The 72,089-nt window shown below is 38.7% G+C and overlaps 1 protein-coding gene across 4 annotated transcripts; it reads left to right on the forward strand.

The window, feature by feature from the left end:
* The first annotated feature begins 12,316 nt into the window (after positions 1–12,316).
* Positions 12,317–59,459, forward strand: SLC35B3 (solute carrier family 35 member B3). Of its 4 annotated transcripts, XR_004241491.1 has the most exons (11): positions 12,461–12,525; positions 16,583–16,861; positions 18,112–18,233; positions 20,091–20,245; positions 21,718–21,825; positions 23,873–23,970; positions 26,433–26,525; positions 26,931–27,042; positions 29,950–30,019; positions 54,788–54,876; positions 59,292–59,459. XR_004241491.1 is itself a non-coding variant. In XM_032115860.1 (10 exons), the coding sequence occupies exons 2-10, from the start codon at positions 16,661–16,663 to the stop codon at positions 31,244–31,246; spliced, it is 1,110 nt and encodes a 369-aa protein (XP_031971751.1). In that variant the 5' UTR covers positions 12,317–12,401; positions 16,583–16,660; the 3' UTR covers positions 31,247–40,777. The 4 variants fall into 4 exon arrangements, 3 of the variants coding, with proteins under 3 accessions (XP_031971751.1, XP_031971736.1, XP_031971727.1); XM_032115860.1 differs by lacking the exons at positions 12,461–12,525; positions 54,788–54,876; positions 59,292–59,459 and adding exons at positions 12,317–12,401; positions 31,096–40,777; XM_032115845.1 differs by lacking the exons at positions 54,788–54,876; positions 59,292–59,459 and adding an exon at positions 36,294–44,538 and having other exon boundaries at positions 12,460–12,525.
* Positions 59,460–72,089: the final 12,630 nt, after the last annotated feature.

The following is a 72,089-nucleotide window of genomic DNA, read 5'->3' on the forward strand; positions in this document are numbered from 1 at the left end:
TGTTGAGCCTAATAGCGTTCGAGCACATGGCCACAAAAGCAGCAAGACCTAAGATCAATGTTCCAGACTCTTCCAGTTTGGTGGGAAACAGACACTTTACTCTTCAACAAACATTACAGAAATTAAGTCTATATGAAAAGTTTGTTTAGTAGTTCAGTTGTATTTTTGTTCCTTAAAATTCATTACCTAATCCACACGCTTCATCTTCCAGTAACGAAATGGGCACAAACTATTAGGAAGAAAATTTACTTATACAATAGTACTATTCACATTCATGATCGGAGATGCCTTACTGATCCTGACTAAGTAAGTGATAATTTGAACAGAACCACTACACTCTTGAATGTCATCCAATTAAAATCAGGTTTTTCCATGACTATGCTACATGCACAAATATTTCTAAAAAAATAAATAAAATAAATCACAGAACAGAAACATGCATATATAAATAAATTCTTTCCAAAAGTGACAAATGCACTGAGCCAGCAAAATTTCGAGAACAAAGACAAATATGCCGGTCTTCAACAACAAATTTAAAAAATAATATTATAACAATAAGCCTACATTTTAAATGGCAAAGTAAAGTCAAAGTCTCCTTAAAGCTGAAGCATTCTGGGACAATGATCACTGGGCTGTGAAAGGAATTAATGAGCTCTAACAGTACAAGTACTACTGCCCACTGTGTTATAAATGCTTCACTCACTTCTTCAGTTTTCTCACCTATAAACAGGAGCTAGAATAAAAGCAGCATGGTGTTGAAAGACTACTTGTGAGAGCTTACATCAGCTTCAGAAATTATCAGACAGTGTACTAGATTGAAGTATTACAGACAAATGGTTAAACTAAAAAGCCACATTTCTATGCAGATGACTTTTCACTTCAGGAAACGAGCAAACAGAATGGTTTTCATTGTTTCCTAATAGAAAATGTTATAACTGGATGGTGTGAGTCATGAAACATCAGTGTTCACTCACTTTGAACTGAACTGAGTAGATGTTCAGTTTTGTAGTCAAGCAATTTTAACACCTACATGGACACTCCAGCACTGAATACAAAGAGTCTGAAGAATCCCATGGAAAATTACACAAAGGAACTTTGTTTCAATACAAAAAAGTATAGATCTGTCAGTTTTGGAAGAGTCACTGAAAGATGTCCAGATACCTCAGCCAAAAGCAATGATTCTTGTCAGTGAGCCCTGGAACAGTCGTGCTGCTGAGTGAACTATGAAAGAGTTCCCAATAGGGAGGTTCCAAACTATCAGGTTGCAAACTAGCACATTTCTAGCTACTTCCCATAAGGAATGGCCTTTAAGATAGATGAAGTGTAATATCTTACAAGCAAAGGACCATGAAATTAATTTTTCTATACAAGCAGGTGCTCTTCTAATACAACTGTAGTACAGAATGTTTTCAGTATGGCTGATTGAGATTATAGCTCACACAAACAAATAGAATAATTCTAACCAATTTTACCAGTAGAAGTATTTGCCATAGCCATTACCATTAAAAGAACACTTCTTTATGTTAATGAACCTAAAAAATTTATTTTTCTCTTTCTTTAAAGGAATTGATTAATCTTCAAGATTAAATGCAGTGGGTACACAGGAACTAAAGGCCACTAGTTTCTATCTAAACAAAAATTGTTTGACACTACCTTTACTCCTTTGCAGTGAACTCTGCTGATTCTTGCTTGCAGAAGGATTTTCTGCCACCAGCTTTCATGCCCCAAGTAATTTTCATCTTTCTCACACACCATTAATAATGCTACTGCTCCAGGTATCACTAAACAATATAATTAATGGAGCCCAAGAACACTGCAACCTAGCCATGTTGCAATGTGATCTAGGTATATAAAGAACATGCCGAAGGCCTGGCAGAACTGGCCAGATTACCCCAAATAATAATGATGTGTAGGTTCAGGAAAAGAAAAAAATACAGAAATACACTACCTTCAACATATCCAAGCAATCAGAATACAACTGTAATAAACTGAGAATAATATCCATGTTATAATGTTATTCACTTATTTGTAAATCTCAGTTTAAACTGCTTAGTAAAGGAAAAATCTTGCAAGATGGACCATAGGGAAAAAAAAAGACTTTAGATTATTGGCCTAAGTTCAGCAGCAGAGTTAGCAATTTATGGACTTGATTATACCTTCAAAATGAACAATAACCCAGTAACTACTGCAGTAGAAAGGTACTAAATTTTTATGATATGGGGTAATCAGGTTGGCTACCAAAGACATAGTAGACATGCTGCAAAGAAGAAACAACTGACATTAAAATAGTCGAGTAACAAATTCCCTTCTTGAAAAGGATATTTTTCTTTATATGATGTCTTTGGCAGACTGTAGGCTGTTTCTTTAAATGAATGCTTATGACACACTTAATTTTCAGGCACACTTTGTTACAGAAACAGGCACCATGGTGTACATCATGTTTAGAAATAAATAGAGCTGTCATACTTGGATTCATATTGACATTTACACCAGACTCTTAATCTGTGTAGATTTGACAGATGGGAAAAAGTCAGCCACCCCACATATAAATGACACTTACATATTCATAATCAACATATTCTTGGTTGTTTACTCAGTAAAGCAAAACTAGATTATTTTTACATCTCTACTATGACAGTAAATAGTCTGACATTTCAGCATATTTGGAGGTGGTATGCCATTTTATTGCAATTACTATTTCCAGAAAAAAAAAAGAGGGGAAAAAGAGTGGTGTTTTTCAATAAAAAAGAAATATATATATAATGTATTCTTTTTTGTAGAAGATTGTAAAAAAAAAATTATATTCTTTGCTTCATGGTGTAATGGGTACTCACAGATTGTGGAATTAGCAATTTCATGCAAAATCAGCAAACTTTTCCCTTCTATTTAGTGCATGAATTGTTAATAAAAATGAAATAAAAATGAAGTACCTATGATAACTCAATAAGCACTCAAAGAAATGTAGTGCCTTTACAATTACTTAATGTCTACAAGAGTAACTCAGTTACTATAAAAATTATGCAAATAAAATTATAAAATAGAACATTCAAAATTTAATAAAAATTAAATCCAAAATATTTTGGACTCTACTATGGGCTTTTTTCCAATTTCTTGCCATTATCTAGAACTTAAACCACTTTTTGCATTGTCCTCTCCTGAATGTTTGTGTAATGCATTGAGCATAAATTTGGGCATGATCCCTGTGTAGTTAGATGTTGGATACACCCATGAGGATTTTTTATGAAGGCAATGAAGTCACAGGACAACTCTTAGGGCATTGCATATAACTTTCTAGATATAAATTTATCTTTGTCAAAATATTATTCTGTTTAAACATTTTAGAGAGACTTTGGATACATCATATTTTACCCTATTTTGAAAAGCCAATGCTTTAAAAAGTGAAAATTTACCAACATACTTAATCCTAATAAAAAGAAATCAACATAGCACCAATAATGCAGATAAACCTCAAGCTTCAAAAAGACAGTGGAGTTCCAGGAATTCTTGCATTCTCTCCATGCACAGCAGGAGATGCCAAATAAAAAGCAACCATGCAGAGGGTGCACTACACCAAAAGGAATGTGCATCATATGAATTAGTATATATTTCTATTTTTTTCCTAAGTTATTCCATATTATAAACACCCCTAGTTAGAGAGGCTTATTTGTTGTAAGTTTATGCAAATTTGAGCACAGCTCAAGCTCTGTCTTGCTGTAAGAATCTAGATGTTATTGTAGTAATAAAAAAGATTGAAGCTTAATTAGGAGACATTACTACTAATGGGCAAAGAAGATACTTATTATGAAACAATTTTTTAAAAATTGCTCTAAAAGTAAAATACAATGGAAATAAAATATTTAGAAGTCCTCTAGGACATCTGTAACAGAAAACATTCCCAATGATGACAAATGCTACAAACCAACCCAGAATTTAACTTTTTAGCAAGGAAGATGCTAGAGGCTGAACCTGGCACTTACAGAAGTGTCTGGCTTTGACAGCTTTAAACACTTGAATGTTGCCAAATTTGAACCACATTTCTCAACAAAGAGACCAGAGGAAGTTGTACCTGACACATGTCAGTTCAAAAGAGAATAAATCCAATGACAGGTAGAGAATATCTTTGTCATCGACTCTCTGGCTCCTCTGATAATTTCTCTGCAGTCTTTTCACACACGGATGATGTAATTTCATGTTGATTTGGAGCAGGGAGAAATAGGGTCAATGGCAAACAGTTTCACTGGTCATTCTTTGCTGTAGTGTGTCATATGGATTCATTCTCAGAAAACTGCAGGGTAGGCATTAGGATACCTCAACAGAACTTACTCTTAAAATGGTTCAGCACACAGAGGACAAGCTCCCAGCCCTTGTAAAACACCAGGAAGAGTTAACACAAGAGGGAGATCTGCATTCCCTTCTTACCTTAGACACTGGAGTCTATATAAATGTGAGCATATCATCGTGCCTTGTAGCATACCAGTTCCAATACCAATAAAGCAGTAACAAAACTACTTCAGAGGAGTGCTGCTTTAGTTTTAAAAGATACTCCTAAGACACTATAAAATATCATAAAAACACCCATGAGTACAAAACAAGTCATGTGAAAATTCATTTCAATACCTTCCCATGCATAACACGTTAGTTACTTCAGTTTACATTATGCTACAGAGGTTTTTCATAATCTTGCCTTCAGAAAATTTGAGAATACATATAAAATCCATTATTTATTACACCATGTCTTTAGTAATAAATAAAGTATATTGCTTTTAACTTCAACTGTGGCTAATTCCCAGCTGATTTTATTTTCTAGCACATCAGCAAAGTACACACACTTCTTTGACATCAATTATTAACTTATATTATAAGCTAGTTCAGGAGAAACCAATGTAGTGTAAAAATTACTTCAATCCTTTTTTAAGAGGAATTAAGATGTAATGAAGAATGAACTTCAGAAACTCGGGAGTTTTGTTTCAAATTAATTTCGATTCAATATAAAATATTTTGATGATTATCTAAAAGTGTCATTCTCCAGCCAAGCCTGTCCAAGCTTATTCTCTCCCTAAAGTTACCAATCAGAAGTATAAAATAGACCTCCATACTCTTCTTCTTCTGAGAAATATCAATCTTTCCTTTCCACTATCTACTTGACACCAAAAAACCTGTTTGCTTTGTTTTCCAGGAACATACTCTTCTTGCCAAATACCAACTTCCAAGTTTATGTACCTCGAAATACCATATAATGCATACATATAGTGGTAGAGAAAGTGGCTATGCCCCTGTGCATCATATTTAAGGAGTCATGGCAATATGATGATGTTCCCACTTACTGGAAAAGCGGGAATATAGCCCCCATTTTCAAAAGGAAAAAAAAGGAAGACCTGGGGACGTACAAGCTGGTTAGTCTCACCTCTGTGCCCAGCAAGATCATGGAACAGATCCTCCTGGAAATTATACTAAGCCACATGGAAAGTGAGGAGGTTATTCGTGACAGCCAGCATGGCTTCAATACAGCAAATCATGCCTGACAAATCTGTTGGCCTTCTATGATGGGGTTACAGTGCTGGCGATTGAGGGAAAAGCAATTGAAGCCATCTACCTGTACAAAGCATTTGATGCTGTCCCATGCTATGCCATTGCCTCTAAACTGGAGAGAGATGGATTCGATGGGTGGGCTGCTCAATGGATAAGGAATTGGATGGATGGTTGCACTCAAACAATTGCAATCAATGGCTCAACGTCCAGGTGGAGACCAGTGATGAGGGGCATTCCTTAAGGGTCAGCATTGGGACTGTCACTGTTCAACATTTTCGTTGGTGACACGGACAGTGGGATTGAGCACATGCTCAGCAAGCTTTCCAGAAAGCCAGTCATAAACTGGGCTACATCAAAAGAAGTGTGACCAGAAGGTCAAGGGAGGTGATTCTGCCGCTCTACTCCAGTCGTGTACAACCCCACCTGGAGTGCTATGCCCAGCTCTGGGGTCCACAACATAAGCAGGACACAGACCTGTTGGAGCAAGTCCAGAGCAGGGTCATGAAGACTATCAGAGGGCTGGAGAACCTCTCCTATGAAGACAGGCTGAGAGCACTGGGGTTGTTCAGCCTGGAGAACAGAAGGCTCCAAAGAGGCCTTAGGGCAGCCTTCCAGTACCTAAAGGGGGCCTGCAGGAGAGCTGGAGAGGGACTTTTTACAAGGGCATGTAGTGACAAGACAAGAGGGAATGGCTTTAAGCTGAAGAAGGGTAGGTTTAGATTCGATATCAGAAAGAAATTCTTTACTGTGATTGTTTACTTTTATGATGAGTCACTGGAACACATTGCCCAGAGAAGTTGTGGAAGTATTCAAGGCCAAACTGGATGGGGCTTTGAGCAACCTGGTCAAGTGAAAGTGTGTCCCTGACATGGCAGGGTAATTGGAACTAGATGATCTTTAAGGTCTCTTCCAACCCAAACCATTCTGTGGTAACTTCACTTATCAATTCCATGACCTTCACAGTACTGTTCAGTCCTAGATTCATCCAGACTGATAACCCATTAAAGCTCCCTAACTGAACATTACAGAGGCCAAAAACTTAAATGACTTCAAAGCAATAGACAAAGTGTAGGAGGAAATGTCTACTAGAGGCTATTAAACAATCTATACACAACCTCCACACAAGTTACTAGCACAAGCCAGGGGCTATGCTGAGAGAGGGACTGCTTAACATATCCTCAGGTCCCTAGACTCCATCACAGAGAATGACTAAACAGACCTTTGATCTGACCTAATACTTGTCCTTAGGTTACTTCTCACGCCCAGATATCCCTCAACATTTATCAAAACACACATTGCATATCTCTGGGACATATAAACAGCTTCCTCTTTACTCAGCAAACGTTCCAAATCTTACACTTCAACAAAAAACATCCATCACACCTTCACTTCTCAGAAACAGGGCCTGAATTCAAACTTTGCACAGCCACAACATACTCTATTATTTACACTCTAGAAAGCCCTAAATTATTTCAAAAATCATGCAATAGGACAGTGAGAAATTTTTTATAGAAAAGGTTCTATCAATCAACCTGCCTCACTAGTAGTTATTCTGCCATTGTCCCCAGCGTAACACAAGACCTGCAGGCACAAGTGAGACCGCTTTTACTCCCATGCTCTGGAGGGTCGTCAGTGTAATGCTGTCAATATGAAGTCATAAGCCTGTTCACAACTGTAAATGAATAAAAAGAAGTTATTCCAAAGAAGGCTGCTTGTGACCTAAACTGACTGGTAAAGCTACTTTAAACACCTCCAATCACAAAGTACAAAATAATTTGAAGGCATCCTGGTTTAAGCACAATTTTTCTGATATCAACCAGTTATGATTGCAAAATTGGCTACATTGTTATTCTAACCAAGTTGTAGAATATACATCTGGACGTCCACTCTCTGAAAAAATTACTTACTGTTTGCATTTCTAAGTACTAGCATTTGTATGCACCAGTGATGAGACAGAAATAATTAAGTTGTATCTAGACTGTTATCAACATGTGATAGATTATCTGTCTGGCCCTACGTTCCATGTTTTAAGTACAATTTAAAAATTTAAAAATCAGTATTACAGTACTTTGTAATGTCAGAAGGCAGAACCTTAATTTGACTTTATAATTCTAGATACAATAGCTTTCCCTTGAATATGAAGTGATGTATCACATGTTTCAAACTCCGTATTCTATAATCATAGAGCTTTTTGTTACTGTTAAAGCCACAATTTAGCTTCTGAGGCAGTAAAGTGGAGTCATACAAGGAATACCTTAGAAATGGTTTCTTAAAATTAGGCTAAGAAAAATCATTGCAGCTGGAATTTAAGTAGAGAAAATTATAGGAAAGTATTCAGAAAACATTTATTACAGAATCCCAAACAACATACACATTTTAATAACATGTATATTAAAACATATGGATTTTTAATTGCATTGATATTGTGATACTTAACTAACCATCCTCAGTTTTGATGGGCGCTTATTTCCAATTTTAAAAATATTCCTAGCAAAAAGTCCATCGAGTCTTTCTTCTGTGTGCATCTTATTTACTTTGTTCTCATTCTACTGCATCTCGGAGTAACAGCAATCAAAACCTGTACAAAGCTGGCAGAAAAATGTTACTGTATTAAATTATCAGGAATATCATTATATCTGTCAACAGGAGAAGAGAACTATTGGTTTCCCCCTTTTTCCCCATGCTACAGAGGTAAACAGCTGCTCTTCTTTTTGTCAATCAAGCTTCTATGTTTACCTAACTCCCACTAATGCAGCAGAAGATCAGTTATGACAGCCAAAATGCACTTTCATCTAACCAAAATACTTTCTTTGGTGTAATACTTAACTGTCTCAAATGCAAACCCTAAAACAAAATTCACAGGCAAATTGGCCACTTTGCATGTAATTCCCCACCATTTTTGATAAAGGTGATAAACCAGCAAATTACATTGGCTTTAGCTGTATCAAGACTCACAAACTGCATCCTCATTTGCTTATGCCCTGATTTAATCAACGTAGAAGATTCTAAAAATATTTATACAAATAACACACGTCTCTGAGAGGTGGGTTCAAGCATTTGAAATTGGTATTAATTTGCCTTTCATGCTGAAATATAACAACCCCCCCTCATTGTTCTGCTTCATTAGCTTCGTTTTATTTATCGCCCGGATGAAAATGTTCGTGGATACTTGTGCCACTCATGGTATACCTACACACATTTCTTGGGGAAACATACCCATATGGGGTAATTTTGCCACACACAGGAAATATATTTTACTCCTTTAAATTCTTAATAGCAACAGACCTTATGCCACAAAGATATTACTGTCCATAGCCCATCAGCAAAATGCAAGATGTGCATCTATTATAAATATTCCATATTTGTGTTCCCTTCCACAAATAAGTGCCTAACACCTTTGTTCTGGTTAATTCCCAACCTGCTGTATGGGACATGGGTACAGGAGTACCATTTCACTGCTGAAAAATTAGAAATGCTCATGTTGAAAGGGCGTGAAAATGATCTAGGTTAGACAACAAAGGCAACAAAGCCTATGATGGAGCTGGCATTTCTAAATTAGACTGTTGTGAACAAAAGCTCTGGTTAATAAAGCTACAGCCAACAGCATTACTGTGTACCTTACTGGAGAAAAAAACGGGATTAAGTTTGTGCAGAGACTAAACTTTCCTATTGGTACCTTGATTTGGCCAAGAAGGCAGACAGGGAGTATGAGAACTTTTGAGATCTTTAATACTTCCACTGCCTCTGCTTGTGATGTACAACATCTATTTCCTGGATAAACAGAGAAGCTAGGTCCCCAGAGCCTGAATCCAGTACCTTTCATAAGCCCTAACTTCATTTTTACAAACGATAAAAGAAAATGTAATTTGCTTTCCAGCTTTACCAGTAATCCATACGTGTTCATATTGCAGACAGCAGAAGTATCTGTAAGATCAATAATAAACATCCTCTCTCTGCTTTATTTAAAGAGAACATTCTCCAGCACACATGCCACTTTCCAGTTGGAATGATGGAATACAGATAATAGAAATAGAAAATACATCACAAGCAGCAAAATACATGCTCTTTAACAACAGGCAAGAGACCTCCTAGAATCAAGCAGCCTAATTTCTACATTTCTGAACTAAAAAAGACTACAGTAGGATATCAACAAGTCTCAGATATTAGGGAATATCCGATCACATCTGCCGGTGTGCTTCTCCTCAACAGTCTTCCTAAGCAAGGGCCTTACATATCCAGGTTCCTTCCTCTTGCAAGCTACAGGTTATTTAGTCAATCCAATTTAGTGGTGCAGTTTTATTTTTCTGCCTGCAATCTGCTATCTGCCTGCTTCCACTGAGTCAGTAAGGGCCCCTCAGAGAAGCACAGAACGGGTAAGTTTAGAAGGGACCACTGGAGGTCATCTAGTCCAATCAGTGTTCAAGCAGGGTCCCCTAGAGCACATTACTCAGGATTGTGTCCAGATGTCTTTTGAATATCTCCAGTGAGGAAGAATCCACAACCTCTCTGGGCAATCTGTTCCAGTGCTCAGTCAAGCATACTTAAAAGAACTTCTCCCTGATATTCAGGTGCAACTTCCTGTGTAATCACTCCACTTAATATCTGTAACAGTAAAGTTTATTACAGGTGACATACCTAGAGAATGTATTTACAAGAAGCTAGAAAATCCTAGCTGATCATGTGCAACTTTGAATATATTTACTTGAGTTACTGAGGTAGTTACTTCTCTCACAGAGACAGTGAAGAGCACCATCCATACTGTCGCAAAAAAAAGCACAATTGTTTGCTAAATGTGAAATCCCTTAATCCAGGTAAAGGAAACTCAAACCAAGAAGCACTGGAACTTCATAAGAAGATGGCAGCAAGTATTTTTCTCAATAATCACTAATCCCGTTTTTTAGAAACAGCTAGTTGCTAAAAGGTTTCAAATTTTATTTGTTTGTTTTTAGGTAACCCTGTAGTGCACATTTTCTTTTTGGTGTTTGTCACTTAATAAATACCCTTTAAAAATACAATTTTAAATGCTGGAGCACTTGTTGCTATCTATAATACACACTGATTTACTACACTAACACTGGATAAAGAAAACTTTTAAAGCACTGTAAACATAAAAGCTTGAATGTCTTAAATACATGTCTATTGTCCTGTAGTGATTATGTAAAATGTTAAATACCTCCGCACATAATTACAGAAAACACAGCACGGTCGTTTTATAGACTGATATGAGTAATAAATGGATTTTATGTATTTTCAAGCTACATCTAATTTGCACATTTTCCTCAAAATGCCTTCAGCTACCTTTCTTCTAAGTTCTTTACCTGATTCCTTTGGCCATTATGCTCTATGCATTCTGCTGTTATTGCTCTCATTTACCTTTTCGCTTGTCATTATTAAATACTTTTATTATTTCCTTCCTGCAGCCTCATGCGGAATGATCACAAGAACACCTCCCTCTAAACACATTTTTGCCTTTTTTTTCTAATGAAAGTAGCAGCTTTGGGTGGGTGATTCATTGCTCACATCAGAACAGCAGAGCATCAATCAAGCGTCGGGAAAAACTTTTTCAGGATTCCAAACAGTCTTGGTGTCACCGTGTTGTGAAACACGATCGCCTTCTCCAGGAGGCTTTTCCAGAGTATTAAGGCAGTCCCATTCGCTGCGGACCTAAAGCAGCGCCTGACCAAAGCACACCTGGGCGGGGAGGTGACACCCCCACACGTGTCCCTGTCGCTCCTCTTGGCAGCTGCGGGGAGCGCAGGCAGGCGAGGAGCTCCTGGGCCCCTCCCGGTGCTCCTGCCACCCTGGGCTCCTTCCCCACGTCCCGGATGCTCTCCGGCGGGGCAGGGCACAGCGGAGTCACTGGCCAGCAGGACCAATGGTACCCTGGGGTGCATTGGGAAGAGTGTGTCCAGCAGGTGGAAGGAGGTGATCCCCCCCTCTGCCTGGCCCTGGTGAGGCCACATCTGGAGTGCTGTGTCCAGTTCTGGGCTCCTGAGTACAAGAGAGACATGGAGCTCCTGGAAAGGGTTCAGCACAGGGTCACAAAGATGATTTGGGGTCTGGAGCATCCTTCTTATAAGGAGAAACTGCGGGAGCTGGGCCTGTTTAGTCTGGAGAAGACTGAGGCGATCTCATTAATGTATATAAATATCTCAAGGGTGACTGCCATGAGGATGGTGCCCGACTCTTTTCAGTGGTGCCCAGTGAAAGGGCCACAAAAAGTTCCACCTCATCACGAGAAAGAACTTTACATTGAGGGTGGCAGAGCACTGGAACAGGCTGCCCAGGGAGGTCATGAAGTCTCCCTCTCGGGAGACATTTAAAACCTTCCTGGACGTGTTCCCGTGTCACCTGCTCTAGGTCAGCCTGCCTCGTCAAGGGGGTTGGACTGGCTGATCTCCAGAGGTCCCTTCCAACCCTAACGATTCTGTGATTCTGTGATCTCCCCGGTCTCCCTCATAGACACGCGGGGAAGCCTCTGGCGGCCGGGAACCGGGAGCGGGCAGCGGTGACCCGACACCCCGACCCCGGCCCCGGCCCCGGCCCCGGCCCCGGCCCCGGCCCCGGCCCGGCCCCGGCCCCGGCCCCGGCCCTCACGCGCGGCGGGCGGCCCTTGGCACCGAGGCCCCGCCCACAACGCTCGCGGCTGGAGGGCGCCGTCTCCGCCCGCCTCAGGCCGGCTAGCGGAACGCCGAGCGAGCGAGCGGCGCCGTCTCGATGCGCTCGCTGCTCGCGCCGACCCCTGGCGCATCGCGGTCGCCACTTCCGCCGGCGCGGGGCCGCGGGAGGGAGCGATCCCGGCGGGCGCGCGGGACGCGCTGGCGGCGGGCGGCTGGCTGGAGCCGCCGTGCCCCTCCTCGCCCGCCGGACAGGTACGGGGGCGGGGCAGCTCCTCCCTCCTTTCCTCCCGCCCTCAGGGACGAGGGGCGAGCGGGAAGGAGGCGGGGTCGCTTCCCGGGAAGCGTCGCCCGGCATCAAGGGGCCATGGGCACGACGGTGAGGGGCGTCGGGGGCAGGATCTGGAGCGGAGGGAGGCTGACACTGAGTGTCGGGAGGGTTTCGGCCGGCCCGAGGAGGCGGCGTCCCGCGAGGCCCGTGGGCAGCGAGGCGTTCCCTTTCCCGGGGGAAGGGCGGGGAATGGCGGCCTGTGGGAGCTGGGGGGAAAGCCTCCGTGCCAGCCCTGCCCGGGACAGCTGCCAGGTGCTCGGGAAGGGACACACCTGGCGCAGGCGAGTGGGCAGGAAGGAAGTCTCAGGGATCATGCTGAACCCTATGCCCCTTCCCTCTTTTGCCTCCGGGGCAGGACCCAGGTACCGTCAAGCGAAGTACCTGCTCAGGTTTCCCACAGATGGACTTTTCCTGACGCATCCCTGTTGTGGTGCCAGCTGCTGTCCTGCCACCAAGCATTTCTGGCATATCTCCAGAGGATCATGGCCAAGGCCAACGTGGAGCTTGCCTTGTGTGTCTCAGACGAACAGTTTTTCTGAGTGTACTAAGATGCTGGTTTCTGCCAAAATTATGGGTTTAACAGATGTTCTTCAGTGTTAAAAACCCTTGGCCAACCAAGGCTCAAGCTCCTTCATGATGTTTTATCCATGCTTAGTAGAAGTCGTTAACTTTTTGGAGACCAAAGAAATTTTGCTTTTGTCCTCACTTGTTCATTTGTTTCTCCTTCATGTGATCACTGTTTTGTGTGGTAGGTTAAAGTACTGATCTGCAAGGGAATTTTCTTTAAAGGGGAAGAAACAGGAAATCTTTGATCTAAAGAATGTGTTGTTTACTCTTTTACACATAGGAGGAAAAAGAAAAGAGGGAAATGGGTATTTTACACAAATCAGGACAGCTCTTAACTCTTCATCAAACAGATTTTTGCGGTATGTTCGTTCAAGAGGTGAATTAGTTTCTTGAGAGATTTTGATGAGAGGAGGGGGAATAGCAGTTTTCATACTTAAAAAATAGCAGTTTGAGAAGTCACAGGGAATTTCAGAAGAGTTCTGTCACTGTTGCTAGTGAAATTACTTGGAGGAGACTGTTTCAAATGTATACATACATGTACAGTTTCTTCAGTGTTCCTTGAAGGATGTAGAGAAAAGCAATTACCATGTATCATAGGTTTATGGGTGGTCGTGGGTGTGTCTGGAGTAATCAGTGTTGTTCCTTACTACTTTCATGAGAGATTTGGTAATCTGCAAAAAATTAAATGGACAGATTGTAAAATCTGATGGTGTTCCTGAGGAAATACTTTGCATAGAAATAGTTGAAAATTGAAGATTACGTTAATTGTGTGGTTTAATGCCGGTAGGCAGCTCAGCACTACACAGCCGCTTGCTCACTTTCCTCACTACCCCCAGAGGGATTGGGGAAGAGGAAAAGAAGAGTAAAAAAGAAAATTTGTGGGTCAAGATAAAAGTTACTTAAGAAGTGGAGAAGAAATGGAAAAAGAGAAGCACACCAAAACAGGTGATGTAAAGATGATCACTTCTCCCACAGGTAGATCAGTGTCCACTGTTCCTGAGCAAAAGCTGGCTAACCTCACTGAACTCCCCCTACCCCCCCTTACTTTTTGTTGCTGTCCATGGCACTTCGTAGAGTATCTCTGGTTAGTTCAGGTCATCTGTCAGGTTGTGCCCTCTCCCAGCCTGCAGCCCACACCCCAGTCTGTTCACTGCAGGGTTGGGTAGAGGGAGAAGGAGAAAAGGCTTTGATGCTATGCAAGCTCTCTCAGCAATCACTAAAACTCTCAGGTTTTGGACTTTTGAAGCACCCATGACAGTACATGGCCATGTCTTCTTCTGAGCATATGTCATACTGTTTCCACTTAGCTGAAAAATGAGACTCAAGATTGCTCCTGCAGCACTTGTTCCACCGAGAAACTGTGACGTTAACAAATGCTGGGTGCATGTAAGAGGAAGCATTCACTGGACAGGAGAGATCTGAACAGGCATCGACAAAAATACAAGTTCAGCTGAGATGCCACCAAGGGAGAGGTTCCGAACTACATTGATTTTCCTTCACGCTGATTTAATCTTTGGGCTTGAACTTGGAAGTCCTGACTTCGCATGCAATTCTTTTGGGGAGAGTAATAGTTCATATCCTGGGTTTAGTGATCAAGTCACCAAGCATCTTTTGCAGGCAGCTTAGTGGTGGGATGCTATAAACACGGGATTAAAGAGGACTGCTCTTTATCATGCCCAATCTCAACAGCTGTGCACAATGGCTTTTATAAGCTTCACCTTGAAAAAAACTGTTCAGTTGTTCCTTCTTTCATTTTTAGGCTGCTCTAGAATACAGATAGTCTAGAGATGGAAAGGGTAAATTTGTTCATGATCACTTCATACCCACTTGCTCTCATTCTTCTATCTTTAAAATTAGAACTATTTTTTTCTCCTTAGTGGTACTCCATACTTTTATTGAAAGCGGGTCTACTTTCTTTTCATTGAGGTTTTGTTAGGCTAAACAGGTTATGCTTTAATCTTATTTCAGCTCCTGAAATGGGCAACCTGTTTCTTCATCCTCATAGCCCTTTTTTTGCCATTGTTATTTCAATCTTTCTTTGAGGGGGATCAGAACTGTATGATATTGTATGTGAAGGCTCACTCATGCCTCATAGTCTGACATTAGTGCTTTTCTGGTTTTACTAAAAATAGTCTAAAACTTTTTTTTTTTTTTTTTATGGTCACTTCATGTTGGGATTAGCTAAAAATCCACAGGGGTAAACTTTCTACCTCTCACTTTTGATCTTCAGCTGAAGAGCTATGAATTTAAGCACAAGTAATTATTATGGTACCTAAACTCCTTTTCAGCTCCCCAAGATGTTCTTTCAGAACTCTAGTAGGAGTCTTGTACCAGCCTGATAGTAGATCATATGAAAAAAGGAAACATAAGCACATTGCAAACTTCATACTAAACCTTCATTTTTCAGCTAAACTTGTAATTTCTGGTATTGTATAGTAAATTGCCAGTGTTCTTGCAGACTACATTTACTGCATGATCTAGTGTTAATACACTAAGACATTTTCCATTTAAAAACAATGGGGAAAGCATTTTTTATACATGTGTGATGAGGTGCATTATTCTTGAGCTGGGAAAAACAAACCACTAAACAGCTGAGACAGAGTTTAATTACTGACTGCTCACTGAACTTGATATTGACCTACGCTTAAAAGTCTTGGGACAATTGTCTGACCAGTGTGTTTTATCTTAAAAAAACCCCCTCAAACATCATATTTACTGTCTGCTGAGCTGGAGAACAGAATTAATTGCATCTCGGTCTACTAAGCTGCTAAATTCCTTCTCTAGGCTTGAGACATCCAGTTTTGTTTTCTGTTGCATGTAGAAATAGCTGCATGTGATAAATATTAAAGAGATTGCCGTATCATAGACCTCATCAGATAAACAGTCTGATTTTTGAGACTGGCTTCTCAGCCTGCTTCTTTCCATCTCCATGTTCTTTTCTGCAAAAGTATGCAAGGAATAGTGAATAATTGTGAAGATGAGGGGATAACTTCTTCCACTTCATGCCTGTAACTGGTCATTGGCTCAAATCTGTAGTTTTAGCAAGGCTTCCCATGTTGTGGACTAGTCTGGTGTATTTTGCTGTGAAGATGAAGCAAAGTAGGCAGAACCACAGTGCTTCAAAACCAGTTCTTTCACTGTGAGTTTGTCATGGAGATCACTTCTCTCCCAGTCACTCCTGTGAGTACGTGGATTGGACTAGTTAGAGCTGTTGACAAAATCAAGCTGCTTTTCTATTGCTGATGTTTTGGGGTTGATTCGTTGGTTTGTTTGCTTTGTAGATTGTAGCAATTCTACTTCCCACATGAAGCAAAAGTGCTTTCATAAAGTGTTGATGGCCTCTGATGTTAACTTTGGTGTTCGCAAAGTTAACTGGTATTAACTTTGGAAATCAGAAAAAATAAGTAAAATATGTGAATAAAAACGATTCAACAAAACTCTGAAACCTTTATATTTTCCCCATAAGTGTCACATTCATTTATTGTTGTTGTTGGAAGGCTGTATACTATCTCCTATCTGACTTTAGCATTTCTTTCAGCTTTCAGACAAAAACCACCCAGAAAGAGAAAAGCAGACAGAAGACAACAATAGCACCGAATGCAGCGAACCAGGAGCCATGGATCTGAAATTCACTTCATCAAGAAAATACATTTCCATCAGTGTACCTTCCAAATCTCAAGCTATGTCTCCCCATATCAAATCAGTAGATGATGTTGTAGTTCTTGGCATGAATCTCAGCAAATTTAGCAAACCTACTCAATTTTTCATCTGTGTTTCTGGAGTTTTTATGTTTTATCTAATCTATGGATATTTACAGGTAAATGCTATGAACTTGTGTCTTGGGCCAATTCCTCCTACCCCTTTTCTTTTTCAATAGCATAACAATATAGTGTGTATTTTAATATGTATAGATGTTTAAACTAGATATTTATGGCAAAGTCAGCCTTTTAGTATTCAAGAGCAGCAAGTAATGTATAATCTAAGTTTCCATTATAGTTCATGTGCCTGCAAAGTTTAGATCACTTTGACTTTCACAACTTGATCTTTTACTTCTGTGTGCAAGATATAGCAAGGTCTTCATTGATGATGAAACCTTTAGATCTCCCTAAGTTGTTCCATGAGTGCTGTACATTTATTTTTCTCTTTACTCTCAGGACAGAGCTGAAACATGTACTGTGGTAGTTTGTTAAACAGAGGCATAATGTTTATGCCATTTCAGTTAAATATTTACCATTCTGCTAATCTTTTCTCTTTTATCTTCAGCAACTACATTTCTGTTCCCTTTTCTCAGTTATAAGTTCACTGAGTATTCTCAATAAAGCAGTGATTTAAAAACTTGATAATTAAAAATCATGTTTCCAATACAGTTTTCAAAAGCAGCCGAGAAGTTTGTTAACATAAAGTTACTCCAAAGACTTAGACAACATTATCAGTGATTAAAAGCAGAATTTCAAAAAGGAAAATGCTAGGTACCCTTTTGTTTCTATAACTGACCTACATAAGTCTTTATGCAGTGTATGAATTTTTCCTTAACAAATTGCTCTGGTTTAAAATGTTCCTACAGCGAGCAAATTCATGAACTCACAAGTGCTATTTAATGTAGGCACTCAAAATATTAGATGTGCATTCCCAAGAGCTGAAAATTATCAGTAAGGATGTTTGTCAGAGAAAATTTGTATTAAATATATCCTGAGATATTTATAAAATCTGAATTAAAACGGTCTACTGAAGTAAGTGAACTGAAAACCAGCGAAAAAGCAGACAGGAAGCCATCTCTAATTTGAGATAATTACTAATGGATCAAATGTATTCCCCTGATGAATTGATCCATTAATTTCAGTGTATTTACAACAACAGTAAATTTTCTTCTTTCATTTTGGAGAACCTAAATTGTCTTTTCTTTTTCAATACTTTGCAAGTTACTTATGGCAGATAAATTATAGTTAATAACCAGCATCTGCAAAGGCTAGATTTGCATGTACATGAAGGCAAAAGGTCTGTTGATTTTTTTGTCCATTTAATATTTTGGTGTATGTACATGACTTTGGTGGGTTTTTGTTTTTATAGGAGTTGATATTTTCAGTGGAAGGTTTTAAACCTTTTGGTTGGTACCTCACTTTAGTGCAATTCGGATTTTATTCCATTTTTGGACTAATAGAATTGCAGTTGATTCAGGACAAAAGAAGAAGGTATGTGTTTTTCCAAGCATTTTACCCACTGTCCATGAAATTAGAAGTATTTGATACTTATGGTAAATTTAACTTCTGCTTTTTGAATGTGAGTACTGTGAGGCATTGCTAGCAGTTCTATAGATAAAAGAAAGTGAATTTCTGAGTGATGTAGAGAATGTTTTAGAAGTACCCACTTAGATTTCAGACCTGTAAGTAATTTTATTGACTCTGCTGCCACTTTGTCCCACTTACAGAACATGTTGTATCCTTAAGCTGGATGATAGAGACTGACTCATGTATGTGTTGCTTGGGATTATCCCATCTAGAATAGAGCCAATGCACTTCACAGCACCTGAAGCCATTTTCCTCAGATATTGCCATCTCCTCACCAAGGGGTTCCTCTAACATGCTGTGCATCTTGGGGAGTGTCAGAGGTCTGCTCTCTGCTTGCTGTGTGGCTGAGTGGATTTGCTCCAAAGGATGTGCTAAAGTTTTGTGGTTTTTATTTGAGACAGCACTCATAACACTCTGCCACAAAACTGTTCTGTTTTCTCTGCAGTTGACCAAGGAGATTTTTGATCTCCTATTTGTGGAAATGAGATATTTTCTGACTCCATGTAGCCATTCTGCAGCTTCCTACCCATCTATAGCCTCTGCAAAGTGTATATTGAGGCACTCTGGAAACTTGAATAGAGGCTGTCATGGTGTCATGAATTTTAAAATTGCCTTATATTCTAGTTGAACATAACTAGTTTTCCTTACCTGATGTCAGCCTTGGATGATTTTGCATATACTGGTCTTAGATTATAAAATTCTCTTTTAGCCAAACAACACAACTTCGATAAATTATTCCTTTTATTTTAAACACTGACAGCTTATATTTCGAGTTACCTGACTTTTTGAGATGCATCAGGTAATATTGCACAGTTGCCTTTGGGGTGTTCTGTTACTAGTATTTACAGGTTTTTATTACTAGTTGGTGATGCTTACAGAGCATGACCCTTCAAGTAAGTTTTGTTGGAAATGTAGGTCTGAAAAATATTTTACATTTTATCTTTTATAACTTAGTCACCTTGTAGACATGCAGTAATCTATGTTTCTTAGCCTTTAAATTTTTCTTGCATGCCTCAGAGCATGTGTACACCACATAATGAGTTACAGATAAGACAGAATTACAGCAAGACAGCTCCTTATGTTCTTAGCGTGGTTCTGAGTAGGCATGAAAAATAGCTGAACATATGCGCAGCCATAACTGTAAAAAAATCACGAAGTGGGCACAAAAGTTACTGTTGGATCATCTGTTGTCAGGTGTTAATTTCATCAAGTTGTGAACAAAACATCTGAAAATGTTCAACGAGCCCCTCTGTTCATGGTATCTGAATCACTGCTCCCTTAGTTTTGTTGTTTCATAAAACAATGGTACTTTTTTTAACTTTCTTAATTTTAAAAATGTCAAGGTTCGTGTGAAAACTTCACCAAAGAAGTTGTCACAGTGACCTGTGACAGAACTAAGATCCAGGATATCTTGGTATACCAATCTTCCGTGTTTCCTTTGACAAATTACCTGAAACCTTGGTCTTGATTCTTGTGTAAATAACATACCTTCTCAGAAGGAGGTTAAAGAATTACTGCTTGAATACTTCATGAGCCATAAAGTTTTTATTGTCTTGTATTCGTGCTGTTTATTTGGAGTAATTGAAAGAAGTGAAATATGAAATCAGACATTTATGTGCATTTTTAAATTTCTATAGAGTGAAATTCAGTGAGAAAGATGTTGAAGTTGTATTACAAAAGTATTTCTTTACCTCAATTTCCAAGCTAGATCTCCTCTAGATGAATCTGTAATGCAAAGGTTTGTATGTTTATGTTTTGTAGAATTCCTGGCAAAACCTACATGATAATAGCATTTTTGACAGTGGGAACTATGGGTTTGTCAAATACCTCTTTAGGATATCTGAATTACCCTACTCAAGTCATCTTCAAGTGCTGTAAGCTGATTCCAGTTATGATAGGTGGGGTTTTTATACAAGGTAAGTGTTAGTCTTGCTATTAGATGTTTTTATTACTGTTTCTTTGGGAGGGAGTCGTATATAGAATCCTGTTCTTTTTAAAATTCCACTGGTAGAATTTTTCCTATAGGAGGAAAAATGGGAATTTCTGAAGCATCTTCTGAGAAAATGTACAAATATGATTAGATCAACAGAAAATATGGGGAAAAACATTCTACATGTCAGTTGCAAAACTTTATTTTTACACAAGCTTTCTTAATTTTTAAGAAAAGTAAGTTTGTTTTCTAAAATAAATCCCTTTATAAATGAAACATTTCAATATTGAAATGGAAAACTTGAAATGGAAAAAAAAAATCCAACCATGATTTGTTGATAAAATCCCTACTCTTGTTTGAGAAGATAAATTCCTAAATTTTGATTGAATATTTAATCATCATTAATCAATTCATGTCTTTGGCTAGTCCTAAAGTCATAGTTCATATTCCCAGAAGAGAAAATGTAATCTGGAGAAAAACAGATAAAGGTTATAGTTATGTGAATAAATATACTCCAATATTCCTGGATTTAGACGCCTGAAGTATTTTATAAAAGTTTATTTGTTCCATACACAAAAATTCAGTCACTAAAGCTTTACATGGACAAGTGTTATGGAACAAAATATAGAATGCTGTATTTCTGCTTCTGTAGGTAATTCTGGTCTTCTGGTTGAAAAACAGCTGAATTTTCAGAGGAGATTACAACTTTATGTATACACATGCCTGCACAGTATTTACCTTTTATTAGGAGTAATTTTTTTATCATTTTAACGCAAAGTGACTGGTATTTTCTTAAAGCTTTGTGAAACTTTTTTATTGTGTTGTTTTCGTGTTGTAGTCTCAGAAGCTGTTTATTTTTTAATATTATTGTTTAAAAAATTCAGTTCAAAACAGTTCCCTTGGAAGTTCATGTTCAAAGTTCAGCTTCTGAGCAAGGAATATGTTATTTCAAACAAGATATACTAAGTCCTGCTTTTTCATGTCCTTACTTTCTTTTTCCATTCCCCTCCACAACCTGTAAGACAGTGTAGGGTTCTCTGAGTGCCAAAGTTGTCTGTTAGTGTTTGGAATTGACTTTTTTCTGATCGGTGAAGGCAGCCAAAATGTCTTGTATGAGGGAAGAGTATTAAGAAAACATCTAAGTGGTCCTGAAGTTAAGAGAATGCTTTGTCAGGGAGGATGTGTTTTGTGTTAGTAGGAGTCAAACCAAAGCTGACCACAAGAATCAGATATTTCCCATTAGGGAAAGGAGTTCCCATAGGGTCCTCTGCCATGGCAGGAACACCGGTTGTAGGAGAAACTAAGTCCGGTTGTGAAAGACCAAAACATTAAATGGTCTTCTGTTTAAGTAAAAGAATGACATTGTAACAGTGTTTCCTTTGCCTTCTAGTCTGTTAAACAGGATAAACGTGAAATTCTGAGTGCTAACAGTCCGTTCTTGCTGTTTGTATTTTGTAGGAAAACGTTACAATATTGTAGATGTGTCTGCTGCCCTATGTATGAGTCTAGGATTAATATGGTTTACTTTAGCTGACAGCACAGTTGCACCAAACTTCAACTTGACAGGTAAGGATATATTACATTTTAGAGTTTAAGAAAATGCTTGTTTTTTCCTACAATAAGCATTCCATAGAAGTTCTGAGTTCTTGGTGGAGTGCCTTCAGATATCGTACTGAAAATGCAAGTTTCATTGTGGTTTTGCACTAGCAGAGCTCTGTCAGTGGCAGAAGATACCTTTATTCAAAGTGTAAGTTCTTAGGTTCCTAAAATTTCTGGAAACTGCACCCTTTTGGTTGAAATGTCTCATGTATTCTCAAGACTTACCCCAGTATATATATATATTAAAATAAATATTTTAAAATTCAGTTGGACCATTTTAAAACTTAAAAACATTAGTTGTCTTTTCTAGTTAAATTTTAAGTCTTCTTCCATTTCAGAACCATTTACTTTATATTAACTGATGATCTCAGTCAGATTTGCTGTAGTTTCTAGGTGGAGTTCTCACATTTTAACCTTTTAATTCTGTCTAAAATCAGAAGCAAAGCAAGGATTTTAACCTGCTTGGATTTAAAAACTTAGTTGAATTTCTTTCTCAAATGACAAAGGATAATTGAATTCCTTAGTTAATTCCCATGACTTGTGTAGAACTGTTTCCATGCAGATTTCTTTCAGAACTAATTTGGGACCAATTTTCGCGATTGTTTTTGCTCATGCTTTATATACAACACAACATTGCTGGTCTCATTCATGGCTTTGCTGCTGCTGCTTCTGCTCACTACTGCCAGAATGAGTGGAACAATTCTCCTCACACTCCAAACTGTGTAATGGGAGTAAGATTAACATTTGTCTTGTCCTCACATTTCTCCTCTCCATGTGCACTGGTGCTTCAGATTCCAGGTAACCTTTTCATCTCAATCCAGTGCTGAACCATGCATTTGTCCAGTGGTGTGCCATTAAGCAAGGCTGGAACAATCATGATGGAGAATGCCCATGGAGACATGCATCCATCACTTTACAGAGTGAAATTGCTGGGCTGGAGCTGTTATTATATCCTTGGACCAGAGCTGAATCCATGCAGATGAGATACCTATATTTTTAGCATTACCAATATTATTCATGTTATCATGTCTTTTCCATTGAGTTGTACCTTTTCCAATGCCTGATAACTTTGAATGATGAAGAGACCTGGAAAGTCTAGCCATGGAAAGGAAATGGTTCCCAAGCTAAAAAACACTGGTTTAGAAGTTGGTATACATTCAGAAGCTTGCCAAGAAAATACCCCCTTAAACTTCATGGGCCTTAAAAATGTTAAATCTCCCACCTCTGATTGTAAGAACATAGGATTAAGGAAATAAAACACTGCTTGTTTCCAGTTTCCTGCTGACACGATCTTTTAAGGAGCCAAGACTAGAGCAGACTTTGATTTGCATTTTGATGATTAGTGTCTTCTGTAATGTTGTATACTTAGGAAAAGTGTATTTCAACCTGTGTTGATCATTAAATACAACAGTCATGAAAGTTTAGAGGTTGGGAAATGAATTGTGACTGACGTAACTAGAGTTACTAGTTTTTTGTTATTGGAAAACTGATTATGTTATTGACTGTGTAGTGACTTTGTTGTGAGCATATATGATAACCTAAAACCATGGGGCTTGTACCTGAACAGTAGTTTTATTAATTAATGTTTCAGTAATGAAGGATTTCTACTGTGAGTCCTCTTCCATTTGTTTTACTGTTACATCAAACATTTATGTTTGCCTTTGTCAGGAAAAAAATAATGTGGGATTAACTGCTCAAAAAGAGTATGTTCTCTGGTTATTTATCTCATTTGCAACTGATATTCTGTCACTATTGTTACTACAAAAACTACAGCTGCCTTCTTTACAGCAATGTCCAGATGTTCCCATCAAGCTTAGAGACACACAGTGTCCAGGGGTTAATTGGTGGAGGGAGAGTGGAGGTAGGCACTGCTTTGTACTGGTGTCTTGAAATGTTTTTGCTGACATTTAGAATATGTTGTGGGTGGGTGTTATTATTTTTCTGTTCCTGGGGGTTTTGCCACTACTTTGTTGGTGAATATTCTGAAGAGGGGTTTTTTTGTTTGTTTTAATAGGGGTGGTCCTAATATCCCTTGCCCTCTGCGCAGATGCTGTTATAGGAAATGTACAAGAAAAAGCTATGAAGTTGCACAATGGTTCTAATTCAGAAATGGTAAATACCACATTTGCAATTTTAAAAGAGCATGTGTTATAGCTAAGGCCTACATTGACAAAACATGGAACTTAATGTGCTTTTCTCTTGCTTATGAAAGGAAAAGCTCTTAGTGTACTGTTCTTGGGGTTTTCTGTTTGAGGACTTCTGCTGATTTTTCTGTTTCAGTTTTTAATCTTGCAAGGGTGCTGCTTTCTGTGTGCAGCTCCAAATGTATATTGCAGCTACAGAAACACTCATTTCTAGCAACAATTCCTTTGTCTACCTGCAGGCCTGAGATCAATGTAGTGGTTTTTGTATGATCACGCACTTAATCTCTGAAAAATACACACTGTTCTTCTGATAGAGTTGAACATGTGTTACATGGAACATGTTGCTTTTCTTACTTGCTATACTTTATATTCTAGAGTGTGCTAGCACTTGGGAGGCAGGTTTTTTTAAATCTTTTGAAATCAATAAAACTGACTTTCACAGTGGGTGAATATTTTTGTTCCTGATTCAGTGAAATACATAGTTTTGAAGAAGTCTTGTTGACTATTTTTTATATACTTACTTGGAATGTGGATTATCTGTTCATATGGTCTGAGGTTATTTTTCTTTTTAGACAAAACTTGTTTAAATTTGGCCTATTTTTCTCTGAAGTTGAGTAAATACAAGTAAATCTTTTACTATAAAAGGCATAATGTAAATAAGACACAGGTAAAAAGTTACTGAAATTTATTTTTTATATTTGGCATGTATTTGACATTTAACTAGAAAAATCTAGTTTCTCAGGAGAATGGCTTCATAAATGGAGAAAAAGAAGGAGTCTTCATTTAAGGCTAGAAGTGATTTAGGATGGCTCAAGATCAAGAAGTTTGAGCTACAAGTGTAGTGGTTTAGGGTATAAAGGTTTTGTTTGTGGTTTAGACATTACATTTCAGGGTTTTGTTAAGAGAATTTGGTGCAGAAGTACAAGTAGAATTTTGGAAATAATTTTCTATACTTGAGACTGTGGGTAAAAATTGAATCTGAATTGGAGATCATGTTTAATGGACAGTGATCTGGAAATAAAATTGAATAATAAAGGAACCTGTCATCCACAGGATCTCTCTTACTCTGTCAAATTTGGAAATTGAGCTGGATTTAAGCAGTGGTGAAAAGTGAAAAGATGTCTCATGGCTGACATAGTAACCTCTGTTCTGGAAGGTTATACCTGATTTTTGCCTTATGTATCATTCTATGGAAGTGACTTTTATTACACTGCCAAACAAGGAAATAGCAATGTGGTGCTTATTCCTGGTCGTGAAAAGTGAGGTCTTTGGGTACTTAGGGAGACAAGCTGGATGCAGAGGCAAGTGCAGAACTAGAGACTGACTTCTGTGTGTTTGAACAGTGTCAAGTAAAAGCTCTGAGGATCAGGTCATTGGTTTTTAAGTGTTTGAGAACAGGTCTGCTCTTTAAACATGCGTTCATCCTTCTTTATTATAGAGCAGTGATAAGTGGTCTGTTGTCTCATGGAATTGCTATCAAGTGTTAATAGATTTTCCCCAACAACTGAGATATTATAACAAGACACTGAGTTTTGAAAGCACAGTACATCAGCATGTTCTAGCCAGTATTGCGTAGACTAGTTCTGTTGTCTCATTCCCTGTTTCACAAGAAAAGGCTACTAAATGTTGCCCAAACAGCTGAATGCCTCCTGCTGCATGGCAGGATGGATGGATGGACGGACGGACGGACAGATGGATGGGCAAATGGGCAGTTCCAGCTTCTGCTCTGTTGACTCAACATGGAAAGAATAGATAAAGGTTGTTTTGTTGCTCAATGAAGCTATGAATTGAATAAGGGTCCAGACAAAATAAAGAGCTTACCTGTCTCCTGTCCTGAGTGTTCTGACCACTGAGCTGGTCATTTTTGAAAATCCTGCATGCTGTAACCATGGTGCATGTGTGCCATGCATGTGAACTGAAGTGACGCGGATGAAACTTATGTGACACTTCTGGCAACCCATGGTGATTCTGTGCTGTCCTTTGCACATTTGATGTAATACGGATCTTTACTGTGGATAAGTAGCAGAATATGTAGCAGAATAGAATCCAGTAGCTGGATAAGTAGCAGAAAATGAAATGTGTAACATGTTCTTCAGACTATTAAATTGCATAGTTGTGGGAAGTTTTATTTAGGCTGTGAAATCCTGAACTTGAAGGATTTACCACAGTTGACACTGACCTCAGGATATTATTAACTGACTAGCTTTCCAAACTTCTTTTATGTTGTTGTGGATAGGAAGAATGTGTCTAACATTTATTGTTGACTTTTCACTGTACATCAACTATAAATCCTGGTAAAAATACCATCAAACGCTGCAAATTGAGTTCTGAGAAGCTGAGCATATTAATAGGGCCAAGCATCTGAAAGCATTTAATTTTGTCCTTTTGTATAGTATCACCTAGTAATTATTTTCTCTTACACTATTCTAGGTTTTGTATTCCTATTCAATAGGGTTTGTGTATATATTATTTGGATTAACATGCACTAGTGGATTAAGCCCTGCTGTAACATTTTGCTCAAAGGTAGGTGTAAAGATTTCCCTTTTTCTATGAAGAACTTCATTGGAAAACCTTGCTCTGTATGATTTAGAAAATCTCACCAATTCTCTCTCTAAAGTTCTATTTTCATCATGTAAACGGGTTAACTTGTATAATTCATACAGTAAGCAAGTTTTTCCAGTCTTTGATGTATAAGATAGGGTAATGTTTTAAAAAGCAGCAAAATCACAGGACCAGATTTATGAGCTTATAATTTCATTATTACTTTTCCATTATTTAACTAAAATTAAATAAGGATTTTTGCATGAATGCATTGTTGAACAGCTTATTATTGCTCAAGCAGTTGATTAAAGTCTGTAGTTTTATGTCATTTTGCAATACCTCAGGGTTTGTTTTATATTTTCCTAACCGGCTTTTTTATTGTTGCAGCATCCAGTTCAGACTTATGGTTATGCATTCCTTTTCTCCCTGACTGGGTATTTTGGCATATCCTTTGTTCTAGCTTTGATTAAAATCTTTGGTGCCCTTCTCGCTGTAACAGGTATGAGCAAATTATATTTTTACGGCCTTTGTATAAAAACAAAGTAATCCTACTCTATTATTTAGGACAGAGCTTTTGAGAATTATTCTTACTCTGGCTTTTTTTCTGTTCTTTGTGCTGACTGATTTCCGTAGCATGGATCTTCACTGGTAGAATGTATTTGAAAGCTTCCTGATTCTTCTTGTGCCACAGTTTCAGCCATGAAGAGCCTGCTAAGTAAACTTGTACGTGTAGTCTGTGCTATGTTTTAGTGCAGAAACAAACACTGTTCTAAATGGAGGAGTTGAAATAGAATCACAGAATCATTTAGGTTGGAAGGAACTTCAAAGACCATCTAGTTCCAACTCCCCTGCTGTGGACAGGGACACTTTGCACTAGACCTGTTTGCTCAAAAGCCCCATCCAGCCTGGCCTTGAGCACTTCCAGGGACAAGGCAGACACAGCTTCTCTGGGCAGTCTGTGTCTCGCCACTCTGACAGTAAAGAGTTTCTTCCTAATATCTAATCTAAAGCAACCCTCTTTCAGTTTAAAGCCATCCCTCTTGTCCTGTCACTATAGGCCCTTGTAAAGAGTCCCTCTATAGCTCTCATGCAGGACCCCTTTAGGTACTGGTGCTATAGGTCTCCCCAGAGCCTTCTCTTCTCCAGGCTGAACAATCCCAAGTGTCTCAGCCTGTCTTCATAGGGAAATACAGAAAGGAAAAGACATGTATCCTTTAAAATGTAAAGGTAAGGATGTTCTAAGAAGGCATAGTAAGCAATGACATTGTTTCTAAGCACATGAAGCTACAAACATTAGTCACAAGGGCCTGGTGGGGGGGAAGGTATAACAAGATGTCATGTAGCTACTTTCCTTTCTTCTTCCCCTAAAAGACGCCCTGGTTTCTGTCAGGTAATGCTCTACTTCATTCACAGTAGTGGAGAGGAAAATACATCATTGTTTTCTGACCTGAGGATTGCATGCTCTGATTTCCTATCAGTTATTTCCTCTGCAGCATATCTGTCTCGTATTTGCTTTTAACCAAGTTCAGTAGCTCTCCTGACTGGAAACCGACCCAGAAGAGAGGGTTGGTTCATGTATTAAAATACTTCTCTAAAGAAAAAGCCTCACTGTACTAAAAAAAGTTTTTAAATGCTGTAGAATAGTAAACCTTTCCCAGGTTTTCCTGTGCCTGACCTTGACAATTCTAACACTTGAGCCTTTTCTGTCTTGCCTGTAGCAATATGAAAATGTTTATTGTGCCTTGGAAGAACACCACATTCATTACTGTCCCTCCCACCTCCCCCATCCACCCTCCCCCTTCTTGAGGGGAGTGGGGTGAAAGAGTTTAATGAAAATTGTATTTCTATTAGCAGAATGAGAAATTATCAGACTTAATTGGGAAAAAGAAGAAAAGACACTTAATTTAGAAGGAAATGGTTACATAAATATTTTAATTAATAACTGATTTGAAAGAACAGAAATAATTGTAATTAGAAAAACTGAAGTAATTTAACCATTTTTTAAATTATTCATCTGTAAACTGTTTTCTAATTAAAACTCAATTTTCTTTTTCGTTCTCCTTTAATTTTTCATGTAATAGAAAATCATTTTATTTGATGCACATGAGTTTCTTAAAATGTAAAAAGAAAATTATTACTGAAAAGTTGAGGTTGGGGCAGATGAAGCAGTAGCGAGGGCTGTTTCTTCTACTACAAAACACACTTAAATGAATATTAGTTTGTGGGGTAGAGTTGGGAAGAATGAAACTTGCTTTTCTAGCCATAGCAACATGAAAATACATCAGTAGTCATGGGTTCCTTTTGCCAGTTGTTGCAGTAAGACTAATTTGCAGTAAGACTTTCCAGTATGGTATAGTAAAAGGTACTTCATGGTAAGCAAAATATTTTCTGTTAATAAAAAATGTATTCTTTAGGTACAGATCTCCTGCACCCTGTACTGGGGTCTTTCTCAAGTGAGCCCTGTGCCATCATACAGAATAACACCTTCTCAGGCCCTCAGCCTGCATAGCTAAACCTGTGTGCCTGGCTGCATTCTTACTTTGTTTTTAAACATTTTCTACTACTTTCACTCATGTGTTGATTTTGTTTCAGTGATAAACTTCCTAGGTTTCCTGGTACACAGTTTTCTAGTAATGCTTTATGCTTGTTCATTGCAGATAGCATTGGAAATGTTCAGATAATTGTTGGAGCTGTAGTTTTTTCAGTATTTCAGAGCAATCAAAGAGTTTATTTCCAGTTTGGAAACAGGATTGTGTTCTCCACTCTTCTTACTACCTTGATTCTTTCTAGTGAACAGATCACGTGTAGAAGAATATCTCTTAGTGGTTTTGAGGAAATCTTCCTAATGCAATCATTGAAGTCAGTCATCCTTGGTCTCTTAGGCTTCTAACCAAAATTGTAACTCTCTGCACTGTTAGAGAAATTTTTAGTAACTTCAAAAGAATGATGAGAGGATAATCCCATTCCACTCAAAAACAGAGCCCAAAACACCATAGAATTGTAATAACATGAGGTGGAAATGGCAAGATATTTGACCTTTGGTCAAAACTTTAACAGATGAGTTTATCATCAGTTACTTGCAAGGGTTGTTTGTTGCTCTCAGAGGCTGTGGATTGATGAGCATGAAGTTTTTAAATAGCAAGTCTTGTTCTGGAAATTTCCTTGCTGCAGATAGTGTGGCTGGAGATGTTACCACTGGCACAGTGTACTCATTCTCAAACAGCACATGGTTCCAGTGCTGTTTTGCACTGCACTGGTGCATCTGCAGTCTGTGTTTGCACCAAGGCTGTGATCATCATTTCAGTGAGACACTTAGTTATTTTATGAGGTTACCTGCTAAGCCTTTGTTATGTTCTTTTATTGTAACTGAATTCTTAAAGAGGTTAATATTTGTTTTTGTCTCCAGTCACAACAGGAAGAAAAGCAATGACCATTGTGCTTTCCTTTTTGTTCTTTGCAAAGCCATTCACATTACAGTAAGTATTTATAGTGTTTTACAAAGTATTTTATAAAAAACCATGTTCTTCATCATGGAAATAGAATGACACTAATTAATCATTTTCAGGGTTTAATGCTTGTCATTTCATATCTTCTACAAATGTTGGCAATCTACTGTAAATATTGACTGGCTTGTTGATACCAATCATGCTAGAGAAAAGAGTTTACATTTTTCTAAAGGTCTGAAAGACAGCAAAGAAAATTTAAGAAAAGCCTTACATAATATCTAGTGCTTATGATACATAATAAATTGTTTGGGTACTTTGTCTGAGGTGGAAGATTTGGCTAAAAGAAGGGGTTTTCTCCGTTATGGTATTGTTCCTGCTTTTATAAGCTCTGATTTGAATTCTTAGCTAGCCCTTTTAAATAACTGAAAGCTTCTATTATCTTTAAATTGCCAAATGTTTGAGCTTGGGTTTATCTCTTTTTTTTTTTTTTATTTTTTTATTTTAAGGAAGATCTTACATTGAAAAATGCAGCTAAGTTGCTACTTTGATCTTAATTGCTTCAGGTTTGAAACAACATAATATTCTGTTTTATTTCAATATACAAATTGATTTAAGAACAAAGCTTGCACCCAAATCCCAAATGGAATTTACCCCAGCTAAAAATATTGAGGCTTGAAAGAATGGAGAGCTGAAACAAAAATGTGCCTACATTGGGAAGTATGGATGTAAGGCACTGAGTGAGAAAACGTTTTGGACCAGTAACAGAGAGCATAGCTCTCATAACCAAAGGAAGGAAGAACATACTAAAGGCCCTCAGGATTATTTTGCTCATGTGAGAAAGAACAAATACTCTTTAGTTACTATTTAACTTAAAAATGCACTTTAATAAGCTCTCCAGCCAGGACAGGAAAAAAGAATGGTGGAAAGACAGTAATAATAGAATGTCCCTGAATCTTTATCTCAGAGCCCACTAATTTGTGGGGGGTTTTTCTTCAACTTTTCTCTTCTTAAAGTAAGGTTTATTTAATCCACAAATATTGGTGTTTAATTGCTACCGATAAAGTGCTAATGGTAACTTTTTTTCCCCTCCTCTGCCTCTCCTCTAGGTATGTGTGGTCAGGCTTACTGGTTGTCCTTGGTATATTTCTTAATGTTTACAGTAAGAATATGGACAAATTCAAACTGCCTTCACTGCTTGGTCTTTGGAAAAAAAGTGTGGAAGAAAGAAAATCAAGGACGTTGTCACAAACCGTATAGACAGTGGTTCATGCCTTGTCTAGACTTTGACTTACTATTTTATTGGAACAGTCTTCAACTGATTCACTTTCCAAAGGGAACGTTATTAAAACCAAAGGAGCTGAAGGCATATTGTCTGCTTGCAGACTGCTATAAATGCACACTGTTGTGAGCCCTTTCTTCAGAGCACTTGAATTCATCATAAACGGTGTTGTAGGCCATTGTCAGACGGTTTTATCGGCAATGAAGGACAGCAGCTCCTGGCAAACTGCTGAGAAGCTGCACTCAAGTGGGACACAGTAGAAGACTAGTTTGGGCATTTTAATAATATTGGCCATGTGGCTGATCTGAGATTAGTGGTTCTTTGTGATTGTCTAGGTGGGGTAATTTAAATGTAATACTGTATTAATCACCAACTGGTTGACCAAATCGTGATTTTAAAGGTGGAAGGTTTAGAATACAGTATGTTGTCACTCTTTTACATTTTAAATAAAAATGTTGGGGTTTTTTTAAGTTATTGTTTAGATCATCACAGAACTTGGTATTTATTGTAATAATTGAAATTTTTATGGAAATCCTAGTGTTACTCTTTTTGACTATTGCTTGCAAGTAACAAAACTGAGATTGAGTTTGTGCAGTCAACACTTGTGCTTTTCCAAGGGGAAAATGGGCTTTTGGGCCTGAACAGAGTGAGATTGAAATAGTGGTGTAAGAAACTGTTACTTGCCTATTCTGTGGTGAAATACAGAATTTTTAGTGGCCTGTGGCCCTCTCTATTATAGTGGTATAAAGAGACATGGAAGTTCTTAAATTCCTATTATCAAATCAAAATTTTTCTATTTCAATGTCGGAGTAAATAATAACAGCATCAGCTAATGTGATTGGAATATGTATTGTGTCAGTCTGTGTGGTCTTCTGATGAAGTTAAGAGGATTAGGGTACAGATTACCATTTTCTTTCTTCAATGACAGGAGGAGACAATGTGCTACCAGTGTCTTTTTCATCATGAATTTAGGAAGACTAAGTCCATTTATCTCTCTTTCTTTCATATTCAACTTGCTTTTGAATCGCTTGCCATCTCTTTCATTTTATATATTTAACTACAGCACTTTAAAAATACTAATCACCTTACAAATCATTGTTCTTATGTGGTCATGGTTTTTTTGTTGTTGTGTCCCTTAGATTCATCTTGGTGTGTGTTCTTCCAACTTAGACAAAAATTAATTGGATAATAGAAATATATAGTCAGAAATAACATACAAAGAATTTAAATATCTCACAGGATGGCCTTCTGTCAAAAATACTAGTTGATGAAAGTATTCAAGATGTGCAAAATGTTTTTCAGACACTTAGGAAGAGTTGCTGTTCAAAGGAGTTTGTAATCAAAGCACAGACACAAAATGTGCCTTAAATTTTTCTTATTGAGTTGGTAGCTCGCATCTGCCATATTAAATGTGTTATGGAACAGAACACGGAATAACAGCCGTCTTAGCATAATGGGATGAACAAGAGAAGAGTTGTGCTAACATAACTGCACTGTTCCCAGCCCTGACGCTTCTCTGGGGTGTCAGCAAAGCCTCTCAACACATACAAACCCACTGTTGCCAGGTCAGGAGAATTTATTGCATGGGACACTTTTGGTTTTTAAATTCCCAGCTGCTGCATGATCAATTGTTTCCTGGATGAGGTAGAGAGGTGAGAATTTGATGAACAGATACACCTTCAAAGAGACAGATGGTCTGCCATGGCTGTCCATTTTCATGTTGCAGCCAAAGTTTTATGGTAAGGTGTGATAAAGCATTACAATTTCAAATTTGGTGCAAGAGTGCACTTGACCAAGTCAAGGGGATTGATACACTTCTTTCCCCATAATATCTATCAACTCTTACATTCCCTTGCATTCTTTTCACTAAATGAAGTTGTTCTTTCCAGCAAGGTTAAGATAATTTTACAGTCTCAGTTCTGCCATCTGTAAACTCTGCCTGTTGCTACACTTTATTGAGCTTCAGGAAACCAAATTATGTGAAAGCTACAATACATGCAGTAAGTCATAGTAAATATAATTCATTTGGCATCTGTTTTATTTAAATACATGAGAAGTCACTCACAAAGTTTTTGACTAGAATTCAAATGTAGTATGGATGTTTCTGAACTGTTTATATAATCCAGTTTTGTCTCTATTGTCTCTCTTCAGAGAGAATAGTAACCACAATAATTCACCTTTTAATTTAGTCTCTATTGTATGCAGGACTGAGTTAATGAAGCTATCATTAGGGGAAATCTTGATTTATTTTTTAAATAATTTTCTTAACTGTAGAAGTGTATGTTTTGTTTTACAAGTGTACTTTAAAAATTATTTTTATATACAAATTAATATTGTAGGTTTACTGTTAATAGCATAAATTTAAGAGTCAGCTCTTTATTTTCATAGGTATTCATAGGTGTTCTAGTACTTGCCAATCAACAATATGTGTGTTAAAGAAAGTGCACACACAAGTGAGAGTAGTTCATGATTTGCCACACATCATGGTCTGTGCAGTTTCATGCCTTTATTAAGAAAACCCTCATTTCAGTGAATTGCTGTTTGTGGGGTTGTGGGGTCTTTTTAATGAGCTTCATAGTGCATGCAAGTTAGAAAACCTTACAAACCTGCAAGTGTTCTTACTACAAAATTTTGGGTTTGAGTCTTCTGTACTGTATATGTATGTTGGTTTTGTGTTGTCTATGAAATATGAATAAGGGCTTGTCCACAAAGTAACTGTAAATTATTTATTTTTTGTGTACTTATATTGGGATGTTGGTTAACCCTTCCCAATGTTGAAGGCTGGTCACAGTAACTATGGCATTTTATACTCGTTGTCTCCTGGACTCTTTACAGTAGGCATGGTGAAACTATAGAAAAAACCATTCAATTCTCTCAACAGAAAAATTGTTATCTAAATATAATGTGAATTAGTTGCTTCTTATCCTTGTGCTAACAGCCTTTTTCTCTCTATAAAAAATCTATGATGTAGAAATTAGTTATAACAGCATTGAAATTCTCAGTAAAATTTAAGTTTGACCAGGATCTCCATTGATGTCAGCAATCTACCTCTGTGACACCTGCTTCTGCCTCCTTTGGAAAGCTGAGGGAGCTCTGTTTTCCTAAGTCAGCATGCATTTGCAGTTGCTTTCATATTACATTTTTGCACTTGTCTGGCACACTTCAGTAATGAAGTAATTGACTGTGCAGTGGATTTCTTCAGTATTCCAGTACGTCAGTGTCATCAGAACTGCTAATTATGCAGGTACCTGTGTGTGAATACAAGCGTGGAAGAACTAATGCCCTGCCCTCCAAACCTGCAGTGTTTCCTGATACTCCTTTAAACTGTTTTTCTTAATCTTGTTTTACCACTGCTGTGCTTTGAATTTACCAGACATTTTAAGCTGAAGCTTGGGCTTTATGTCATTCCTGCTTGTCTTTCTTACCTCCTTACTTGTCTTTCTTGCTTTTGGATGTGAGCTCTTTTTCTCAACATGCTCTATTTACGCACTGTGGATTGTTTCAGGTTTGTATTCCTGCATTTAAGGGCTTACATCACACTATTGCAGGTTGGTCACATTCCAGATTTTCTGTTTCGTATCATTTATAACCATCTGGATGATTCTTTTAAATCCTTTTTTCTCCAGGAAAAAATCTGTCATACTTTTCATTATTTTTGGAAAGGTCTTGATGAGTGGAACGTATGAGTTAACTCCTTGACCTCATTCCATCTTCCAAGAAAATCTCTCTTCTCCCTTGCCTGCCTGTGAGAACTAAAGGAAGAGGAAATAAATTATTGCAAGTGCTCTTTTTTTTCTTTAATAAGTGCCTTCCTCACTAACCTGGTGTGTCTTAATTGTTTCTTTTCTTTCTGCCTCCCATGCTCCCAGGCACAAACAAGCCCTTCTCTCGTGTTTGACCGCTGCTTGTTCAATCATGGAAACTTTTTGAGTTGTTTACTGTTCTGAAAAGAGGTATAAAATTGCCTGTATACTCTGGAGGGCAGGAAATAATAAGTAAACTTCACAAGTTAAGGAAGTAATTAAATGGATTAATACGTTTTTCTGGAGGGATTTTATATGTGGTTTAGTTAATAGCTCAGAATTTGTTAGTGGAAGGTTGTTTTTCTTTTACATTTTACCTTTTTAAAAATCTTTATATTAATTTTAATATTTAATATAAAACTCTTGACTGTTCAGACAGTTTATAGAGATTAATTTCAGTCTTGCCTATGAGGCAGAAAAGCCCTAGCTATTTCAGATATGTAGGAGAAATGGTATCTTGCCCAAAGTTGCCTTGGTAAGTCTGTGATGAGCAAGGAATAGATGTTAATACCCTCAGTGATCCTGTGCCCCAAGTCCAGCAGAGCCCATCTGTACTTTAAATGAAGTAGTACCAATGTAAGCCCAGTTTACTTTTACCCCCAGCATTAAAAGTGTTAAATTGTTTCTGTTCCTTGTTCTGTACAAGTATGATTTAAAAGGAAATTAAGACAGCCATAAAATATCTTTTCTGCATTTTATTTGAAGCTTTTTTGCATTGTTATTTTCTTGTTGATTGGTTCTGTTTTCTGTGAGTACTGCTGTGGAAGCAAGCCAGACAGTAGCAATTTTAGGAGAAGCGTAATATCCTTCACTTTAAGGTGGCTGGTTCACTTTGCTACTAGTCAAAAGCTGCTTCCATGGGAAAATGTGAGCAATTGTCATCACATGAGGAATTAAGCATAATGATGCCTTGTCGGGTCTGTATCATTTTGCCATTCGCTTGTAGAGAAGCAAAGACTAATGCAATAAAGGACATTCATGCACAAGTAGCTTAGAATACAGTGCTGACTTAACACTTCTCTACACCTGGATTGTGCTGTTGTGCTGATTTTTTGAGGTGTGTTGGTAATGTATTGCTTCTCTCTGCTTTTGGTTATTTAGATGTTTTCTTTATTAGATTTCTCAGTTTTATGCTTCCTCTGCCTTTTTTTCCCTTTTTATTTTTTTATTACTTATGTTTTAAATGTAAAGTTTTACTTTGTGATTTTCATTACACCTGTAGCGCTGTGTCCAGTTCTGGGCTCTCCAAGCACAAGAAAGAAATGGGGCTAGAGGAGAGAGTCCAGCAAAGTGACACGAAGATGATGGACTCGACCATATCTCCTGTGAGGAAAGGCTGAGAGAGCTGGGATTTTTCATCCTGGAGAAGAGAAGGCTGGGGGGAATTTCATCAATGTGTATAAACACTGAGCGCAAAGACGGGGGAGCCAGGCTCTTTTCAGCGAAGCCCAGTGACAGCACCGGGGCAGTGGGCACATACTGAAACACAGGAGGTTCCCTCTGAATAGAGGAAGTACTTTCTTACTGTTAAGGTGATTGAGCACTGGCATGGATTGCCCAAAGAGTTTGATAAGTCTCCATCATTGGATATATTCTAAAACTGTCTGGATGTGGTCCTGGGCAGCTGGCTGTGGGTGGCTTTGTGTTGAGCAGGGGAGGTTAAACCATATGAGCTCCAAAGTGGCCTTCCAACCTCGGTCACTCTGTCATCTTAGATCTTGCTGTGTCTATCTTCCACTTTTTCTCCTGTTTACAAATTGTTAATAAATATACTTAAAATTAGTATCTCTGAGTTGGCTACAGTAACTGCTGGAGCTGGCAAAGCCATGCTGAAAACACCTGATAGTGTTCACTGGCTGAACAGTGAGTACCTTCAGAGCACAGTCCCATGGGGAGAGAGGCATCTTCATTTGGTAGTTGCTGCTCAGTGCAAAACAAGAGTATGTGACTGAGAGCAAATGCAAGACACTTGCAGATGAAATTGATACTGTCAATACAGAAGGAGTTCAAAGTTTATTTTCTGCATTTAGATCTTGCAGTGCTGTTTGCTGCTCTAGCACAGCACCTGATCCACAGATAGCTGGAAGTGTTGCTACACTGCTTGCTGCCTTCTTGTCAGCACTTTGCATGAACGTGGACAGCTGTGGTAGATGCTCTCGTACTTGTTCAGAACCTGAGTATAAACTCCACTGGAATAGAGTCCTGTAGTAACAGGCAGTAATGCCAGCAGATCTGTGCAAAAGTCCGGCACAGAACGGGGTCTACAGGAAACCTGGACAAACTGTTTATCAGGGACTGTTGTGATGGGGTAATGGTTTTAAACTAAAACAGGGTAGATTTAGATTGGGTATAAGGAAGAAACTGTTTACAGTGAGAGTTGCAAAACACTGGAACAGATTCTCCAGGGAGGTGGTAGATGCCCCATCCCTGGAAACATTCAGGGTTATGTTGGACAGGATTCGGAGCGACCTGATCTAATTAAAGGTGTTCCTGCTCATTGTGGAGGGTTAGGTGACCTTTAAAGGTCCCTTCTAAACCAAACTACTCTATGTTCTCAAAGAGGATTTGAGGCCCCTGGAAGGCTTTAATGCATAAAGAAGGGTTCATATAGGCTTCAGGCAGCAACAAGCAGAATTTAAGCTCTTTAGGCTTTAACATCCCTTTAATCTTTTGTTGATGTAGCCTAAAGTTAGGATTATTTATTTTATGTACTATCCAAATTTTGGTATTGGAAAATCATTTTAGTGAGAAATACACTAAAAATTGCCCTTAATAAGCAGTTCAAGCTAACAGCCGGTAGTGCTGGATACCTAGCTTACACCATCCTGTGCAGTGCAGCTAATAGGCAAAAACTGAGTGAGTGCTTGGCCCCTTCAAATGAAGACTGTATTCTTGCTGTTAGGAAATATATAAAAGAAAACAAATTCTGTGTAGCTTTGTAGGTAAGAACTGGTTAAACGGTAGCTAATCCTTACTACGAGTCACACCTGATTTCCCTGGACTCCTTATCCTTAATAAATGACTCGTGCCTGGCTGTACAAGCTTAGCTTGCAGACTTCATCTTTCCTGGGATTAAAGCAGCCTGAGATTAAGCTATCATGCTTGCATGCTTGCCAGGTATGAGACCACTTGCTGCCTGAAGCTTTTGGATCCCCAGGCACATAAGGTAAAGGCTGCTTGAATCAACCATCTTAGACTTCGAAAATTTTGCATTGAAACACAGCTTCAATAGAATCTATTCTTTAATAGGTAAGAGCTTGGGGTTTTTTCCAAGAAGTTGAAGCATAGCTATGTACAAATGATACATATTTTGGCTTCTCAGTAAAAATGTCGCTAGTGAAGAGAGCTAGCTTTCTTCGTACTGAAAGCTAAATTTGTATGGAGACCAGGTGTAGCTGTGTATCAGAAAGGTGCAGTGTGATACCTTTTACCAGATTATATTTCTGCACTCTGCACTGTGGTAGGATAAGGAAAGGAATGAAAATCAAGATGTGTTGGAGAGCAATAGCATTAATTCTGGGCCGTCCTGCTTTTACTTTGCATAGTATTGGATGCAACAGATACAAAGCAGGTTTCAGTAATCAAACTAATGCTCAGGACAGGGATTTTTCAAAGGAATTTAAGACAATATAAATACTGTTGAGCCTTTACTACTTTACTGTTCTGAAAATACCAAATTCAACCACGACACAAGAGCATTAGACTGCCCCTCTCTGTATAAAACTTCTCTGTCTGTGAAGACTCACTGTGAAGACAAATTAATCTTGCATGTATATCCTATTTGATGGGCAAAGACATGTTTGTAGGTATGCTGAGACTTTGTGGTTGGAAATAGGATGGCTTCTGTTAGTCATCTTCACTGCAGGTCCTTCAAATCTGAGAATATCCATGCCAAACTGAAAATGACTGAACCATGTTTGGTAGGCACACAAGTGGCTGAAGGGAGCTGTATATGATTTAGTGTGCAATTTCTTCAACCTGCTAGATTTCTTCTTCTGGAGCTGTGGTTGTTTGATCAGATTAACTGTTCTCTTTCTGCTAATGACTTACAGTGTTAAAATGTGGGGTTTTGAAAATGCAGATTCTTGTGTTTTGCACAGTTTAGGGAGTTTAGATTGATTCTTTTTAATTCATTTTATTTTTCCTAATTAGAATTCTATGGTGCAGAGGATTATTCATAAGTAATTTTCAATATTAGGCTTTTATCCTTGGTTTAGTTTATTTCTTGAGACTCCCAGTAAAAACTGTCTGCATCTCTTCTTGTCCATGTTCATTTCTATTATTGCAATCTCTCTTCAGGAGAATTGGTAACCTGCATTATTTTCTCAGCTTCATGTAGTAAATAATGGTACATGTCTGAAACTCATCACAACAGCAAATAAGATGGTGTGTAGTGTATCATCCTTACCAAACCGCCACAGCAGGGAGGCCTGGCAGGACATCCATTACCTCTGTTATTTCTCACAAAAAGCTTAATTTTTCTGCCCTTTGATGTTGTAAGGCAGCAACAGAAAAAGAGCTGAGGTAGCTACATGAGGATGTGAGCCTTTGGGAGAACGTTGTTTTATTTTAGTTAGAGGAGCAACCCACACTGGATTGATTGCTTGTGGCTTTATGTCCATGTTTGCTCCTCTGCCCTTACCCTTTTCATTTTCTCATAACTGGAGAATACATTTAAAAACCTGGCATCCTAGTTACTAATTTTGTACTCTGCAAGATTTTTTTATCATTTTGTATTCCTTTCACCATGACAACTATGACCTTATTGAGCGTTCATTTTTTTCTCCTTTTGAGCAAAAGATACATGGGCTTTTTCTTTATGCAAAGGTCTTAAATTATTAAAAATAATGACCAGATCCTCAAAAATATGTGAACGTTTTGCTCCTTTAAATGGATGATAGACAGCAAAGAGTTTGTGTCCACAAATTCCTGTGACATGAGATTCAGAAAAATTCCATACAGTGAATTCAGAAAGAGCTGCCCATGTACACACACTTCTCACTGAGCAAAACCCCATAAATTCTCTCATATGTATTGAGCACATAGGTTGTTCCTGTGGAATAGCTGACAGTATAAGATCACATTCTTCCATGCCTTGCAGCAGCTTTCATGTGTCCGTGACCTGAACTCCGTTTCGTTTTGGAAAAAGCTGGAGAAAATCTGGGAGTGAGCAGAGGGATGCAGATAATACTTCCTTGAATACACGTGTAGCCTCATAGCCTCAGAAGTCTCTTTAGCAGAAAAAATGGTGAAAAATCACAGCAAAGTCCCATTGCTTGTAGAGTCTATTTATGTCCAGCTATCAAAACAGCAGCACCAGTAGCCTGTGAGTTGCCCACTGCTGTAGGGATGAACGTGCTTCCTCTCTGCTAAACCAGTTAGTATTAAGTCTGAATTCATACCTGTTATATTATCCTCCTGATAAGTAAAACCAACACATTTTTCTATCAGGTGTAATTTCCTTTCTGTTAAAGTGTGACCTACATCCTGACTCTCTTAACTCCTGTGTAGTCAATAGCTGATTTGTTTCGACAGTGAGATAACTGACATTTATGGGTCTAACAGTTTCATCTCTTTGCCTCTGTAATTCTGGTATCCAAAAGCAAACCAAGTGATTTACTTGTATTTGTTGCTTAGAAGTCTGTGTCTGGCACTACTTCATATTATTTTTTTAACAATGGATTAATAAAGTTCTGTTCAGACACAGCTCTCTGTTTTTCTGCAGTTATCTATGAAAATCTGTATTGTTAGTTTGCAAGAAATGCATTAACTACAAATTTGTCCCAGTTCTATTGAATGTAGTGCATTGCACTACACTGTACCAGAAAGCCTGTTGACACGTATGAGCTGCATGGACTGCAGATCTATTGATATTTCACTGCAAGAAATAACTTGTAACTGCTACTTACATTTCAGAAAAGAACAGAACAGAACAGAATCTCATATGCTTGGGATCTCCTGTTGAAACAGAGGAGTTAGTTCTGTTCTGCCAAAAAAGAACATCTTTTCTGAAGAAAAAGAAAGTATTTGAGACCCTGCCTTGCAAATGAAGGACAGCACACTTGTGTGATCTCGTATGTTGAATATGCACTAAATTAGTGGGTTTTTGCAGAATAATGAACACCAGTTAGTGATTTTTAAAGAAACCATGAATACAAATTGAGACTTGAAGAAATTCTTGAAAAGCAAAAGAGTACAGATTACCACAAAAGGAGATCAACCAGCTCCTCCCTGGGGCTGAGTTTCAGCAATTTAAACTCCTTCAAACTCAACAGCCAAACTGGAGTAATTATGTGTTTGATTTGGCTTGGGCTGAGGACAAATTTCATCCTTAGGGAAAGTGTAGGGAATATTTTGGTGGTAGGAGAGGCAGAAAAAACAAAATCCAAGGGAGAACAGTTCGCACTTACTGGAAAGTAATGTTTGATCTAAGAAAAGATGTTGTGTTTTTAGTTAAGTGCTGGAATAGACCTTTATCAAGTGAATGACTTACCAGACCAGTCATCTTGGCTCCTGGAGTCTCTTTCAGTCCATTTTTCTTGAGAAAGCTGTAATGATACAAATTTATAGATAGGTTCAAATGTGAGGATGAAAAGATGGGCACTTTCCCACCACAATACTTGGGGAGTTTTGTAGCTAGGAGGGAAGTGAAATAAAAGAATTAGGTCTTGTATGTAGGTTTTCTGTTAAAGGTGCTGTGTATCTTACCAGTTTTACAGGACATAATAGATTCAGCACAAATTATTCTTTTCAGTTTTACTCTTTATATTTCACTGGCATTGTAGTTGGAGCATCAACACCTGGGAATCTGTTCTTCACATTTCTGTTACTCCTCCAAGGGAAGGCTGGGATGGCAGTTTAGCAGGGATTCAAGATTGCATTCTTGATGTGGATAAATACTGGGGTTTGTTTTACCTATCCTTCCAAGATCTTGCCACTTCAAAAGTCCTCTAAATCAGCAGTTAAGTGGGAGAAAAATTGTCAAAATACTTACTTGTTATTCTTTAATTTTGCTGTAGCCTCTTTTTTTGGAGTAGAGATCTGCATGAGTGTACGGGTTTTTTTATTTTTTGATGGTGTCTTCGTTAGGAATATTGAGTGCTGGTACTTAGTAGAGTTTCTTAATTGGCATTAATGTAACAGGTTTTTAATAGTTTATCCTAAGGAAAGTCTTGAGCTAAATTAAATTTAAATTCACATTTTGATAATGTAAATGCACAGAATATAAATTTTGTGGAGAGGTTATAACTATCCCCAATCAGAACAGTCCAGTTTGTTACTTTACCCACCTACTCACCCTCCTATCCTAAACACCCCACACCTTTTCCCTGATTTGCATCCAGGCACCCAAGGGATAAAACACTGAGGGAAAAATTTATAGCACTGTTTTAAAAGTGCCTAATTTGAAGATCTAAAATGCCTCTCTGACACTGAATAGTTACAGCTTCGTGTCTCTGCAGGCTGAGTTGAGGCTGAGGGCTTTAGTTACATTCTCTGCTTTGTTCTCCATAGTCTCATAAGTGTAACTTTAATTGAATTTTCTGGATTTACAGTACTTGTCTGAGGGAGTTTATTTGAACCACGTAGCTGTGGCTGTTTGTGTTGGGGTAACACATACCCAGCTCGGCCTTGCAAACAGCCCTGTGGTGCAAAGTCACCTTTGTCATGGGAAGCAAACCAAACCAACAGGCAGTCAGCCACACGTGAAAAATGACAAGATATTTCTCCCCATTTCAGAGGAAAAGAAGAGAGAATGACTCTAATGTGGACCTGCTGGATCCCAGCTTGGTGCCTTTGTGCCATAACCTCTGTATTGCTCTTCCTTTGTTTTATAGGTTGCACTTACAGTCAGTGGCCTTACGCTGCTGTTTTAGGAAACTGTATGGCCTGGCTTTATTCCCATCAGCTGACAGAGATGTGAGAATTTCATTAGCTTGATAACTGTTCTCATTCTGAGTGATATAACATGAAAAAATGTAGTTTGAAAATACCTTCCAGGGCTGTTGTGGTGGCCCAGATAGGGCTGTGTCAGAGACCCCAATTCATTTCACAGCCTTTCAGTCCTCTGGATGCCACGTTTACTAACTAGACTCCCACAGGTTTCTCCACAGCAGGCAGAAGGGCAGATGAGCAAGAAGCTTAGCCAGTACTTCAGCAAGTGTTTGGATACTTGATGGAGTTTCATCGGGAAATGTTTCTGATGCAGTAACTTCCTAAGGCTACCTTAATTAGCACATAGGCTTGCAACCTTCACTATGTCAGGATGGTCTGTCTCAGCAGCAGGATAGAAATAGGTCTCTTTCTCACCTTACTACAAAGGGAGCTGTGAGCCTCTTGGGTAGTGTGACCTCAGAGCAAAGAACTCCCGTTGTGATCTGTGAGTTATGGATTAAAAGTTTCATGTACTCAACTTTATTTAGGGGAAATAGTATTCATATCTTGAAAGTATGAGTGTTGAGCAAGTAAAATTCAAAATGCCTTGACTAGCTACCATCAAGCACCCAGCTCTTCCTAGATAAACAACAGGCTACAAATACGTCACAAAAATTGGAAAATAATGTTGAATTATAAATATATTTGAGAAAATTGTACTGCACTGGCTGGCAATTCATTTTAAAAGAGGAGTTGAAATTGATCAAATAAATTGTTTGTTACTAATTATTTGCCTAGTGCTAGCTGTGATGTGAGACCTTGAGGGTGGGAATAAATTATCTTAATGAGGGATTAGGTTAAGGCATGTTATAAATCCTCATTTCAAGAGCTAACCCCACTATTAATATATTTGCCTATAACTGTGAATCTTCTTTAATAGCTGCCTGTCTTCTTTTGCACTGCATAAAAGTTCCTCTGTTTTTAAATCCATGTTCTGAAGAGGAAGTATTGTCCTCCCTGATTTTATCTTCATTAGAAACAACACAGAAATAGCGACAAGGAAAGAACAGTAATGTATACTTGAAGTTGTATTTCATGATGGAGAAAGAAATGTTCACATCCCAAGGATGAAGTGCGAATACATCCCTGATTCCAGAAATCCTGTTGTATAGAGCAAAAAACCTTAGAGAGAGTTTTCCAAGTGAAATGAGGACGGAGGAAAGGGGCTAAACTGTTTATGCAACCTTGAAGGGAAAAGAGGAACAAGCATGCATGTATTGCTTTCCCGTGACAGAGTCAATAATTGCCTCTTATGATCCAAACACTGTACAGGCTCAGCACAGTTTGCCTTAGACAATCTAACTAGCAAAGATTTTAAATCCTATCTTCTTCCATTGAGCTTCCATAGTCACATTATTACCATACTTAATTATTATAACTGCTGTTAATAATGCATAGAAAATTCTGAGACAGGTAAATCATACGCCAATTGAAATAGGAACCATTTCCCTTAATGTATTTGGGCAATGTTTTGTGAGTCTAGATGTTAATGCAATCTAACAACCACGTAGTAATAAAACATTATGATTTCTTTCCCTGTGCCTTTGTCATTTTTCTTAGTTGTCCTCAAAGTGCTTTTAAGAGAAAAGGCATGTTAATATCTGTATTCCTACAGGCAGGTCAGCACCCACAGTCACTCAGCAGGTCAAAGAGGCAATCAACACTCACTCCTCCGTGTGCGTCATAGGCAACAGTCCTACTCATGCTCTTTTCCTTAGGTACTGCTTTGTCACAAGCCATTGGTGCTGGCTGTTTCCTAAGGTGGGAGTGGAGAAGCAGGAGGATGTGTTAGAAAGTCCTACCTTTCCATGAACTTGGTTTTTTTCAGAGTTAATTTCATTGGATTTCCTCTGTACTTTTAAGGCACGATATAGTGCCTCAGTTTGCCAAGGGCTTTAGAGGACTTTTAGAAAAGATACTTTACCTGCCTTCTTTTTGATTTTTTAAGTATACACTGCTGGTTTTTACTCATTACCTGTCTCCCCCTTTCTGCAGCACTTGGTGTATAATTGGTTCAGCTCTTGGAGCACACACTATCCATACTTATTGTCAGAGCTTTTGGGGGATGCTGTCCGTTTTACTGGAAACAGAGTTGGGCCCTCTCTACTTCCAGGGAGACTTGTTTCCAAGCACTGTCAAGCCCCTTACTATTGAAATTCAAAACAGTAGCAAACCTCCCAGTACTCATTATTCTATTCAGTCTCGATTCAGAGGCAGCACTTGTGTGTTTGGTTTGTGCAGGAAAGATTCATCACATTCTTGGGTCAGCTACCTTGTCAGCTCCACAAACACAAACACACACAGATGGACACACAGAGAGGGAAGAAAAAATGAGCTTCATATGCTTCATTCATGTCAGAACTCAACAACTTTAAGAGTGCAAATATTCTGCAGTCACTCATGAAAAGAAATTTTTAATAATAAATATCTAACAATTAATGGGCTGGTAGCTGCAGTTGACTTCAGGGCATAATATCTAATTTCCTTGCAATGTTTCATAACCTTACTTTTCATGCTGCAACAGTCTATCATTAAAACCAAACGCAGGTTTCTATCACTTTTATTTATTTTTCAAATCAACTTATAAATCAGTGCCAGACCTTGTTACAGATGAGTTCCAATAAATTATCGGCTGTGGACAAATTCTGAATGTTAAACATTCTCTGTTTTTTCCTTTTTTTTTTTTCCACCCCCACATACTGTGCTCCTATGTCACCCTTTGAGACTGGAACTCATGACATGCACGGGCTTTTGGAGGCTTTTTTGCCCTCTTAAACAAGATGGGAACCTGGCTACATAATTATATGCTTTGTAAATAATGTAAAAATGTAATAACATTTGTTTTTCAAATTAAAATATACCTAGGGAAACAGTTTCACACAACCTGCAACAAAATTTACCTCTCTGGACTTTAGTAAAATAGACATCATTTCTTCTACTTCTAGCTGACAGGTAATTCCCAGAGCAACTTGTAACCCTAATCTAACTCACATTAGCTCTTTTACCAAAATCTCTGTCGTTGCCCTTCGGAAGAAGGTCATAAATGCTTTCAAGGGCTGATGCTAACTTTTCCTTAGCTGATTTGTCACTTCTAAATTGGATTGTGGCAATTAGCAGTATATTGCTGGTTTTGATATGACTCTATCAGTTAAGTAAATTTTATTGCTAGTTTTACCAGTAGGCTGAGATACATCAGGTGGCCTAAAGTGGCATAGCCTTGCATGGCTGATGGGAAGCTCTGAATATAGTAATTAGCAAAATAACCTTTGACAATGTTCTAGGTTCAATTAGCCTGAATGAACTCTGTAACACATGAACCTGTATGGAAGCAAAGATGCACCCAAAAAAATTCATTTACAGAAAGCCTCTCCAAAATGTGTTCTCTCTCAGTTTTGCTCTTTTTGGTCTCCTCCATTCTGCTTGATTTTTCTTTTTTCTTTTTTCTTTTTTTTTTTATTGTTATGCTTCATTTTTTCTGTCACATCTCTCAGGTTTTCAAAACTTTCCCTCTATCATGGATTTCAATCCCCACAGACAGAGTATGATTTAGGTGATTTACCTCCTTGAAATCAAGTAAACTTCAACCCATTCCAGGCTTAAAAGGAATCAAATGGAAATTACCCAGTGTTCCTTTTTTTTTTTTTTTTATACAAACCCTGTTGTTAGACTCTGCTGTTACTTTATCAAATGGTATTTCTGGTTATTGTCTGACATTTACCTTGCTGGGTAAATTAGGTCATCTGATATATTGTTGAGTGACAGACAGCATTAATCCTTAGCATAAAATAGGAAATCCTTGAAGAAAAACAGAAAGAGTTTCTACATAATGTGGCCAGACCATGGCATGGATGAGAGCCAGAAGTGCAGATTATACAGCAGTTTTAGACACTTTCCACCTGAATTCTAAAAAAAATCTCCTAGTTACACAGTGCCAACTTCTGGCTTCATCTGAATGCAGCAAGAAAACCCTTGGTGTGTGTTTGAGGTCCCTTCTGATTCCTGCCTAATGAATCATTTTTAGTCTTTTTTATGCATCTCTTCCCAGGTACCTGCCATTATTTCAGTAAAGCAATTAGTTTTTTCCTCTAAATTCTTCATTTAAATACATGTCTTTGTAATTGGCCAGATGAAACTGCCTTATTCCTATGGCAAAATAACTCTATGTACGACTTGTTTCTCCTTGTCACTCAGATTAAGTGCTCTTCAGGGCAAAGATGCTGTTGGTTTCATGGTCTGCTCTGCATCCACTGTCAGCATAACAGCAAGTGCACAAATGAGCACAGGTACAAAGCTGAGCCACACACTCTCCCCCTGATTAAAGGTGTGACTTTATCTGCTATACAGAAGCACCTACTTTGTTCTGTTTATCAGTCCCCGTGAATGACCGACAAGGAGAATCAAAGATATCTTGAGTTGCAAAGTATGAAAATCTGGGGACAGAGCAAAACTTTAACTTTCCAGCCCTGCCCTGCCCTACTACATTTAATTCAGCCCATTTACACTGTTTGTGTGATATGAAAAGCTGCCTAGAGCAAGTAGTGAGCTGGGAATGTGCAATTCACAGCTTTCCTGAGGAGGTGTATTTTTAAATCTGGACCCAGTGAGGAAGAGCAATTGATTTGATCCTTCCCCTTAATTCTATCTACATGACAAGGAGACTGGGGTAAAAAGCAGAGACAACCTTTTCCATTCTCTGCAGTGAGTCTTTTGAGTTTATTTCAAAAGTATTTAATATTGCTGATTGGAGTTCACTTGTATATCCCTGTAAGGGATAAGATACGGGAGAGATGTAACCACACAAAATGGAGATGAATTTGTGCTTATAGAAGGATTGGGGTTTCTGGGTGTGTATGACGAAAACTTCCCAGTGCTTCCACAGACTTTTGTCTCTCCTGCCCTCAGGTGATGCCACTGAAGCTGCACGGGACTTGGAGCTCTCATCACTCTATCTCCCTGTCAGCCGAATATCTTTGCAGCATAACCTGGTCCTGTGAGATGGTTCTATTACTCTAACACAGACATGTTACACCTTAACCACAATACAAACAGACAGATCAATTGTACATCAAGAAAATATTCAGTTTCCATTACCTATGATGCCAAATTGCCACCAGTTTGAATCCCAGATGCTTTCAACAAGATACTTAAATTCATACTGAGATGTCTAGACTTAAACTGAGATCTAGCTGTGTATGCTCAGTGTCACTGAAAAGCAGGGAACTTTTATTTATGTATTTATACAGAAGCTGATTTCAGGACCCCAGACTGAAAATTAATAACTGATAAGGGTATTTTTTTTCTGAGAGATTTCTTTCTCTGTCTTCTAAACTCACTGTGTTCTTAGACAAAGTTGCCTTATAATCTGACTTCAGGGAAGTATGAATCAGGACTCCAGCTTCTGTCCACAGCTCTCCCATTGACTTCCCTTGGAGTTCAGGGAAAATCTCACTCTTTTCCCATCTACAGTCTCTCAGATCCCACAACAGATTTTTGGGAATGCGATGTACCAGAATTGCTGTCAGGCCTAATTAATTTTCAGGGTGCTTGGAGTGGTTTGGATGAAAGGTGCTATAGAAGGGGAAAGGTACTGATTATATTATTATTGTTGTTGTTGTTATTACACAGCAGCCCTGTCCATTGTTCTCAGGAGCAGCCTGTGCCTGGTGGAAGACTGCCTTCCAATCTTTCTAGACACAAGCTCTATTAACATACAAACGATCAGGTCACACTATTCTTGGAGCAGAACTCTTTAGCATGATAATGACAGATTCACACTGGTGGCCCCTTAGTGCTCTGGAGAAATACAGGTTTTGCTTAGTGCTTAATAAAAAAAAGGCCATCATAAAATATGTCACTTGGGGCCAATGAATATTGTCACAAGAGATAAAATGGAAGAGGAAAATGACATAGATTTATCTTTTCCTGGGTGCCAAGTGTGGCTTCCACTTGTTCTGGAATCTCCCTGTTAATGTAGCATTTATTCACAGCTACTTGGCAGAGGCATATAGGAGGCTAAATTTTCAAGTGAAGGCTCAAAAAAAAGGGCTTAGCTTCTGTTTCTGGGCACCTGAAATGACAACCTTTATCTGTGGCTTAGAAAAGAGACCATAGTCAATATGGACTAACGTGGTGATGGCCACTAGAAGCCATGGGATGGATCCACAGCCATCATATCCTGCCCTAAGGCCACCAGAGGACTGCTGCAACTGATGTCATCCGAGGACTGGTCTCACGGCTCTGGCTACATACTTTGGTCCTTCTGTGCAAACTGAGAATTTCTGAACATCTGGTCCTGCATATGAGATCTTTTTACATTTATGGCCACAGTAATATGCAGTACTTCACAGCTTCAGGTATATTTTAGATGTGACAAGGCAAGGAAAAACTCCTGCTCCTTATTTCTTACAAAGCACAATTTTTTTGCATCAGGGATTCTACACATCACTTACATGAGTTATGGATGCGAGAAAAAAATATCTGCTTGAAAGACTTTATCCATAACCAGAAGAAATAAGCAGAAACTACTCTCCTTGATTTTCTTGGGCTTTGCACCAAGCCCTCAGTTAGGAATGACATTTTATTGTTGAAAAAAATCGTTTGGTGGCAAGATATGTATGCATGCCTTTAAAAACAGTCTTCTTTTTGTATGTACTAGATTAATTTTCCTGTGTCATTTTTAGTTTAGAAGCAAACAGCTTCAACAGGGTGCAGGAGTGCACAGCAGCATTACCCATATGCAGCGCTTGTGGCTTGCTACATTGTCCATTATAGCAAAGGTGAGTTGTTCTATAAGGGGAAAACACTTCAGGGCTTCCAGCAGCCAAGCACAGAGCTCAAGCAGAGCTCTGCACCAGCCGGAGGCTGTCCACATGCTGCTCCAGCCAGAAATGCTCTGTACACACACTGAAAATCATGGTAGGGATTTGAAGATGTCATGCTGACACTGATGTTGCCATTTTAAATTCAATCAATTAATATTATAAAGAGGCAAAAACATTACGCTAGTAGGTATACTGCTGCTGCCCTCATGGAGCTAAACATTATAACAAGTGCTGGTGCTAAGTGGTTTTCTGAGTCCCATAAAGGTTAGATCATATCTTTGAGGATTTCATGCATTTCTTCTTTTTTTTTTCTGATTAGTTCATTTTTATTATTATTAGCTATAGTAAGGGAGTTTACCCAGAACAGAATGAGAAAATGAAACTGAAAAGCAGTTAATTGGTACTTTAATTGCACAGATACAGGCTTTGAAATTCCAGTGGCAAACCAAAGTTACAATATTTACAGGGAAAAGAGCAACAGAGATATTTCTTCGCAGGCTTTTAATTGGAATCCTAATGAAATCACCTTGTGAAGGTGTGAGGTGCCTGAAGCATGTACGTGATGGCGAAGGAGGTGCATTAGCATTCACAAAGGGAACAGCCTGTGTCATGATTTAGGTACAGTCCACCCAAAGCTTCCCAGCTGCGGGGAAAGCAAACTTTGCCACCCCAAGAGCAGGAAGTTGAGCTTTCCAGTATATCTTTCTAGGCTTTCTCAGTAGCGGATGGGAAAAGAGAGATTCCGCCAAGAGGCAGCAGTAGCTACAGGTAAGGACCCCTGTGAGATGTGATGGGACTCTTTGGCTTTCATTCATATGTTTACCCTCAGGAAAACCAGAGCATCAAGTAGATATGCACAGCTGATTTTCACATGGAGTGAAGAGCTGACACAGAGCATGGCCTGTACCCAGTTCCTGTACACAGGAGAGTTTTCCTGGGCTCTACAGCAATAACCTAGACCCAGATCAGGCTTCTCCTCTAAATCACCTTCCTGCCACTCTCCATCAATCAAAGAGGAATGAGGGTCTGACCAGATAACACTGAATCAGTGTGGCTTGGGTTCTTCTGCAAGTGTAGGATAATAACCACCCTGTTACTTTTCCTAAGGATAGATAAGTCATGGGTATGTCCATATCCTTAGTCCATGGCAACTTTGGAAACAGCAGAAAAAGATTAGACTTTTTATTTTTCTGCCACCGGTTTTATGCAGGAGGATATATCCTGACTCCTATGAAATTACTCTTTATTTCCTTAACTGTGAATGTACCAATAAGACTACCAGTGTTCTTACAGTAGTAAACCAGCATGAAACTAATTCGTTAATGTTTGAAAAACTTGGCCTGGAATAAGGAATATTTGTGTCACATGAGAGTCTGCCCCTGAGGGATCAGTGGTATTTTGGTCAACATTCTCAGGTTTTTTGTATCTACAATGAGGATCTGGTTTTCAAAGGTGTTGTTGCCTTCTTAGCAGGCTTCATAGGACTAAGCAGAACTGCTTTGATGAACATTTTGAGACATTAAATGAGGGACATTGCATAAGACTCCACATGAAAGCTCCCTTTTTATCTGATTTTAACTCTCTTCTAGTGCATTACTTGATCACAGAAATTTTCCATTCCTGTTACATAGATAGCAAAGAAGGAGGAAGAAACTAACTTATCAGCCCAACTGAAGATGAACACGACCTCACTCATTCATCAAAGAGAATCAAAAGTCAAGACAACAGTGTCAGTAAATCCCATTTAATGATCTCTCACAAAAGAACTTTTACGTGTAGAGAGCTCCTTTATTAGTTCACCACTTTGAAATATAACTCACTACACACCAAATGCTCAGTAAGCCACAGGGGCAGCAATAATTTCTGAGAGAACCTCATGTTTTACCAAAACCACTAAAACAGTCCGAGTCTGCTAAGAACAATGACAGTAGCTAGTTAAAAGATCACTTTTTCCTCTGGTGTCTGGTGAAAGGCCTCTATTAAGCACTTCATTGGCAGGGGAATCCAAGATGTGACACTACCCAGATATCTACTGCACTGCTAGACTAATAACATGAAGTCTTAAGAAGAGCAAGACTTTTGTTTCATATGAAGGATTAAATTCCCTTTCAGAGGAAAGCACCAGTTTTTATGTGAACATCTCAAGTCCTGTTTGTTCTTATCCCTCATATCATTTTTCCTTTGCAAAATATCTGATTTTAAATGCAACTTTCAACCAAAGGTGCAGGTAGGTTTTAGCTTGCATCACAAATGAGCCAGCACACATTTAAGTTGAATTAATGCCATCAATTGCTTTATGCCTGTCCCTACTATCCCTGAACTCAGTAGGTGAGAGCAGAGTACTGAGTTGTTTGGCATCAGCAAGGATTGTAAAGGCTTTTGGAATTTATGGGAGTGCAAGAGGTCATGCCTATGTCAGATCTTATCCCAGTGTGAAGAGTAGGAGAATGAAAACAGAGTAGGAATATTTATATAAGCTAGCAAGTGACTTTTTGTGGAAAGTTTTACTCTCTTCCATTCTGTTCTTGCAACATAGACTAGACTAGACTATAATAAAATAGAAATTTCATTTGGAAGGGACCCACAACAATCATCAAGTCCAACTGCCTGCTGTAATAACACTCCATTCCTCTCCCTCTTCCTCCATATATATATGGGCCATTTATATAGTGTCTGCATTCTCCAAATAAGTAAAAAAATGTACAGAATTTGAGACTGTAGAATTAAATTATAGATTTAGTAATACTAACTTTCAGACAGAGATGGATTATCTGTTTCATCAGCTAAGTAACCTTTGATGCATCTTTGATCTAGTCATTTGCAAATACTCTTCCACATTAAACTTACAGCCTGTCTTTCATTTGGATAAATTCAATTGTGCAACTTCAGGGCATCTATTCGTAAGTATTTTAGAAAATCTTTCTGAGAGTCAGTAAAGAAAACACAAAACCTTGTCTCTGCAAATAAAGTGGTATGTGTCTGGTTAGAGTATTCTGGATGTTCCACAATCAACATGATACTCTATTTAGGGAAAAAAAAAATGACTAATTTTTGCTTGTTGGGTCAGATCCAAAACACACCAATGGAAGAGGTCCGTTAACTCCGTTGAGCTCTGGATGAAGCTTCCAGTCTGGGAAGAAGGATGCTGCTGTGCACTCCAACAGCAGCAGTAGCCCTGGCATATCCAAAAAGCAATTTAACGCACCAGCAGCAGTTGCCTATTAATCGGGCTAGAAAAAAAAGGTAGCCTGGGAGAGTGGGTTTAAAAAGAGGAATGTGGCACTATTATATATTGCTTGCAAAGTAAACAAGCAACATCAGTATAGTCATTTCCTAATTACGAGCTGTTTCATAAACTGTAAATGCTAACATGGGAGAGGTAAATCATAGCAATTTAATTAATAAAACGCTTTAGACAATTAAATCCATATGTGCGTGTCCTGGGGCACAACATCAATAATAGAAGCTTGCAGGCATATTTTGGAAATTTTATGCAATCATTTGCAGATCTTGTAGTCAATAATTGGTACAAACTGTTTTAACTCTTCCTTGCTTGGTCTAGAAAATGGAAAGGAATTGCTAATTACTATTATTATTATTGATTTCATTACTGTTATTTTGTTGCCCATTTATCAATTCTATGTGTATATTTTAAAATTATTTCTGTGCAGACTACAAAATGAATCTGAATTCTTTCTTACATGTGTGTTAGCTTTCTACACAGTATAATGAATTAACTTCATCCTGGGAAAGTAATAGACTTGTCTTTCTGGCCCACAGAGCTAGACTAAAATTTGTACATACACTGCAACTTTGGGCTCTGAAGTATGATTACAATTTCTGAACAATGGGACTTGGGCTCTGGAGTTCAAGGACCTATCCATGAGCAAAGATATCTTTACAGCTTTTGAAGACTCTAAGCACAGAGCTGAAAGGTGACTTTTACAATTAAAAGATGTTCAGAGAAGCTACCTCGTGTGTGCAGTAAGGCAGACTCTTGCACAGGCTGTTAGCCTGAAACTTCGCAAACCAGGCTACAGAAATCCAGAAGAGAAACTAAACTCCTGTGTACCAAGGAAGTGCTGGGGTCTTCCAAGGCTCATTAAGCCTGGAGAAGGAAATAACATGGATCCCATCCTTGCATTGGCTCCCAGCTAATTTCCAGTGTCCATGTAAAGCTTTGTTCTTACAATTTCAGGCAATAATGAATCCAGCCCTGGCAACATCAAAGCGTGGTATGATCTTTGAATCACTATAACTGCATGTCCTCTGGGACAATGCAAATCACAAAGACTCTTAAAGCAATTAATGGATTCAGCCCCATTTACATCAAAGTTCCAGTTCTGATTTATGCACTGCCATGATAGCAGTGCTTCCTGGGGACAAGGCAGTTCACAAAGTCCCAGAAGCAGCATATAAATGCTGGGGACATCTTCAGTTAAGGGGATCTCACAGTGGGTAGTCTTCCAGTAGAGATCAAACAGATGTTAAATCTCCAGGGAAAACAGCCAAGCCTTCTGAGAAACTCCACTTTGAACATACATGTAGTTTAAGGCCCTGAAGCTTAACTGTCTGCTCGCTATAAACCTTAAATGTCCACCCATTTCCCAAAAAGAGACAAAGAGATTTAATCCCAAATAGGGAAGACTTGCCAAAGACTTAATGAAATCCACCAGAGGTTTCACCATGTCTATTGCTGTCATATAAAAGACAATGGATGATGATTGTAAATTGTTGAACAGCTAAGTAGAGAGATGAATTAGCTGGTAAAGTGATTTTACTCTTTACTTATAAAGAGTGTATGGGGAAAAAATCCATTCTCTGAGAGCACACTACCAATTACTGTGAATTCCATCTTCCCTTGCATTTTTGTTGTCTCAAGTAGTGTTAAGTATTGCTATAACCTTTCTCTTGGCAGAAAATCAAGAGATTAAACATATGTCCCTCTTCCTGATCTTTACAGATGATGTTTCCACTGCCTGTTGTTATATGCAAGATCAGAATTTCATACACTTCAATCTGCAGAGCATTTGAGGATTTCTGGAGAGTAAAGTAAGTATGAATCACTGGTGCGGTTACTGATAATGATGCAAAAATGTTTGCCTGTTTGTAGGGAGAGAAAAAAATCAGGAACCTTCTGGAAATGTGGATTAAAGACTCTGAAAGATTTAAAAATTTCAGTGTTCAATTGCAAATCATTGTAAATTGAAGCTTAGTTTTTTCAAATTCTTTTTTAATTATTATTATTCAGTTACTTGGTAATTCAACACAGTATACCACAGCAGTTCTATTTTAAGCCAGTGAGAGCACTTGTAGCATGAAATTCTGACATAAAGGATGCTGGTTGTAACTATGTGGGCCATTATCAAGTAAATTGCCAATATATAATAATGACTATTTGCTTTTTGGTTTTATTTATAATTGTTTTTTCTAGCCTGTAGAACACAGTAAAACTCTTCCGGCTCATGCATGTTTTCACAGCATGGAATCATATCAAAATGAATAATATTGAGGTGGTTACTTGCAAAGCATTACAGAGAATATGTCTGTTTGACATCATTTATATGTAAATTCTGCTCCAGTTCACTGAGATGTTAGACAATTTCAGAGCCATGCTGCACTGCCTTGCTACCCACTCACAGGAGTTTCTCCTGTTACACTGCTTTGATTCCTGATACAGGCTGGCCTCCTTCCTTAGATGAGAAGTGAGCAAATGCCCTCACTGCATTTCAAGTCCCATCACTCAGCTAGGGGGGTACATATTGCCTTTGGTAACACCGCTGCTGATTCCTGCTGCCCCAGTTCTAAGACTGTCTTGGCATCTGAGAGCAATTTTCCATAGTTTTTTTTGGTGACTCAGTATTCCTTTACTGCAGAAAATCTTGACTGAAAGGGGAGAACAGGCATGCAGTGTTCTGAAATGGCACTTCTGTTGGCTGGCTTCTTTCTCCAGTTTGGAGCTGTGAGAGAGCTGAGATATCACCTTGTGTAGCACGGTCCCTAGTGGGGTTCTGCAGGGCTCCATCCTTGGCCCTGTGCTCTTCCATGTCTTCATAAACAACTTGGATGCGGGACTTGAAGAAATACTAAGTTTGCAGATAACGCTAAATTGGAGGAACTGTCGACTTCCTTGAGGGCAGAAAGATCCTGCAAAGACACCTCGACAAATTAGAGATGGGCAATCACCAGCTGTATGAAATTCAACAAGGGTTCTGCACCTGGGATGGGGCAACCCTGGATGTACAGACAGACTGGGGAATGAGAGGCTGGAGAGCAGCCCCATGGAAAGGGACCTGGGGGTTCTGGTTGATGGCAAGTTGAACATGAGCCAGCAGTGCCCTGGCAGCCAGGAGGGGCAGCCGTGTCCTGGGGGGCATCAGGCACAGCATCACCAGCCAGGCAAGGGAGGGGATTGTCCCACTCTGCTCTGCACTGGGGTGGCCTCACCTCAAGTGCTGGGGGCAGTTTTGGGTGCCACAATATAAAAGGATATAAAGCTATTAATAGGGTCCAAAGGAGGGCTACAAAGATGGTGAAGGGTCTGGAGGGGAAGCCTTACAAGGAGCAACTGAGGTCACTTCAATTGTCTTCAATGTTTATTGAGTCTGACGTGCAGCAGCACACTGTCCTATGTGATTTAAATTCATGATAGGGAGGCCGTGTGAAACACAGGCCCTCCTGTGAGATGTGGCCTACAGACTGCTGCCATCACCAAGGTGGCACATTTTGCTATGTGCCTAAAAAAGAATGAGCAGCTCCCAAACAGGGATGATGTTGGTCTTTTTATACTGCATGAGCCTGCCTTCATCTTGTCTAGAAAAGATATTCATAAAGCAGTATTTGCTACTGATATGAGCCAGATATGCTCACCTGTAAAGAGTAAAAGCTTCATGACCTTGGGTGAATCTGGGAGGAAGCACTGGGTGTGTCAGACAGCCTTCCCTCAGGCCCTGGGCTGCAGAAGGGAGGCCATTGCAAGGGAGGTGGTCAGAGGTTACCTCAGGGATAGAATATTGTCCTTCTAGACTGGATTCCCTCTTCTCATCACCAGACTGAGGTAGGATCTTACAGATGTTACAGATACTGAGTGTTTCTGTGGGCTCTGTCAGGGAATGAAGACACCTATTGGTGGGATATAATCAGCAGCAGCAGCAGCAGCAGCATCATCATCGTCACCATCACCATCTTAAAATATCAGTATTATTATAGTAATAGTTATTATAACAGTGACAATAGCAACCACAGAAAAGAACAAAAAGTCCTCACTGATGCTTTAAAAGAAAGTTTTCTGGCCAGATCGTTGAGACTTGGAGAACACTGGAAGTGTTTAGCACATAGACTCAATTTTGAGGAACACATTTGTTTATTAAAAGGAAGGAATCATAATGTTGTTACTAGAAAAAGAAAGTGGTGTGAATCCCAACAGCTCCCTGATATATCCAAAAGTGATTGCAGTCAAAAAACTAAACATGGGCTATTTCTCACTGTAATAACAGGGGCTATTAAAAAATATTATTTCAATCCACGAGAGCCTTCTCACTGTCAAAATTTAATGCTTTTTCTCTCTTCACTTCATTTGGTAATAAAAAAAAATATATTTTCAGGACAATTGTATGACATCATGGGGGTTTTTTGGTAAAAATAGTTACATGGGTTTAGATATCTCCCCAGTAAATTATAATTTAATTTTCAGCTATTTAAAGGTCACTCTGAATAAGATATATGCTGCTTAATAATCAGTTAAAATAAAGGCACCTTTCAGAACTGTAGGCTAATAGCAGTATTGCCTTTGCACAGGCCTTTGCTGTTTTCATTTGTTGTGTGATCAGTGAAGCAAGAGAGAAGTTCCCCTCATATGCCCGAGCCACATCTTCAGTCTCTCTCTCTTTCTCTTTTTAATGGGAGGAACAAAAACCTTTTCGCAATCAGCAGTAATCTCTCCAAAGGTCTTTTAATTTAAAAAGTCATAAGTGTTAATTAGCTATTATTAAGTGCCCCCTGTATAAATTAACGTGATTGATGAAAAAATTAAGGGTAATGAAAAATGTAGCAATGCATGTATTTTTAAGAGACTATATTAAAGATGAAAGTCCCCAAAGACAGAAACTAAGGCCTGCTGCACCCGTGCCCTGCCTTTATTAGTATTAATAATAAAAAATATATAGATATATATCTCAGGAATGCACATGGATATGTTGGATATACCAGTTCTAATATACTTCTCACTTCACTGAGCTTTGAATACCTCTTTGTCACAAAGGCTTATTCCAATATGGTATCATGTCCAAATTTTATTTGGTTCATGGACCAAAATGAGCTCCTTTGAAATTGGAAACTGGGATCCAGAGGTAGAAGGAAAAGAGAACTGAACTAACTGAATGACTGGTTTTCCCTTAATTTTGTATATACCTCAGTAGGGCACTACTGTATTTTACAAAACAAGTTCTTTTTTTTTTGTTTTATCTGTTATCAGAACAAAAAAAACCCACAAAATTAAAATAAGATCTTTTTTTTTCTCCACACAGCTGATATTCTTTTCTGTTATAAAGAGTTTATAACTGTGCTGGGTTCTGCAACCTGTTTGCCTACATGAACCTGATCCAACCATCGTTTGTTTCAGCAGTATTTCACAAGAAACAGGCTAGATTAGGCCACAGTGACTGCACATCAAGACATATTTCCCAGTGAAAAATGTTTGAATAAATTACATCAGATATGGATACTTTATTTGCCTTCTTCTCGGCTACCCAGAAAATATTACTTGCATCATGTAGTCACTAGTTTACTTGCATTTCTGGCCTCACATCAAATCATAATCCTAATGGGATCTACACTACATTAATACCAATTAAGAAATAGTTCCCACCAAATACTAGGCTGGCACTGCAAAGAGGAGGACTAGGAGAAATTTATTACTAGCATTCTTGTATGCTATAAACACAGAATCCCTCTCAAAGAGGCAGGAACTTAACCCTAGACTACAGGACTCCACTGGGGTGTGTGAGCAGTAAGAAGTTTCACAATCTGCAGCTGTGACAAAGTCTGATTCCCAATGACACTGTGTCATGTAGTGTGGCTGTCATACCTGCATCACTCCTCTGTTGCTCCACCTCCTGTTGCCTGGTCAGCAGTCTGGGGGGCTGTGAACCTGTGGGTTGTGGGCTGGCTGACCAGACCAGGGATTCTTCATGGTAAAGTTGGTTTGTGTTTGCTGCCTCTGGGTAGCCTGCAAAGTGTCCAATCTCTCAACAGTATGTAGTCTCCAAAAATGGCTTCAGAGTGTTCATGAAGTCTCCTCTCCTTCCCTCAACCCAGTTCCCAGGAAATTATTACATAGAACTAACATGGGAGTATCTCTCTGTAACTCTACTTGATGAATCTGAACCCGAACATGATTCAAGGTATTGGACAGTCATAAACAGCAAAAGCTTATAAACCTGTTATTTTATTTTGTTTTCCTTCTGCAGCTTCTTCACCCCAGTTCTGCATCTTGCTTGCTAAACTAAATGGGATTAAACTGCACCGTTCTACAGACTGTGAGCCCTGAAAGCCCAGACTAACTTGTATGGTTTATAAACCAGCATAACTCAAAGTATTGGTATATGTGACATATGATATTAAACCTGTCCAACACCTTCCAGTATGAGACCTTTATTTTTCATTTGCTCATACACCTTTTTTCAATTAATTAATTAAGTAATTGTACTGAAATAATTTTTCAGGGCAAGAATCTGTGTCTCACTAATAGTTTTAAAGCAAAAAGGGCTAAATATTTTTGAGATAAAATGTGGTTTTCTGGTTCTAATAAAAGAAATCTCCACAGTTATTCGTTGATTATATGCCCCACATTTTATGCTCTAGTGCAAAAGTTGGAAAGTGGGAAGAACATACTAGATATACGCCTTTAGCACAAATTTGATCAAATCTCAAATCTCTATAAACCCTCTGTGAAGTCTGCTGTCAAGAATTGGAAAGATTTTGACAGCTGAAGTCTCTGAAGAGCCTGACTGCATTAAGCAGCCCCATGCAATGAGCAAGGTGCACGTTCACTGCTCCCAGAGGGCTGGGCATTCTTTAGCCAAGAGCTCCAGGGGAGAAGAAAAAAATAATCTCAACACACCAGAAAAGCAGAAAAGACCAAAAGGACAGCTATATTAAGTCAGATCAAAAGATCGTCTAATCTAATACCATTTTTCTGATGGCGATAAATAGTAGATGCATAAGGAAAAGTATAAGAATAAAGTAAGTATGAAATAACAATAGCCTTGAATATACTTCAATTTTCCGAAAATTTGCAGCTCTGGGACTTCCAGAGCAGAGGTAGTTCTGTTTATGAAATCATCACCAGATTTCTCCTTGATGAACTTGTCCAATGCTGGACTCCATGGAAACCTCAAGCTTCCACACTACAGAAAGAATTGCTGTGAAAACCCCTCTTTCCTTTGTTTTGAATTTGCTCCTATTCCTTTAACATCCCAATAGCTGTTGTATTGGAAGGTGGAGTGAACAAACCTATCTATGGTTATAATTTTCATTCTGCACAAACAGAACTTGAATCTAGTGAAACAGACATGAACATATGATGTTCTTCTAATGCATGATAATATATGGAAGTAGTGTTTCAGCTGTAACAAATTTCTGCTTGTGAGATTAAAAAGACTTCCATAGAACCACAGAATAATTTAGACTGGAAAGAACCTATGTGATAAAATGGTTTAAGCCCAGCACAAAGTAGGTCAAACTAGGTGCTCAGAGACTTGGCCTGGCAAGTTTGGAATATCACCAAAGATGGAGAGTGTCCAGCCCCTCTGGAAATGTGTTCCAATATTTGACTGTTGTCTTTGTGAAAATTTGTTTCTTAATACCAAAACAGAATTTTTCTTACTGCAGCTTCGGCCCACTGCACTTCATTCTTTAACTATGAACCGTCCTTATACTTTCTTGGGTGGTAGAAGACAGCAATAAAATCTCACCCCAAACTGCCTCTTTCCAAGTGAAATCACCTAGTGAATTCCTCAGCCACTCCTCATATATGCTGTGTTTCTGCCTCCAACCATCTCATTGGCCCTCCACTGAACTCGTGTCAGTAAGACAATGTCCTTTTTGTAGTAGGAAGACCAAAACTGGACATAGTACTCAGGATGCAGTCTCCTGGGTAATTATAGGGACATGTTCATTAGTTTTACTTCCAAGTAGTATCCCACGGCCCCCAGACATCTAGACAAAGTTTTAGACTTGTTAGTGAACAGGCATGGAATGAGAGCACTGGGAAAAAAGTTACTTGCTCGTTGGAAGAAGTAATAGAGGCCAGTTTCCAGGAATACAGCAGCCCCTGAGCCTCACCTGGTATTAACTATCACAGCTGTGTTCAAGGCTATGGAAGCGTGCAAATTTATATTAGCTGAGAAGGTGACATGCTGCCCAAGCCATGGGAGCACTCTCAAGCCAGTCATAGAAGCTCTAATTCTTTTTCTCAGTGATCCCATAACAGAGTAAATCCTTATTCATTTGCATTTAAATGTAGAAGAAAAATAATCTCTGAAGATCTAGTAAATCTGCTGACTTGGAGAAAAGTCTACCACACCAGCAGAAAGATTCCCAGTAATTTAACTGGACTATATTTGATTTTTCATGAAATGTACACTCAATTATCAGGTACTGTTATTCCTCATGATCTACAGCACAAGAAGTAACTCTGACACAGATCTTATGCCACCTATCTGCACAGTCTCAATTACTCAAGAGCAAAGTCGTTTTGAACTTTGTTTAATATGGAAAATAAATTGATCAACCACCAACCCGACATTTACAAGCTAGAAAAGTATTTTTTTTACTAGAAACCAGTAGAAATACCTATCCAGTTCAGTAAAATCAAAGAGTGCTTGTAGTCACACAAGGTCTTTGTAAAAAAAAAAACCTTGGATTCTGTTTGAACAAGAACAAAAAATCTGCAAAATTTGTGCCTCTCTATACTATAAATGACTCCTCCATAATAATGCCTTCCTGTCCAAGCACACTAATCAAAATCTCTTCCCTGTCACTGGAATTATTACATTTTAACAAGCACAGGATTTAATCATCAGTGCAGGCTTTTCACGCATTTGCTTCATTCAGGTCTTGACAGCAAACTTTTACTCATGAGTTGTCCTTACACTGATGGTTTGATTACCATTTTGACTACTCATGTGAGTAATACTTTCCTGTTTCAGGCCTTTAATTAGCTGAATGCTTTCAGAGATATTTCTATAAACTGCATTTTCTCTGTGAACCATGGTATCCTTTCTCCCTCCCTCATGTTAATGACTTGGGCAGGTATGTATTTGCCTGATGTATCAATCACTTTCTCCTCACTTTCTACACATATAAAGTCTTTCTGATTGCTTCTCATGAATTTTAAGAAGCTTCTTTGATAGAAAAGACCTTAGTATCTGTATTGCATGTCATGTAGGATTTAATCTTTTGTGACTGAAATACAGGGAACTGCCCAGCTAAAACACTAGCCCACCTCGTTCTCAAACTTGCCAGCTGCTTTGCTTTGTTGTCTTTCTGATGCCCTCTCATGGCTTCTGCAGCTTGAACGTCATCAGTGCATGTTCACAGGTCTCCATCAGCATCCAGGAGTGACTACAGATGTTGCTAAGGTGATTTCTTTAATTAGATAAGTAGCTGTTCATTGGCAGAATTTGCTGCACCTGGGACTAACAATGACTTTCTGTAATATATTAGTCTATTCCTGTTAAAGACATGAAATGAGAAAGGAGAAGGAGCTTATAAAACTTAATGAACTGTCTAAATGGACTTGTTATTCAAAATGCTCCATTTTCTAGCTAAACTCTGATGGATAATCAAAAGTTAAAACTCATCTGCAATACCACGGATGTCCTCCACCCAAATGTTTGTTTATAGGCCTTTTGTTCTGTGTCATATATTCAAGGAAGTCCAATCTTACAAGATTTTACAAGTTGTGTAAGGATTAAAAGTCCCACATAAGAGCCTGAAGAGTGGTCACCCTACAGCTGCTTTTCCAGCAACTCCGACCAATAACTCAGGTCAGTGGACTTTGCAGGAAAGCAGCTGAGTGAGACACGTGCAAATTAAATCCTGCTAACTCATTGTGATAACAGTAATATCTATAGAAGACTGAATGGAACCCTGGGGAGGTAATTTATAAGGCTCTGCTGGATTAGTCAGGGCTTACCTGTCATCATGCTTGAGTTAGAGGCTGGAATGCTAACTAAAAGAAAGAAAGTTCAACAAGGAAATTCCCATTGTGCTCTGCTCCATTTCTCATTGACCCCCTGTGATACATCATGTTGCAACACATTCTGACAAGTGATGAAGGGTCTGAGTTCTCAAGACCATCCAGGGATTATTCTCCCTTTTCCACCCTCAGGAAAAATTAATTTGTTTGCTTATAAAGTATTTATTTTATATTCAAGTGTTATTCACAGTTTCAAACCTAAAATATTCAAACCCTATTTGGTTTGGAGGAAGGGGAAAGTGGATCCAGTTTTCACATCCAGATAATGATGCTGTGGGTTTTTCCTCTATTGGATCAAGTTTCAAAAAGGGCTGGTTTTCCTCATCCTTGGAATTTTTTTTCAACGAGATTATGAGCAAAAAGGCAGAAACTTAACAAACAAACAAACAAAACACAACACTTTGGATCTCATAATTCAAATTCCTCATTTCTATAATGCCTGCCAAGATTCATCTCCTTGATTGAGGAAAGGCTAAACAATTTCTGTAAGATCCCACAAATAACAAAGGGAATGTGGACCCTTTTCTTCTGGCATGAAAAAGGCCAAAGAAAACAACGGAAAAAGGGATTGCAAATGAGGGTTTTCGGAATTGTACCCAAACTCTAGACAACACAAAGACAGTATCTAAGTAATGAAATTAATTTTCAATGCAACTATTTCTATTTTACTACTACCGCTGTTCCTAGTGAGGATTTGAGGTCATCTCAAGCAGACTGGTCAGTCCATACCCTCAGATCAGAAACAACTTCATCAAATTCCAAATGCACCCTAGGGTATTGCAGATCATATGGGAAACAAGATAATTGAATGTTCTGCGAACCCTAGAAGCTGATTCAAGCAACTGCCCTAGATAAGCCTGATAGGTGAAACGAGGAGAGAGTTTTAGCCTTAACTCTGAGTATCCTGGCATTCGCCATTCATACAAGCAATACTTCACTCGGTAACTGCAGTCTTGGGAATGCAGGGGGCAGTCTCCACAAGTGTTATGGGTCCTGTGATATTAAGAAATCTCCACTGGCTCAATGAATCAAGTTCTGTCACTTCATAAGCCTCCTCAGTAGCACTAGGGGGTTGTTCTACCTCTGTAACACCAGCAACTATGAGACAGCAAAAAATTCAATAGCTTACTCTTGTTGTTACTCCTGTTTCACATGTGCACATCCTTCTACTACTAATTGCAAGTGTACCACTTTATGGCACAGAGTGTGATGTCTGCACCCAAAAATGAAGGGTCCTTAGAGCTGTGACTTCCTGTGAAGTTCAAGTTCAATTGAACTTCTTGTCAAGCTCAATTTCAAACACCTTCCAGAAGTTCTTTAGACACAGATATGTTCTCCCACTCTAGGTCTTCTTAAAAGGCATTGGAAAGCCTAGCTGCATGAGGGAAAAACATCGCAACTGTCATGCTAAAGGAGAAAAACAGAGCAAACCACACTGCCACAGAAAGCCCCTCCCTGTCAATAAAGCAGTTTTACAGCAAAAACATTTAATTTTATTTTGTTTTTCATTCATTGCCATCAAGTCTTGGCTGTCTTCAGGAAAAGAATGAATTTGACAGTTTCATGTTGACTCTTATATTTCCCATTACTGACTCTTTTCCTCTCTGTCCTAGAGCAAAAATACATTTCCCTTTTTAAGCTTTTGATGATAAAAATCTCATCTGTAACCTCATAAATGATCCTTTATTATCTATATTAATAATGAATAAATGTCTGTTGAATACCCCTGATTCTTTGCATTAACAGTGCCAGATGTATTATAGATAACCTTTTGATTTAACAGCACAAACTGTGAAAAAAACCAGCAAAGGACTAATCTTACTGGAGTCACTAAGGTCAAAATTATAAACATTTCTTTCATTTCTATTTTTAAATTGTCCCATTATGCAGCATCAGTCTCCATCATTTATTTTTGAGAGAGGTACCACACTAGCTACAGTCCTAGAAATAGAGCTCATAAATAATATCTTGAATAATTTTTTTAAACATTTCCGTCTCTTCCACTTCTCCTTCCTAATGCATCCTGATGATCTTAATTAATAGAGCATTACTACACGAGCAGATCCACTTCCGCTTACTGTACTATCATTTAAAAATATGATGCTTGCCTCTTTTCCCATTAGCCCTGTCAGGATCAGGCACAAACTTCACTCAATCATTTTTTGAGATGACACTGAGAGAACTGCAGTTATTCCTGAACAAAGGGATGAAGCTCCCACTAGTTTAGCACAACTGCATCCCATAAGTTTGCCTGCTTTCCTCTTATATACCTATTCTCTCTTCCTTTATGATCATTTACAAGTGAGTTGCTGCTTTATGCTGATGGCCATAACATCTGAAAAGCCATTTGCCTGTAACTCTGGGTAAAACCCTTCCTAAATATTCCCTTCCACCTGCTGTCCTGTGACTCCTGTTCCAACTTCCAATGCCTCTAACAGAAGTGAAGTGCCTTTTTCAATATTAGGTAACAAAATACAGTATGTCTTTTTTTAGGGGAAGAAAAAAAAAGGATTCCCACTGAAGTCAAGGTGGGAAATATCCTAGTTTTGTGCTTTTTCTTAAGTGTAGCTTCTGAAAGAGATTACTTAATGCTGATGAGGACAAAGCACAGGAATTCTGCACACCCACTTACCTGTAGCAAAAAGTGTAGCTACACTGTTACCAGGCCAATTCAAAAAAAGCCTGAAAAGCTCCAATTGCCTATGCAGCACTTCATTTCTAGGATGGGTACCCTTAAAATGCCACCTGAAAAATGTTAGTTGAGGTACGTGATGGCAGATGGAGCTATTCAGCCTTAGTGCTGCCCAGCTTTTATTCCCATCTCCAAGTTTGCCTAAGAACCATCTTTAGGGATACTCTTGTACCTCAATAACTGGGACACAGTTTATCCCTAAATACTTGTGGCTTTCTTAGAAGCATTAAAACAGCATTCTGCAATAGTAAAATTGCTACCAGTACAATTCAATACCTACTAGTTTAATGTCTAAGTATAATTAGCAGTGCAGTGAGCCCTTAGGTTCTGTTCAGGACTCTGCAGTGGCTGGATTTTGCTGCCAATTTAACTATTTCAAGACTTGGATGTGTGAAATATAAAATTATGCTTTGGAGTCAATATTAAAGTGAGCTGCAACAGTTCTCTTGAAATTTAAGAGAAAACGCAATAGGTTTTGATACAGCAAAATGGTACCAGATATCAGGTAGGATAATAAAAACACCAGAGGAAAAAATTCACTTCACAATCATTGAATTGTACCATTGGTCAAGTTTTGATGACCCACCACCAAAACAGCTTTTAAGGCTTTGATTGTCAATTACATATAATGTAAGAAACACTTTCTGCAAGGACTGTTCTCAGATTCCACCACTGCTGGAATTACCCAGGCACAACAAAGGTTCTCAAAATGTTTTTATAGATATGTATGTAAGAAAGTAGCATGCTTCAGGCAGTTTAGCAATCTGTAGGCTGAAAAAATCCTATTTCTATCATCTTATAGCTGAATTTGGATTTGCATGTCAGTTCAAACCACACTGGAAGCTGTGAGTGAAAACCTGATACCATTGAAATCAACAGCAGTTTTGCTGTGGCCTCACACAAGCCAGCTGACAGCTTACCAGATTCAGTTATTCAAAAAAAGTCAAAGGTGGCTTTTGACAAATATCCAAACAAACAAACAAACAAACAAAAAGATGAAACAATTTAAATAAAATTGAATTGCTGAGATAATAATAGCTAAAGTTGACATTAAAATTTATGATGTTTGTTATCGCTTCAAAGGCAAAAATAAGTACCTCTTTTCTGTAACATTATCATACATCAACTAATTCCATTTGATTCATGAGTTACATCCATAACAGTTATTGCTGTTAGGCAAGATCCTCTTTAAAGGCTTAATCCGACAAACACCTGTATACTTAATCACTTCAGTCTCAAGTGTTCCTTGCCTTGCAGACTCCTTTTCAATACTACATGCATGCATCTGTCAGGAAAGGCATGTAAGACACATTTGGCCAAGTTCCCAGTTAATCTGTTCTGGAAGGTGCATGGCAATATCCTGATTCTGCATATCATCCCCTGACATCATCGGGTGGGTTCTCTTTTGGCTGTTTCGGAGAATGTCCAAGAGCAACAGAATTAGATGGATACATTGACAAATGCCAAAATGAATCTGTCTATGAAATCTTGGCTCAGTGGGTCCAAAAGTAGTTTTGTTGCTGACTTGGAGTGGACTTGGAGGGTTTCATTCTCTAACTTCATCTATTGGTATTGGTTATACATAATGTATGCATCTCAATAGTACCTACCTTAAACCTCCCTGTAATCTCAAACCAGAGAAACAGATTTTCCAGACTACACAGGTTAATTAAAGAAGAGTTCAAAATATATCTAATTTACTTAGGCTAAGCCCTGACAGGGGGATTTGTAACAAAGTGCATATTTTTGGTACATTCTTTCTTAACTGCATAACAATACACTGCAGACTTCATGGTTTGCTTTCTTGTTGAATGATAAATAGTGCCTCAAATTAAACATGATTGTTCTCTGTGAAACTAAAACTACAGCTTCCTAAAGGTAGTAATGGCATTTCCTTTTTGAGTTGCATTTCCTTTTTGTGTTCCATTTCCTATTGATGAAAGCCACTATCTGCATTGCCAGGTTTTAGTATTTCAGTTGGACTGATAGCATCAAAGATATTTCATGCCTTGAACCTTTCCTTTGTCTCAACTGTTCCACATAATAAATACTCCCACATCTGATTCTTTGACTTTCTCTCTGATTCTTTGCATCTCTAACTTTATTCTATTTCTCTAAATTAACATGTATTTCTATTTAATGGCCCAGACATCTAGGTGATTTGAATACCTTCAAATCTTCTACCCCTTTCTTTTCTATTTGCTACATTTACACTGTTACAAATATTAGCAAACACTGGTCTTAGTCTTTCACTTCCTTTATGACTCTCCTCATGTTGATTAGCACCAGCTCTTCAAGGACTCTGCTCAAATCACGTGGTGATATTCTCCAGATATTTCATAACAAACTTGTGAGCCCCTGCAGAATTGTTATTGACTGTTACCAGAATTCTCATCACACCCTGTGACTTTAGAAAAGAGAAAAGCCATAGTGCGAAACCTTATATCTTTCTTTCTTGTTCATATACAACTCTGGATTCTGGTTTCAGTTAGAAGCAGAAATATGTTGTGAAAAATGTGTTTCTGCTTCCAGAATCTGGACTATTTGTGATATGTTGAAGAGACAATACTTTCCACAGAGATACAGCCGCACTGTGAGACACTGTAATAAAATAATGAAAATGGAATAGCAGCTGTTGAGAGAAGTAGAGTTCTAGCTTAGTGGCTCTGAATGTTGGACAAACTTTAAGTGTGGAACCCAACAAAATAGTTTTGATTTCCTTCAATCAAAGATCGAAGCAATCAGGTGCAGAATTCCCTGACTTATTTTCTGTCCCTGAACTTCTTCCCATGTTGCAACTCTGCAAATGAAGTTACAGTAAACTTCATTTAATAAACTTCATTAATCCATTCTTCCTCTAATTTAATGCATTGTTCCCTACCCATAAGAACAGAACTCTTTTGGTATTTAGCATCTTTTACATCTTTGAACAGGCAAACATAAAATTTGCTTCTGAACACAGAAAAATCAACCTGTAAAATATACATGTGTCAGCCAACAGAATTAGGTAATTTTTTACTATTGTAAAACGTTTTTTGAGGTTATATCTAAATGAAATTGCCCCAGTCTGTCCTCAGTGGCACTTTATATTAGGATAAAATTCCATAATTGGCAATAAATAAATCAGAAAAGCAGGATTTTACTGTTCCTGATGTTTAATCTGTCACACAAAGAATAATCGTCAATGCTTTTACCAGAGTAAGTAGAAGCAAGATGACATTCTCTTTCAACTCTGGGACAATTTAAGGCAGCATGCCATTAGTGGTGACTGATAACAAAGTGTTCTAGATCCTTTTTCTTCTTGTTTTGAGGGAACCGAATTCTTTTTTTTCTGCATTGAACCAGCACATTTTCTGTCCACAATCCAATAAACACAAGGCATATCTTTTTTAGCCTCATTCACAGTCACCCTTTCTGGTTCTTCTGTCAGCCTGGAATATTATTTTAACCATCTTCAAAGAGGTCATGAGGGCAGAAGTAGTCAGGGGAAAAATGTGGGGGAGGGGGAAGAAGCAGTGAAATAAGTAAGTGCAATAATTGTTCTTCAATGAAGAAAAAGGTAGAAGAAAAAATATCCAGCTTCATCAGTAATGCAGGCCCTGCCATCCCCAGATGTTACAGAAGCATTAGAATTGCTCCCTGCAAGAAAAATTGGATTAGTCACAATCTTGTCGACTAATGGGCACACTCTGTGATCTTTAGAGCTTCATTTACTGGGTTAATAGTGCTTTGCCTGAGTTCCTTTCCAATAGGGAAAAAAAAAACCTGTAAGAAGAAATATTCTGGGTGCAGTCCACAGCCACTGACACGAGTAATATCATATTCATCACAGACAGACCTCGTATCTCATTACTACTGAAGAGTTTGCCCCCAAGGCATTTGAGCTCAGTCAGGCCAGGCCCCTCATGTGGAACCGTTCAGGTATATTGTGAAATGATTTAATGCGATAATAATGTCCACTTTGTGAGATAGATTATGTTTTTTGTAGTGGCTGATGGTTAATGAATGATACATTAGCAAACATCACTAAAACATTATTGAGAAAATGCAGATATGAGATAGTAACTCCCTCATTCCCTGCCCCCACTCTCTCCCAGATGCATAAAAATGGAAAGTAGAACTTACAGAAAACAGAAAACTTGACATTATTGTGATGCTACCAGCTTGCATAGTCTCTCTCTTGCTTGCTTGTTCTCTAGAGAAGGGGCAAAGGAGGTATTTTAAAATGTTGTAAACACAAACTGAAATATCTCTTCTTAAATCAAATGAGAATCAATGAAAGTGCAAACCTGAAAAATACGTTATATGTTGACCCAGTTTATTAGATGAAACCGTTTACCCTGATTTGATTTATCTGGCAATACACTGCTCAGCTGTGAAATGAGATAAGAAGAGCCTATCCACCTTATTTACAATATTATAGTGACTCCCGCTAGCACCACTATGGTTAAGGATCTGTCAGCAATTCCATTGCAAACACCATTTTTTTTTAGGGTTTGTAACATGGCTGTAGACTCATGCTTAGTTTGACCACGGCAATCCAAAACTGATAGATTCAATTAAAATCTCCTATTGAGTTCCGTGGATTTTGGATTTATGAAGCACAATATTCTAGGTAGAAAAACTCTAGGTAATTTTCTACATTTTCAGTTATTATTGTTGTGCTTTGAGAAGAACTACCAAGAGGGTCATATCCCCTGACAGAGCAACTTTACTGAGGTCAAGAGAGTGACAATGATTTACACCACTTGAAAAGCTGCCCCTTCTGTCAGGGTTATGTGCTTGGGAAAGGTGAATTACATTAAGCAGTTCTTTTCCTCTTTTTGTATTACTTTGATTTTCTGTGTTCTTTGACTTAGATACATTTCTTAAACCTCTTTGTCTCCTCAACAAGGGAGGAATTTGTCCCACACCCTTTCAATGGGAGTTAAACTGCTTCTGAACCCACAGTCAGTGGAACTGACTGAACCCACAGTCACTAGAACTGCTGTGTTTTTCCACAAATCTTCTGAACTGGCTGCTGACCTTGAGTTTTCTCTGCAAAAATAAAGATATTTTCTGTTCCAAGCCTTTTTTCTCTTTTGTTTTGTTTTAGAATTGAAGCCTCCAAAGAAGTGGTGTTCTGGTTTCCTTCATTTCAATTTGTGAATGTCGTACTCAAAAATTTAAAGAATTGAGAAGAAAAAGAAGTAGGGAAGGCTACAGAGGGACTGTCTCCTGAGGTCAAACAGTACCTGATGAATGCAATTATACAGACACAAAATGCATTTTATCCCTTTCACAGACAGTGTAGATAAACACTTACCAGAAGCATTGCTCAGCAAAAACCAATTAGACAAAGCAAAGGCTTTTGCTGCCCTGGATTTCATTTGATCTGCATCAGTGTGACTGAAGAGACTGGATCACACCAGTTAGGACACTGCCTCCTTATTTTCTAAAACAAAGTAAAGTGCATATAAAAAAACAGTATAATTCTTTAATAACGATCTTTCTACCTCATGGTCTTTGGAGAGGGATTTGAGAGGGAAGAAAAAAAAAACCAACAGGAATTTGAATAAACTAAGACTGTAATAAAGGGACAGTTAGTCCATTCTTTTCCTCACAGCCACACTCACAAATATTTCTCAAGTTCACAAGGAAATGTATAACAGGCCCGTGTGGTTGTGAGTGTGGGAGCTGCGAGGCAGTGGGAAGAAGCTCCTTCCGTCAGAGAGCTGCAGCCTGCCCAGCTTCCCGTGCCCATTTGTGAGGGGCAGGGCATGGTGGCGGCTGTGAGGAAGAGCCCTGTCCCACCACCTAGGCCAGCCCAAATCCTGGCTGCTGCCATGAACCTTGTCAATACCAGCGGTGGAGGCCTGCAGAGGAGCCAGCAACAGCGAGAGGCAGCTCTCTGAGGAACAAGGACAGGGCAAGAGGCGAAAGTATCTGGGGGCTTGGGGCTTAAACCCACCCTGGGAAATTCTTTCTTAACAAGAAAAGGCAAAAAATGTTGTGGCAGGAGGGTTGTGCAGTCCTGTGGTTCCCTGCTTTTGGCACCAGTGCAGGCAGGACTCGGTCTCCATCACAGTCCCCTTAGAGCTGCGGTGTCATGGCCTGGACAGCGCAGGCATGATGTGCAGGGTAGTGCCGTGGGTGCTGAGGCTGCCTTGGGGAAATAAACCTGCAAGAGACAATATCCCAGGTGCAGTCACATCTCCCTGAGCCACACTCCTGCTCCCCGCGGGTGCCCGAGGGGAGAGCTGGCTCCCGGGGGCTGTGAGGAATGAGCAGCCCCCTTAGGTGAGTGTCTGTCTTGGGAGTGTCTCTTGGAGT

This window comes from Corvus moneduloides, chromosome 1 (assembly GCF_009650955.1).
Source record: "Corvus moneduloides isolate bCorMon1 chromosome 1, bCorMon1.pri, whole genome shotgun sequence".
Classification (NCBI taxonomy): Eukaryota; Metazoa; Chordata; class Aves; order Passeriformes; family Corvidae; genus Corvus; species Corvus moneduloides.

Coding starts and splice junctions, on each gene's coding strand:
- SLC35B3 (XM_032115836.1), top strand. Junction 18,234..20,090: donor ATTCAGGACAAAAGAAGAAG/GTATGTGTTTTT, acceptor TATGTTTTGTAG/AATTCCTGGCAAAACCTACA. Junction 30,020..31,095: donor GCAAAGCCATTCACATTACA/GTAAGTATTTAT, acceptor CCTCTCCTCTAG/GTATGTGTGGTCAGGCTTAC.